At 42.1% G+C, this 72089-nt stretch overlaps 1 protein-coding gene across 2 annotated transcripts; it reads right to left on the bottom strand.

The window, feature by feature from the left end:
- Positions 1-23574: 23574 nt before the first annotated feature.
- add3a (adducin 3 (gamma) a) lies at positions 23575-60450 on the bottom strand. Of its 2 annotated transcripts, XM_029500872.1 has the most exons (15): positions 60066-60450; positions 54306-54550; positions 43780-43918; positions 42927-43078; positions 42623-42703; positions 39026-39175; positions 38424-38567; positions 37381-37479; positions 35816-35992; positions 34029-34286; positions 32977-33081; positions 32750-32836; positions 30176-30299; positions 27439-27531; positions 23575-25492 (listed from the first exon to the last, which is right to left on the bottom strand). In XM_029500872.1, the coding sequence occupies exons 2-15, from the start codon at positions 54498-54500 to the stop codon at positions 25242-25244; spliced, it is 2055 nt and encodes a 684-aa protein (XP_029356732.1). In that variant the 5' UTR covers positions 54501-54550; positions 60066-60450; the 3' UTR covers positions 23575-25241. The 2 variants fall into 2 exon arrangements, with proteins under 2 accessions (XP_029356732.1, XP_029356741.1); XM_029500881.1 differs by lacking the exon at positions 27439-27531.
- Between the last annotated feature and the right edge of the window lie 11639 nt (positions 60451-72089).

The following is a 72089-nucleotide window of genomic DNA, read 5'->3' as shown; positions in this document are numbered from 1 at the left end:
AGTTTGTTTTACAGTACCCAATTTGCATCATTCCTGAGTCAACATCATCTATTCACTCTCTGTGAATTGAAGCCACATTAAAGCTCCTGGCACATTGAAATTCAAATTTTCCGAAAGGGGCAACATAAGGATGGGAGATGCATTGACACAATAAAAATGCTGCACTATAATGGGTCTCTCGTCTGTTATTGCCTTCTCTGAAAACTCACTGACATTTTCGTAAATGTCACCGATTTACATCACTCTCAGAGGACCACTTCAGATGGTGGTGTTCATGGGTAATTAGGCAACATCCACCATGTGCACCTCAGCATTGAGAGGGGAAGAGCAGCCGGAAGGTAGAGAAACAAAGGGAATCTGAGTGATATAGGTAAGAGGAAAGAGAAGTAAAGTGTTGAAAGAAATGGCTTAATAGTTAAGAGAATATCATTGAATATCAATACAATAAACACACACGTCCCTCCAGAATGAAACCTTTGTCCTGCCAGTGGCGTGCAGAGATTTGAAGAGGGGCCATTCATACTGCTGACCTTTTTACAGCCTTGTATTTCTGTCAGTTTAGCTTTCCAAAACAACAGGAGCGCCCTTCTGCTTCCCATTCACCCGGTCAGCCTTTTGACCTGGCTTACACTGTTTCCGCAGTGTGATTGAGTAAATATGAACTTTATTTATGAAGAGAATAATAGTTAAAACACAAGAACAGGCGCAAAATACCGTGAGAGTGTGAAATTAGAAAAATGCATATGTTAGAAACATTTATTTCACAAGCCAAAAAAAAAAAAAAAAGAGGATGTGCGTGTCAGATGCAGGACAACACCACCCTAAATCATCCTCCCTCTTTTGTTTTGGCCTATGTCAACTGATGTGGTTAACTGGGCCACTGAATAAGACCCTCATCCTTAACCTTTGTGTCCACTCCTCATCAGCCACAATAGGTATTTGTTCCCCGTGGGAGGTCAACCCTGATCATACAAACACTGAATGCATGTCCTGCCTGTTGTTTTTCATCCCACTGATCAATTACTGTAATTCTTGGTTTACAAGTGAACCAGCCACTATCAAAACTTGCAAATGCACATCCCATGCTGAATTGGCCAAGGAAGACAGCAAATAGCTGACACAGAATTTCAGTTACATTTTACTTACAAAATCGACTGTGCAAACAGCGAGCTCGCACAGGTGTCTGTGTGCGACTGTTGCTTACTCAAAACACTATCCATTAGATAGAGGAAAATGACTGGGTGTGCATTTGTGTGTGTCAGGGCATTGGGGAAGGGTGTGTGTGTGGGTGGTGACAAAGCATTTTTTTTTTTTTTTTTCCGTGGGAGCCTCTTCAACTGACCTCCTGTTGACACTGCAGGCTATACTACTGTCAGTGTGCTTATTTTCTCAAGGGTCCAGAGTTGTGTGGTTCTCTGCTTTGTCAAGGCTTTCTAGCCAAGATACTAATCTGTCTTCTATCAAGATTGCAGTCAGGCTTTTCTTTTGTTTGGCCTGAACCATGCGGCCACTGGGAAAAGGCTTCCTGGGTATTATCTCCATTCCAGGATATTCTCAGCCTTTCCTTGTGATACAGTATCAAAACAACACATTATACAGCTGCACCGCGCCCTCTTCCTCAAATGTGCTGCTGATGCAACTACTACTGCACCTCTATCTCAATTCTCACTTCCTGTCTCAACACTCTCCCCTGATGCATATTTTCACAATTTTTTCATAGTTCCGTCTCGTAGGATGAGTGAAGACACCATCAGCCGTCACAGTGCACAGAAATGAAATGATGGGGTGGGTGAAACATAAACCTGTTCGATGACAGACTGCTGTCACCTCCCCCAGGCAAATGCCCTTTGGCTCTTGGTGACCATTGTTTGCCTCTGTTCCCAGGCACTGACATCTGTTGACAAAGGCCATGGCGGGAAAGTAGAAAGCAAGTGCATACATCCATTCATTCATCTTCTACCGCTTATCCGTTTCCGGGTTGTGGGGGGTGCTGGAGCCAATCCCAGCTCACATTGGGCCCTGGACAGGTCGCCAGTCCATCAAAGGGCAACACACAGGGACAAAGAACCACTCACACTCAGACCTATGGGTCCCCCAAACATGATGTCATGGATGGTGGGAGGAAACCAGAGTACCCAGAGAAAGCCCATGCAGCCACGAGTAGAACATGCAAACACTGCACGGAAAGGGAATCGAAACTGCAACCTTCTTATACTTTGGCAAAAGCGCTAACCACTACGCCGCCATGCATACATCCATCCAAAACACACGCACACGCGCACACACATACACGCACATCTACAGGCATTAGAGAGCAAACAACCTTGGGTGTATACAGAACTGAGACAAGACTAAAGATAAGTGACAACATAACGCTTGTACAAAATAGTGAACGGACAGATTAGAAATCCCGGCACAAGAATGAGGTCAGATGCAGAAAAAAAATGCTAATAATAACACAAATAAACGGTTACATAGCATTGATGGGCAATTACACAGACACACTCCAGGCATGGGAAAAGCAAGATACAGATCAATTGACACAAACACACACACAGACACACACACGGGTATATACAGAGCCATACAAAATGACCCACACACAAGTCAGATGTAAATGCTTATTAAGAGTTTAAAGGCTCATTCAAAATCAGTACACACAAATACATGCAGTAATGCACATTCTGTCCCAGTTGAAGGAGTAGGGTTTGACAGAGAGTGGGAAAACGCACAATCTTTCTGTCAGTGGCATCGGCAATGACGCATTCATAATATTGTTTGCTTCAGGTGTCGCGCTAACCTATCATTCCTCCCACGGTGGCCTCAGACTGCTGTCTCCGTGTTTCTGCAGCCCCACCAGAGGTGTGGCACCGCACTCCCCTAAAACATTAAAAAGAACCTCATAGAGGCCATTGACTTCTATCCTGTGTCTCTGATGTGGGGTGCTGCCAAATTAGCAAGGGGGGCCTTGGGGCACTGTGTCTCCTCTGGAAATTAGAGAGGAGAACAGAGGCACTGCAGGGAGAGACAGAGGGTATGGGGCAGGGAGAGACCGATTGAGAGCGAGAGAGAGACAGATGATTGCAGGTTCAAAGAACTAATGACCTGCACAGGAGGGGAGCAGTAATGGGAGTTGTGAAGAAGGAGTCACTGGAGAGATGGGACAAGAAAGAGACATGACCTCATCCTTTGTGGTTGTTTAGCCTGATCAGACCTGAGAGTGTCTCAACAGCCTTCAGCTCAGTTGTTCATTCTTAAAAAATAGGTGGAACACCCCCCCCCCAGATACTGTGTAAGCATGGTACATTCAAGGCAATGTGCAGTGTCGTCTTCTGGCTCACAACTGACTGTACACCATCTTTTTTGTAGAGTAGTTCATACTTGAAGGGCATAGGAAATTGGATTACGTTACACAGCCAATTTCATAATTTTGAATATTCCTCTCCGTTCACTCAAAGGTCACGGGATCATTTGTGTATGTGGTCAAGAGCTTTTGAGTGTCAAACTTTGTCAAAGTTGAACTGTACACCAAACCTTTGTGTAGATTGAATTCTCTTCTATTTGCAGCATTTCTGGATTATGATTTGTAAAATGTAGTTGGAGGGTCATTAGTTTGGACATTAATATACCATCAAGTTCATTTCCTTGTTTTCCATTTGCAGAAAAAAATATGAAAAATATTTATCATTAGAGGATCCTGATTAGATGATATACAAAGCAAAGTGAGGACCAAATCTGCATGTACACACAAATTCAAATCATACACCTACTTCCTTCTTTCTTGCAGCTCCAGACAAGAACCTTTTTCCCCTATAGGCACTATGATGTGATGACTGTGCATGCTCAGAGAAGCTGATGGGGAGGTGCGAAGAGGAGCCAGAGGATAGAACAGTAACACGGAGAGTAGACAATGTGGGAATCCTCCCTCTGTCGTTTTCACGCCAACTTCCTGTTGTCACTGCTCCCATTTCCCGTCCCAGAGGAACTCCTCTATTCATCAGCACGCACATCCCGTAATTCTCCTCGTTGTTTGTGTCTATATCCCAGCCTGGCCTGCGAAACACATTCTTATTTTAGGTAGCTTGTGGTATTTCTGCCTGAATTCATGTGTCAAAATAGACTACTCATTAGGTTTCTATGTCTTTGTCATCTCTCTCATGCTTACCAATCAAATGTCCTTGTCATGCAGATTTAATTAGATAAAAATGCTGGACCACACATGTTGCTCCTCTGTTGTATTTCCCCTTCACCCGACAACCGCTGTTTTTTTAACTTAGTTTTTTTTTTTTTTTTTTAACTTTTGTTTTCCAGTTTATCTTTTTTCACCCCCCACCCACTCTGTCTGCAAATATCCTCGTCTCCTTCCCCTCTGTGGTTTTCTGTCTGTTTTCTGAGGTAGGGGGGAGAGGGTGCAGTCAGGCTGGGGATGCAGCCTGCTGGAGGAGAAGTAACTTTTCTTTAGGTCCTCGCTGATTTCATTATTTTCCTTATTGGGTGACTTCCACCGTGACAATCCCATTAGGATAAGATGGGCCCATTGGAGAGGGCTGTTTAGGGGGTGGGCGGGGGGGGTCTGGGTGTGTCTATGTGAGTTTACAGTTGGGTTGTCCCACAGGATAACACAATAAACCTCAGCATGGCTGTATTTGTCAGCAGGTCTAAATTAAACATGTCTCGGTTGTGACATTTTCTTGTTCAACTTTAACAAGTATTTACATTATTCATCAAAATATCAACCTGGGTATGTCATAACACAGACAGACTTAACATTACTGAGTCCCATCACCAACCACAGGGGGATTGTTGGCTGACAATTCATAAACAAAGTTAAGCGTTGCAGTAAGACTTTGAATTAAAGCGTATAGTCTCCAAACTGATCGGATATGACAGTCAAGGGTTTGGCTAATAAAGGTGAAATCAAATCAATCCTAAAATATGCAACAATCTACAAACAGAAGTGTATAATAAACACAAGCGCTAAACATGAAGACACTTCCATGCGTGCAGTAGTTTCCGAGGAACTACATTTCAGCTGCTATGCTACAAAATAAAACTCATGCATCCTTTGCATCTTGTGGCTAAATTTGTATGTCCTCTTACAGTGTAAACAAAACTGTAACTAGTGTTTTCAGACATTTACACACTGATCTTTCTGCTCCTTCTAAATCTGGGTCACCCTAGCCCATCGTTTATCAAAAGAATAAAAATGTTGAGGAGTTGATTGCTAACAAATACGTATTGAACAAGTTAATTCTGAGGTTACCTGCAGCTCCATTTGTGAGAGGCAATCCAAAGCCAACACACACCTTCAGGATAATAACATACATGCAATAAATACATTTGGAATTCAAATTGAATTGAGGACTGATCAGCCAGAGTAATTAAAGATATTTGCATGGTTGGGAACCTTTAAAGGAAATATAACAACAGTATTCAAGTACTTCCTGCCACCTCTCAGCTACTCTGAGCTCTACTGAAGATCAGGTATGCTTTTTAACTTCACTGACCGTCCAATCGCACCCGGGCTGCTCCTGGTTCTGGTTCTGGTTGAGGCCTAGCTTGATGCTTACAGAGGGCTGAGTGAGCTGAGTCATCTCTGCCAAGGCCTCGACCAGGAGCAGAAAAGGAGGCACAACACACAAGATACTGGAAACATACACAACCACTTCGCAGAGTGTGACAGGTGAAAGGCCTTTGGGTTAAGTGGATTAGGCTGGTGTGAATGTAACCAGGTGCTGGTGTAATCCAATTTACATGAATGAACTTTTACCTGGAGACACACAATCAAGTGTTTTTTGTTGTTTTTCAGCATTTACTCTGTGCACCCTGCCCATCAGAAAATCTCTCCAAAACTTCACACCCCTGTTGTAATGTGTCATGAAAATACACTGGTGGCCTCTTCTTTTCTGCGACATTTTGTCACCCTCAACTTTTTTGACCTTTTACTGCACTTGCTGGTGTAAATGCACTTATGAACTCAAAGCAGCAAACATAAGAAAAAGGAATACACGCATTAAAGCATTGTGTAAGTTCTTTGTTTGTCCTCTGATGGTCTCATGTTTGATCATAGTCCTTGTCTAATTTTACGCTGAAAGTGAGTTGATTTCTCAGAGCTGCTTTAAATGACAACTGTAGCCTCTAAATGAATCTGGGAGGAAGGTTTATTATTGTTTTCAGTCTCACAATGCAAATTCCTCACAAAGCTGTCTTTTACAGCCACATCCCAGACCTCACTTATGTCTCTGATTAAGCTCAGAGGGACCAGAGGAGCGTAATAACCAATGAATCATCATGAAAGTGAGGGGGTGTGAACCTCAGCGGCCTCCTGACAAGATCATCATCTGGAGCCATACTCCTGCCTTGCACTCATCACCCTGACAGCTTAAAAACCCCATTTAGTGGCCTGTTTCTGCATGTGTGTGTGTGTGTGTGTGTGTGTGTGTGTGTATTTGTGTGATCACAGGAAGGGACTGAAGGGGCCTCATTTCAACTTTGAGGAATGCAGACACATATGTACTGTACTCAAACCATTTTGTATGTGAATGTGTCTGGTATAAATGTGTATACTGTACTATACTGTACACACTGCTGCACACGCACGTATGTGGTCACAAACACATACATGCATAACCACCTACCCTATAATGGCCTTCGGCACAGATCCATGTTCCCAAACTCATGACTATAGTTCCTCAGTCCTTATGACACAAATATCTCAATGTTGCTCTCAGCAAAATAAATGGCCTTGATGCCACACATTTAGTATTACATGAGGCCTGGGCCACCAAAGTACGGTGGCCAGGAGGTGCAAACCAATATTACAAACTCTGAAACCCTTTTACAAAGCTTGAGACAAGTTAACATTTTGGAAAACAACAAAATGCCAAACACTTTTACAAACATCGAGAGAAATTTGCAAGTCCCGAAACAAACCGGATAGGAAATGTCCCAACTCCGGGGTTGGCCTAGAAGTGATAACGGGAGCGATATGGCCAGTTAGAGTTCGATGGATAGTTGTGGATCATCAAGTGTTTCACGTTGTTACACGGGTTTTCTGAGATGTAAATTTGTTTCGGGACTTGTAAATGTGTTATGGCAATGTAATTTTGTTTAATGATATGTAAAAATGCTTTCCAAAATGTTGTAATCCTGGTTTGCACCTCCCAACCACCGTACCAAAGTGATGATCAGAGGAAATGTACATAAGACATGGTGCTAAATCTCCCAGCTCATATCTGGCAGAGTGTGACAAAACATACAAACAGGATAGAAAAGACTGGAGTAGTTCCGATAAAAGCTCTGTAATGAAATTAGGGTTGAGACTGCAGCATACTGTTTGTTATCCTCTTGGTAACCATGGAGATTAAGATCAAGTGTCACCACAAGACACACATGCACACACACAAACGCAAACACACACGCACATACTTGTACAAAATCTCCCCCTGACAATGCTTATTCCCTGTATCCCCTAAACCCCAGCCATCGGTGCTGGATCTGAATCATTACTCAATTGCTTCTGTAATCTTAACTCTAAACTTTATTTTAAAAATCACTAAACAATAAACATAAGAAACAAATAAGCATTTGCTACAACTGATTCATCCAGGAGCAATTGAAAGTCTTAAATTTATGGATTTCAGGCTTGTTCCAAAGGGGCTGGATGTGACTGCGATGTTTCAGGTTGCTAAACCAGTCTTGGGGTTTGGTTGCATAAAGCTGCACTTATCAATCCAATATGTGAACAATATGAAGTAAACTATATGTAATGTCAGGGGTCGCAGAATAACAGAGCCACAAATCATTTTTTACCAACTCAGCAGTTTCCTTCAGGTCTGTGGAGCATTTTGGCCTCTTATTAAATGAGTAGTTTTAGTTATGTGACTCAAAGCAAGCTGCTGTATTTAGTGAAAAAAGCTCTCTGATGGACAGACTGACAGACTGCGAGATTGTGAAAGACAAAGATATTTGTCTTGGGAAGACCAAAAACCAAAGAAAAACTAAAAAAGAGGGACTATTGGATTTACAAAAACACGTGTTGTATGTGGCAGCTGGCTGACAAAACACTATAATATACTACACATTTTCTGTTAAAGTTTGTACCAAAAATAAAACAGTACAGTACAGTACAAAGAACCTTAAAGCCTGCTGGAGTAGGCTTGGTATGATGGCTAAATGTTCTGCACACTTACAGATTCTGTCAGAAACAGCACAAGCATCGTGCTTGCCCAGACACAGAGATCGGAGCCAAAGGTATCAGTTTTGTATAATATTTCAATGCTTCTGTGTTTTGTTTTGTTTTTTGCAGCAAGCCTGCTAATATGGAGGCCAAAATGAGAAACAAGACGTTGCATAGCCTGCAGGCAAATGTGTGGCACCAATTATGCAAATGGACTGGGCTCTGATATGGTTGCCGTGGCGGCGCAAGCCTTCATGGGCTATTTGTAAGCAATGCTACCGTTTTTTTTTATTCAGTCTTTCCCCTAAGTAAATTAACTGCCCAAAGTTCACTTGTAAGGTGATTTAAAATATGAGCCTAGCTGTACAGCCATTGCGTTGCGCTAACCAAGACGTGTTTCTTACACTTGTGGAATTATTTGAACATGTGCTTTATGACTAGAACACTGTGGCTGGGCTTCAGATGAGGTGGAGGCCCAGCTAAACAATAGGAGCCTTAGAAAAAGAGTGTTGGAGAGGGTCCTCCAACTTCTACAGCCAAAACTAGGTCTTCCATTCACTGAGCTGGTCTCCACAAACAATGGGGCTAGATGGGGGTGAGAGAGCAAGTGAATGAGTCAGTGGGCCACTGAGGATTTAACGGGCATGTTGAGATTGCTGATACCAGGCTAGCATATAGATCTTCACTTTAAGTGTGCACATGTGTGCTCGGCTTTTTTCGAGAGAAACGGCTCTACGTAAACTTTGCATACAGTCCCACACATGCATGTACACTGTGCACGTACACACTGAAAGAAGGAGGGCCCGTAACTGAGCCTTGCAACCTGGTTTTGGGTTTTCTGCAGTTCAAATATATCTCCCTATTGAACATCTGTGCTTTATCAAAAGCAACAGGCTCTGCTCTATTCATCTCGCACCCTTATGGCGCGTGAATGGTGATTTGATGTGTATTGTTCACCCCTTTGGTCATGAACCCTGCACAGTGATATTTTACTCACAGGGAGTTTTTTTTTTTTTTTTTGAAAGTGGAATGGTCCTTTAGTTTTTTTAATTTCCATGGCTGATTATGTGTCAGCTGTCACTTTCTTTCACTCATTCATCTAATCTGGTTCTCACCAAACATGAAAATGAGTTATGCGTTAAGCTATGGCTGTCACCAAGGACTTTTTTGTTTTTTCTTTATTGCCTTTGCATCATGTTTGATATTCAAATGTAGGTATCTTGGCTCAATGTTTGGTGAAAATGACTTTGGTGAGATGTTAGTCTTCTGTTGAATAATTCAAACATTATCTTTTCAGGGGGTGTCTGGTCTTTTTTCCCCAAAAAGTCAAGGCAGAAACAATGAGCTATGTGAACAATTTCGGCAAGTCAATCGGCAACTCCCTGGCAAACACAGCCGGTCATTGTTTGCCAGAGAGATGGGAGAGACTGGGAGAAGAAAGAAGAGGGGAAAAGTTGATATTTTATACTGAGTGAGTGAGAGGAGGGGCTGGGCTGGATTGAGCCAGCTGCAAAGAAATGACATTTATTCTTTTTCTTTCTTTCTCCCTTTCTCAAGATGGTGAAGGATGGAGTGAAAATAGATAGCAGGGGATGCTCTCTCTTCGATCTCTAAGAAAATATTTTATTTCGTCGGCTGCTTTCCTTCTTATGGTGTATATGTGTGTGCCCGGGGTTGTGCAAAAAAAGAAATGGAGTGGCTATCCCTCTCCTTAGACAAAGGGCGCAGATGGCTGGCCCTCCTCGGCTTTGGGGTGGGGTGGTACAAGCAGACGCCTGCAACAGAGAGCCGTGCCCTCCCATGGAGTTCATTTCAGTTCCCCACTGAAAGAGACGGCAGACAGGGGGGCCCTGCTTATAACAAGAAGGGCTTAGAGACCCCTTCAACACCCCAACGCCCCCTCACCACTGGCCCATGACCCTTGCTCTTCACCGGGTCACATGCAAAGTTACGGAGGTGGGAGGAATGCCAAAGCAGGAGAGGGAGAGAAAGGGAAGGAGAGAGACGTGCCGAAAAAAAAACATTGCTGGCACAAAAAAAACATCTAACTATTAAACAACCATCAGTTGGTTTCTAAACAGGAGAAAGAGGAAAACATTTGGCTTGAAATTCTTTGTTAGTGGCAAGATTAGTGAGAATGTAGATTTAGCCAGAAACCTTGACAATGGTTAATGGTATTTTCCACTTTAGTGTATGTAAAGAAGTTGTAAGTGCTTCATTTTTGCCAAAACCTCCACACTATTTCCTGAAGTTAATCAATCCCCACAATAAATGGTGTACTTTCACATTTTGTTAATTTTGCCAGCCGTAAAGGAGTTGCTTTTTTTTTTCTCTAGGTTTTGCTGTTGCTATATAGCTACTGTAGTGTTGCAGCATGCCAGAGTGTTTACTCACCAGTTCAAAAGATGCATCAAGTTCAGCATCAAACATCATTCTTTTACTCACCAAGAGTTTTCTCCAGCAGCTTAAAACAAACATCTTGGTCTGCTTCGACTTCCATCACCTTTTCGTCGGCTCGAGTTATAGCTAACTAACTAGCTGGCGGGTGGGACTGTCCGGTCACTTAATGACAGAAACACTTTATACTCCGACTCCGAGGTTAATTTACACCTCTGTTTGTTTCCAAGGTATATAAATAACAAGTAGTATTGCACAAAGCGAACATTTCAACATTTTTCAACAATATTTTTCAGAACTACGTCAGTTTTCTTGCCGTAAGGTGTGAAGAATTATTACATTTTGATACTTTTTATTTAGTATTTTCAGTTTAAGACAAAGCAAGGGTTGGCCTAATCTTTGGGTAGAGCTGTCTGTGTTAAAGAGAACAGATTTATAAAAAATATAGTTTTGACTTAAGCATGTAAGCTGGGAAAGTGAGAGCGGAATAAATAATAAAAGGGCTAAAGCTAGCCTGAATAAGGATTTGTTTAAAATTGTAAATAAAGAGGCGGTTAAAGGAGACCCAAAGATGGTAAACTAGAAAATAGAGAGGAAAAATGATAAAGCGTCACTAACCCAGAATAACCAGTCTCTTCCACCTATCTGAGATACTTTTTGTAACTTTTGAGGAAAGCATATGTCCTCCTGTTCACATCACAATCATCCCCCCTTGACTCAAACCACAGAAACTGTGGCTCCACTTCTTGTTGATTTAACCTACTTCAGATAGCTTGTTCTTGCTCCAGAAGATCTCCCGGGTCCTTTGGGATAGCACGGTCAAACTGTTTCAACTTGCCTGATTAGCGGTGAGCTGACAGAGCTCATGTTTAGGCTACAGCAAAACATGTCAACATACATTGTCTACTTTCTCTAAGCGCAGTTTGATTAAGGGCAGCATTCGCTGAGGGATAATCTGCAGGTGATTATCTGTGGTAGACAGTGGAGACGAGGAGCAATGTGCATTCATAATTCCCATGTAATACACTGCACTTAGTCCCTTTGACCCAATGACCCACATCCTGCCTTGTAGAGCGGGGAGCCTATATTGTGAATATACTGAAAGGCTTACAATGGCTTATCTGAAGGGACCTCAGGCACAGCGAGGCGCTTGTCAGCCCACTCCTCATCCACGGGGGTCGGACCACAATGTGTGCATTATAATGTGTGGTTGGATGTATGTACGCGCTGTAGCAGCTGTTTCATACACTGTACAGAAAGTATAGAAGTTGTGTGTGTGCTAATGGAAGAAGAAAGGGGAGGAGGCAGGGCTGTTTGCAAGTCTAAGTGTGTGTGTGTAATAAAGGCTGAAAAGGCAGGAGAATATTGTTTGCTAGTCAAAGAGGGTGCGCATCATGTGGCGTACATTGTGTAAGTGTGTGTCAGTGGGCATCTGTGTAAGCCTAAGTGCGTATATATCCATTGTGAGAATTTAAACTAAAAGCTCAAGTGTTCAGCATGTGGATTGTGTGTATATATATATATGTGTGTGTGTGTGTGTGTGTGCTTTTAAACCTATTCCTGCTGAGGGGGGGAGGAGGACATCCACATACATATTAAACATTTATGCATATGTACACACAGGTGAAGGTTGTCTGAGTACGCACTGTAAAGTGTGTCTGCACTGGTGTGTTTTGGTGCGAGCACTGGTGTGTGTATTGTGAGAGAGCGATAAAGCACAGATTGTTGTCAAGGCTGTGGGCACTAAAACATTGTGTGTAAGGGAATAAAAAAGCAGTGTCCAAGAAAAGGTTTTGTGTTGCAGTCGGACAGTGTGCGTGTGTGTGAATGTGTATGCAAAGAGTCCCAGAGTGTAGTGTTACAGTGCGTAGGGGCGGAGCCCTTGTTAGTCGCTGCTGAATGGAGGTCAGTGCGGCTGAAGACAACATGACAGAGAGAGCGTGAATCAAGCTCCACTCCTCTCCTCCCTTCTGACTCTCGGCTCCTTCAAACTACAACCATGTTTTTAAGCAAAGGCACAGCGCTAAAGAAGTGTAAAGAAGTCCTATGTGGAAGGTTGCTCTTTAAGTTTTAAGCGTGCTTTGACCTGAAAGTGAGAAATAGGACAAGCAGATGGTGCACAATGCCGGCTTTATCCCAGCGATTCAAAAGCAAGAAAGCTGCTTCGGAAGCGAAGAATTTTCAGAAGAAATAGAAACACTTCAATGGAAATTGAAACTTTAAAAATAGCAGCTACAGATTCAGAATACATATTACCTTAACTCAAAAACATTCAACAATGCATTACTAGAATGCTCTAGTTCCAGTTCTTCTGGTTTAGTAATCGAAATCAGTGACGCTTACTGTTTGACATTGGCCTGAGTGGGTCAACATCCAAACTGACCTCTGACCCGGCTCCCCACCTGTGTTTAAAGTAAGTCTGGTATGAAAGGGTGAGCAGACCGGATCTGGTCTGAAGTGAGCTGAAGACTTGTGCATGAGTCAATATCGAACAGCACAGTGTTTCTGTGTGAAAGTGGTTTTGGTCTCATCTGCAAATGAAGATGATTTCCCCTGTGGGAAGCATAAAATTGAACAAATTCTGCCAGCAAATGCGATTACCATGATGGTTTTTTTCACAGTTTTTATATGATCCACTATAAGCGTTCTGTTTATTATTCTTGTAATATAATTTCAGAGAGTAATAATTAACATCTTATCGTTTACCCTGTTTTGTATTATATTTATTTTCCATTGTCTTTAATAACTAAAATATTAGAGCTTATGTTTTATCTAATTAACAAACATCGACTCAATATGAAGGTAATATACACACAAATGTTGTGGGGAGGAAAACTGATTCTGATGCATTATATTCATTTTGAGGTGTTCAGGCATTTTTTCAACGTGTTGTCTCTCCTCTGAGCCATTATTTTTTAATTTCAATGCCATACTCCAACATGATAGTCCTCATATTGCAAGTAGCAGCTCAAATTCCTCAATAGCATGAAGATGTAGTCAGGCAGAGTTTACCCTGATCCATTTCTCCCCCTCTCTGCAGTCCTCCAGCTCTTCTCCACACCTCTTGTCTCTCCTCTGTCTGCTACCTTTCCTCCCCTGTGCCCTTTATCCCCTCTAGCCACCTCGCTCTCTCTCTCTCTCTCTCTCTCTCTCTTTTCTCTTTCTCGCCTTGGCAGAGGGATGATCACTGGGGAGTCGCACTTCTGTTTCTCTTCCCTCATCCCTTCGAAATCCCCTACTGTTGTTGTTGCCTTCCAAATCTCAGCTGGCAGACTTTGGAGCGAGGCAGACAGAAAGACATATACCCCACATACCCTCCCCACCACACCGACCCCCGCCATTGTTGCTGTTGTTTCCCCTTCCAAATTTCTGCTGGCATACTCAAGAGCGATGTAGAGGGCGAACGAGGAGTGTGAGAGTGGTTTGGTAGTCTTCGCAACAGGGGCATATTTCTCAGGACGGCAGGAAATTGCCCATGTTGTATTTCGGTAATCCTTTTTTAATATCAGGCTTCGGGACCACGGGGGAGAGAGAGAGGATAAGAAGGCAGGAGTTGGGAGAGAGAGAGAAGGGGAGAGACAAAAGAGGGATCCAGGCCAGACAAAACGATTGGCGTCTCCCAGGGGGACGATATGGTGCCTTTGTGTACATAACACACATCTCAAGTGCTGAAAATGAATAGCATTATGAGACCCACACAGTATGTCTTAGCTGCTCAGTAACACCCCTGTAATGAATAACATGAATGAGCTTATAAGTTTTTCTTTTCTTTTCTTTTTCTTTTTTTTTTTTTTTTGTAACGGCAGCTTCATTCTGAAGGCTGCAGTAGACAATTAATTAACTAAATTAAACACGACTGACTTACCATTCAAATAATTCAGCAGGAAAATTTGGTCGTTGGCTTTATTGTTGGCTTTCAACATTTGTTAGCTAGAAAGATTGATTTACTTTATTGTTCACAGATGGGATCAATAAAGTAAATCAAATGGGAGTATAAATGTGGTTTTCAGGGGTCACTCTGGAAGTAATTGCAAATTCATTCTTACTCCAGTTTAATGCTGTCTATTACATTTATGGTCACCAGTACACTCATTTGATGTGTTTTATGCAGTGGCAGGAAAAAGTATGTGAACCTCCTCCGAGCGATGCAATCTGATCGTTGTCTTAGCTGCAAATATAGATACGGCATCCGCAAGTGAATAGTTCACAGTGAAACAATCCTCAAATTTCTGCAGTATCCTAACTGAGCCCACCAACGAAACACATTATCGGTACAGAAGATGAAATATGACAAGGATAAAGCTTTGAGCTGCTTTGTTTGGAAAACTCCTTGAGAAAACATCTATTGTGAATCTGTGCCACACAAACAAAAGGGGATTGGACTTGAGAGTGCTTGTAGAAAACGTGAACTTGCCCAAGTGGTCGAAAGTCCTTGTACACGAATGATCTCAAACACACACTCAGCAGCTGCTGATCACTTTCTGGGTTTGAATTCTTGGATTCACAGTTTTAATATGGACAAGAATACATACATACATTGCTTTTTGCTTTACCCAGGAGTTGGTCGACAGCAGACCAGAAGCTACTACACAGGAACGGTTTTGTTGTTCCACCTCTTTGCAGATGACATAATTCTATGTGTCCCTGGCTCCACCACATCAAGACTCTGCTCATCTTCAGTTTGCATTTGAGCTTGTGCAGTTATCACTTCTTATGGTTGTCGGATGCCTTTTTGACCTGATGGGATCTTATCAGTCGTGGAAGGAAGGATTACAAGGTCACAAGGAAGTAACCAACCATGATGTCGTCACTGGTTTCTGAGCTGAAGCATCCAGTTTGAGACCAAAAAGTTGTGTGGAAAATGTTTACTGAGGTAATAAACTGAGTGAGAGTTAGGTCCATTTTCCCATAGACTCCAAAACAATCAGGTTTCTCCATGAAACCAGCAGAGTTGCCCCCTGATGGTCAGTGGACAGAGTGCAGGTTTAAGGCTCTTGTGATTCGGTTTCTCTTTACAGCCCCGGAGAAAGATCCCCTTTCACTGACAGCCTATGGGCAGAACAGACCGGACAATTTAAACTACCTGTAAGCTGTCCCAAAACTAAAGCACTTCTCGGCTCTTGGAGATTGTTTTATCCATTGTCCTTTATCACTGTCCGTGTTTTTCCGTGAATGTTTTTCATCCTCTCAGCTCTCTCATGAAAATTCAATAAAGATTTAATTTCAAATTTCAAATTTAAAAGAAAAAAATGACATATTTTTAAAATATTAATAATTATTATTATAGCTTCTGCAAACTGTCAAGATGTTTTTCTTCCAATTCAAAGTCATTTCATTCAACTTCCAAAAAGTCAAAACATTCCACCAAAGGCACACTTCTCTTCATACTTTAAGGCTAGATAAGCATAGTCCTGTACTGATAAGGGGGAGAAGGATTTGCCTTCATTCTCAGCCATTAATCAGTGTCACTTAGGGAAATCTAAGCCTCCCATTAGCGTTCCATTGTAGAGATAGTGGCTGACACAAAAGAGGAGGATCAGCCCACAAGACACAATTCACAGTAGCCTGGTTGTACCTTATTGACCCTCCTTTATGGCAGATGTAACCCTTTCGTAAAGGAGTTAGGCATCTGTCTTAGCTGTCTTCCTCTCCTCCCCCATCCCCCCACCCCCCTTTTTTAACGGGGTGCAGCTGAAAGAGAGGGAAGGAAAAAAGAAAAGACAGGAGAAAAAAAGAGAATGATACAGTGTCTCCATTTAGTCGTTGTTAGCAAGCAAGTACACCGCCTTCTTTTTAGGATGCCTCGTGACCCTCAGTGTTTAGCACTGCTGCGCTGTATACCCCGTGCAGCACACAAACCACTGTGAAACATATGTCTGCAGCGCAAAAGGAAATCCAGTTAATCCTAATGAAGCCTGTGAGCCAGGTCATTCTGAAAACCTGGAGGAAAACAACCTGGTACAGGGATGACCTCTTGTCATACATGATGTGTCTGGCTTTCAGCTTTTGTGAAGACAACTTAAGTTCAAAGCAGAGATAGTGTTACAGTAGAGGCTAGAGTCTAGATGGCTTACTATCACTATGGGTACCAGTGTTGCACAGCTTGAGAGACCACGTTTGGTCCATTGTGTTTTCGAGAGAATGGCAGCAACTTTAATCACCTTGAATTTCAGGTTAAAAACGTCTATGTTCTGCATTTTACTGAACCATAATTAAATCATGGCCCATCCTTTGGCCTGTTATCTGCATTAGTCTTTGATTTGCAGTTTACTGTTTTATGTTACTATTCTCTATGTGTAGTAAAAGATTAAAACTACATTAAAAGGCAAGCGATTTGCATATTTAGCTCTAGTCAATTACATCACAAACTATTCACACTCATTTTTAGCCAGTTTCATGCAGAAAAATCAGTCAACTAGTCCAATCCGGCCCTGCTCAGGTCAATTTCACTCAGTGGAATCGTCCACGGGGCAAAGAAATCCTGCACAATTTGGTCTGCTTTATCCCACTTCTGTCCAGCCCAGCAGTCTGGCTCAGTTTAGCCTAGAATATCCTTGCCAGTTCATCTTAACCTTGACAAAACAGCGTAACGCTATGCCAAACGCAGCTTAGATCAGCACACTTCAGGGCCTTCTCTGCCTCTTCCTTCCTGGATCACTACTCTCTGGTGATAAGGAGGTTAAAGGGCAGTGTGTGTCTGTGGCTGACAAGAAACTATGGATCACAGTGGTAGCAATAGCTCTTGTGTTTTTCTGCTGAGGATGCACAAACACACCCCTCCATTTGAGTCTTTGAAAACAGCATCAATCCATAAAACAGTTTTTGGTGCTATTCTGGTATGCATTATGAAAATGCTTTTAAACAGTATGGTTTGATTTGATTTGATTGATCTTAAACATCCCCGAAGGGCAATTTGGTTTGCGACAGAAGTTAAAACAATCATATCTCACATGGCAACACAATAAATCTTACGTGATGTTAGCGCTGTTGCCCCACAACAAGACGGTAAGGTTCCCGGGCCTGATGGCTTTCTGTGTGCGGTTTTTGCATGTTCTCCCCGTGCTTGCGTGGGTTTCCTCCGGGTACTCCAGTTTCCTCCCACCGTCCAAAGACATCATGTTTGGTTTAACTGGTGACTCTAAAGTGTCCGTAGGTCTGAGTGAGAGTGTGAGTGGTTGTTGGTCTCGGTGTGTTGGCCCTGTTGTGGACTGGTGGCCTGTCCAGGTTGACCCCGCCCTCGCCTGATCTGAGCTGGGATTGGCTCCAGCACCCCCCGCGACCCGGAAACAGATAAGTGGTAGAAGATGGATGGGTGAATGAATAAATCCTGCTTTTAACAAAATTGAGTTGAAGTCCAGTCTATGGCACTACTGTGCTGCGTCCTTGACAAGTGAACAGGAAATAGGATGCTATTGATTTCCAATAAAGGATTAGATTTCCAATAGCAAAGGATGCATGTTTCGTGGTACAATGGGACGAGCACATGACAGAGTGGCCTATATATAACTCATAGCAGAGAGCAAGAAACATGTTGCAAAATATGTAGCTAAAGGCCATCTATCTTACAAATTCACCTGCAAATTGAGCCCAGCAGAAACTGTATTGGTCACTGGTCACTTGGTTCTCTTTGTCATTAGAAAATAGTTTTAATCAAAGGTTTCCAACTGTATAATTGTACGAATCAGATTTTTATTTGTTTGCAGGGCTACAATCAGCTGGAGCTTCTGCATGGTTTATGTGCAGGGTGCAGCATGTCTGCCACTTATTGTGGATCAACTGGGTAATAAGTTATTAAGTTAAGTTCTTTTCAGTAATTTGTGCATTTCTAAGGGTTTGTTGCAGTTCTTCTGCTGTAAACCATATTTCTGCTTTACTACATGAAAAACTCCATGCAGCAGTGGTGTCACAGCTCTCTGTCTCTCTGTCCTTTCGTCCTTTGTGTGTTTTCTCGCATTTTCTCTCTCCAGTTTGTCTGAGGGTGCAGGGTATTGTGTGCTGTAAAGACAGCAGACTACCAGCTTATTATTATACTATATACAACAGCTGCCATACAACAACACAATTTTAACAAAAACTTTGAAATGTTTGTGAGATATACAGCTAAAGTGAACTTGCTCGCAATAGCAAACAAATCTGTCAAGTATCCGCAAAATGAATGATCTATTTGTGGCATAATTGTCGCGCAGTCGCCTTTCCCAGCCAATTGTGGCATTCAGCTCATTGACATATCAATCACAAACTTGCTAGTCTGACTATCAGACCATTGCTGAGGACTGTATTGTCTCCCCCCTGCCGTTAAATGTCAGGTTACCTATTGGGGGAGGAATGAGAAAACAGAGAGATAATGCTGCTCAGCAGATATCCAGATTTGTCTTGGTTTTCCAAGTAACATCAATAATCTCTGTCCAACGGCCTTCTGTGAATTAAAGATTAAGGAGCAATAAGTGAATTCCTTGCTACCCCCATAGCACAAAATGAACATAATATATCTTTGTGGATTTGATAGAGCAGTTGATCAATAACAGTGATTCCACAAAATAATCAACCTCAACCAACACACACATACACTGACTTGCATTTTTCACCTGCTCGGTGATGGAGGACAGTTTTATTAGGGGACCGTTATGTACTCAAGCCAACAAAACCAATGGCAGGAGCATTATAATCACATGTAATGCGTTCTTGTATCTATCTTGTGTCCAGCTTCTAACAAAATGCTTTTCCTGCAGCTTTAATTAGTTAGCAAACCCATCTCTGCTGTGAAAATCTGACTTTATTAGCTCTGCTGGTCACAGGTCAGTGGGATCTTTAATATTGCAGCGAGTCTGTGCTTGCCAGAATGGGTCATTTAATGTCATGGATTATTTAAGAGCTAGTTAATTTAGCACTTAGGTCTTTGAAACTCGAGCCAACTAGAGCTGAGCTTAGCTCAGCGTAATGGCTGGAAACGGGAGGAAGTTAACCTGACTGTTTCACAGGGTAAGTAAATAACTAAATTGTCAGTTATATCTCGTTTACAAAAACAAAAACAAACAAAAAAAAAAAAACGAGAAAAACAGAAGCGCAGTCTTTTTGGTTTTTTTTCGCATTTAAATTTTCGTCCTTCACAATCTTATCTTCACTCATCGTGGTCTCTGTCACACAAGAGGCATTTGGAATGAGCTAGATCTACCTCCAGTTTGTTGTGTGAGTGTGTGTGGGTGGTCCCATCGGGTGTGCATTTGGGCTCAGACCTAACTGACCCCTTATGTTGTTTATCAGCCACTAATTCATCCCAGTGGCATCTGGGCATCACTGCAGTCACTAGTAGCTGTGAGTGTCTAGCAGGGTGTGTTGGGGTGGGGAGGAAATTCTTCCCTGTGTCTGTGTATGTGTCTTAGGAGGAGTGTGGGGGGGGTTACCTCCCCCGCTCCCACCGAAGAAAAGGGACTATCATGGTTTCTGCACTCCCCTAGCAAGGCGTCCATCTGGACGCAAGTAGAGTCATTGTTTTGACACTCACAGCGTGGTGCTGTCTGGAGAGGAGAGGAGAGGAGGATGGAAGCAGAAGAGAGGAGAGGCCCTTCTTTCACCTCCTTAATTGTGCTGACCGTGATACAATAAGGTCGGATCTATGTGTAATGTATTTGCGTTAGTCAATTTGAAGACTTCGGTCGACCAGATATAATAAAGCCGCCGTATGAGTTAGTAGCCACATTTATTTTGCTGAACCAGTGGAATCAGCAGTGTCACATTCCAACATGATACTAATGAATATCTATCTTGCATCCTTTGTGCTATGAAGGAAGATTAATATATGATGAGAGATAAAAATTCTGAATTGTTTTTTCCGCTATATGTGCACCAAACTGAACACTCAGCCGCTGTCTCCCCAGTCGTTATATAAAATGCACAGAGTCACAGGATTTCTCATGAGCTTTTATTTTATTTATCTGGAAGGTTGCCAAATAAAGTGCTGTATATTGATATCACATTCACTGACATCAGGACAGGATTACAGTGTTGTAAATACTATATGGAGGCTACATCTACCAATGTGTAAAACTGAAATGATCTTAGATAAAAACAGTAGGAGACTAAAAAAAAAAAACAAAAAAAAAAAAACAATGGGGACATTCCTGTTTCTCTCATCTCATTCGCTTCATTCACCAACAAAACCCCTGAGCCGTTTCCTACAGGCTTCAGGCAAGATGAAATTCAGAAGTGGCCTCTCATTAAAATGGTATCAAGATCATTTTCACCACGAATATTTAGTCATTCATGGAGATGCCAAATTCAATTCTCTGGTCTAAAAGCATCTTAAAAAAATAAATGTCTGTGTGTCGTTTTGTTTTCCTCAGAAGAGCATGCTGCTGACAGCAACTTAGCAAATAGGCCAAGGCAAGAAAAAGGCTTTATCGCTTTAATCTTAGTCAAAAGGAGACCTGACGATGAAATGAAAGTTTGTGGACTGCAGCAGTTTAGCATCATGAAGATTCATTTTTGAATCATTTCTTTATAATCAAGCACACAACAAGAGGAGAAAAGGGCCAAAAGAGTAGAAAAGCTCTGCCAGTTAAACATTCATTTAACTGGCAAATACTGAAATACCGGAGAAAACGAGAAAGAGATCTTGTAGGGAAGTTACACCACCATTGTTGTGATGTAGGCTTTGCATATCTTGTTTTGCATTTGATGATATAAATGCAGTCAAGGCACATTGGCTGCTCTCATGCACACAAAGTCCTCCATTTGCTTGGACACTATTGACCAGCTCCTGTTTGCGGTGCAACACAGATGCCGTGTTGTGTCAGGAGGTGTTGTACAAACATGAGACAGACGTCCCTGATGTGGTGGCATATAGTCAACTTGATTTGGATTTTGGGGGTGAAGAAGTCAACAAACCAAAGTGAAAGACAGAGAGGCACAGAAAATAGAGCGCACAACCATTGTTGAAGCCAGTGGTTCCAACCCTTGTGTAATATCTTTTGTGGCTCCATTGGAAGTTGTGTGAAACCTGACAAATTCTCTCAAGGGGTGAAACAAAAAATCTGGTATGGCATCATAGAAAAGTGATCTTACCAGCCTTTTGTTTTTAGTTCTGCTTTGGAAGCTACAGGCTACAATAAACCACTCTGGGCATAACATGCCCAAATTTCCAAACTGCCGACATTTAAGGTGCATTTTGAGAACAATAATGTTGTAAATCTATGCCAGCTGTCATCACAGGGTTTATTTGTAAACTTTCCTGTCAAATTATTGTTATTATTATTCTTTTTTCCTCGGGTGAAAACACTATTTAAGAAGAACAATCTGAGGTATGAGAAATAAAAATGTCTGGAAGAAGATACATTTATCTTTCTTAAGCTCTGAAGGGGCAAACTTGAATTAATGTGTAGTCTATGCAGTCCGTTTTTTTGGAATTGAAGTCTTCTCATATAGATATCCTATATTATAGAGACCCAAGCCTTCATTTTTACAGCCGTAGATACAATTTTCTCAAACACATCAATGCGTAACTTGAGTGTCTATGTGCTCGCTCACTTAACACCATTTTTGTCAAGTACTTCCACATTTCCTGTGTCTGTTACGATCATTGTCCCATTCTCATTTGCATTCATGCTGTCGCTGCGAAACATGTGCAGCCACTTCCTTATTCAACTATTCACACATACATTATGTTCATTTCCATATTTTAACATAGGAAAAAAAAAAAAGAGGCACCAGTTGCTGTGTTTTCTGCTCATCTGACGCAGTTTGTCGCTTGGTGGTCAAACGGTGAAGTAAAGTACAAATGGTACGGTATGGTAAATATGGTTCAAAGTAAAGTGAGTATGCATGGATTATGTTGAATTTAAAAACAATCTGAAGAATGTGTTGTGATGGGCAAACATGAAAAGGGAGCTTCCGTTTCTTAAAATACAGTTTTATTTGTGAATTTACACGGATTAGCAATACATCTAAAAGCAACTCCATTAGATAACCATTTATATAGGATTTTCACAGGTCACAAAGTAGCTTGGCTCATTCTGGCATGCCAAAGCGAAACTCGTTCTTAAAAAAAAAAAAAAAAAAAAAAAAAAGGGATGGATAGAGAGGCATTAGTAAAGCAGGGTGCGAACAGTAGGAAAGTGAGGAAGAGAAAATAAGAAGGATGCAATGCACATTCAGTTCATCTGGGAGCAACGTATGCTCATTAAATGGTTAATAAAAAAACTCTAGTGCTCTCTGCAAACTAAAAGAAAAGCGAATGTGTACTGGGATACAAATGGAGGATGAAAAAAAAAAAAAAAAAAAAAGCCCATCAACTTTCCAGGTGGAGAGATGAGAGATGGACAGAATAAAAACATGGTGTGTTAGTGTCATGTTGTCTTTACCCTCTGCGCCATTTCTAATACACACACTTACATATGCACTTCCATTTCCAAACTCACACCTCCCTCCTCCATCTCCGAGTTGTGCGACCTAAGCTCTTCGCCCAGAGCCAGAAGCTATCATTTGACACAGCTAAAGATGTGCCCTTAAGCCCTCCCACCCCACAAATCCAATACTTCACATTGCTGGCTGGGATATTGGTACATCTGGTTAAACTGCGAGGGGGGGCAGCATTCGCCGTAACGCATCACACTTTGGCAGAGTTCAACCGTGGGTCATCCGACAGTTAAAACACCAATGTGTTTACTAGTGAAATTACATGAGAGGAGGCTTTGAAAACTGAAATGACGGCCGGGCTCACAGAGCGATCAAAGAACAACAAAATGTCTGTACAACCTCCTTCTAATGTTCCAGTTGCAAGAGGAAGTAAATGGCTAATAAAGCGAGGAAGCGTAGTTGTTGTGGTTGCAGCTACAGTTTCTGGGAGCCTGAGGGGTGTCAATGCAGTCACTGGGGTGAATTAACACAAGTCTTCTTAGGGTCTTTGATGGCCAAGCAGGCAGGCGACAATTGCAACCCTTGTCTCGTTATTAAAAGAAAAAAAAAAAAAAAAAAAAAAACAGGAAAATTTACAATATGGCTTTAAACACACACACAAACACACCAAACAGAGACATCATTGCTCCACAACCTGATTCTCAATTCCGCTGGCGACTGCAGATAGTTTGACGCACTATTCAAAACTACACTTCCTGTTTTGTGTTGCTTTTTCTTTTTTTTCTTATTTGTTTGTTTTTCTTAAGCAGATTTTAAAAATAGAAGTAATTTCTCATGCGTGACACCAATGAAAGACATTTTCTTTCCGTCTTCATGCGACTCACTTTCTGGGCCCCGACCTTTCGCCAACACCATGGCCTGCTCGCTACTTGCACAACTTTTACCAAAATACTTCACAATCTCCTTCACTGGTGAAACCAACTGCAATTAAAGTGTGTTATATACCACAAGTGCAGCACAATAAAATAAAAAATATATAGTTAAAAATCTATAGTAAACATATCCAGTTTTCATGTGTTATATAGTAAATTTGCGTACTCTGAGGATTAAAATATAATTTCAGCAATCAGGCATCACTTCAGAAGATAGTCAGCAATATAAATTCACTTCTTGCGAAAAAGAGAAAACATGCGTAACAGCAGTATTCTCTGTAAAAGCGTAGAAATGAATATAAAACAGTCGAATAATACCAAATTTGAGTCCAATAAGAAAAAAAAAAGATCAAATTTCATGAGATGACAAACCAGACAAAAACAGTGACACTTTACTAAAATTAGATAGTTTTTTTCCCCATTTGTCCATTTAGTTTGGCAAAAACACTGAGATGAAGAGCAGACAAGAAAATGCTACATCATTACTTTGAATGGATTGACCGCTCCACGAGACAACGTCAAATAAGCTCCGACAGGCTGTTCAGCCTTCATCCTCACTATCTAGTCCAGTCTGAAACTTTTAACTCATCTGCAGTTCAACCAAAAGTCGGCTGAAGAGACGGTTTGCATTAGAAGCCTACATGTAAAAAAGCTTGAAGAGTGAGAGCGAGCTAGGCCAAGAGAGAAGTTCTCTCACAGTAAATAAATCAAGACAAACCCTTTCCAGTGTGACTTCAAATTTTATGTGGCCTCTCAGTTCCTGATGTAGAGTCAGGCGCCCAGAACTTTAAAACTAAATTTTTTTTAAAGGCCAGGAAAGTTTGAAAGAAAAAAAAAAAAAAAGAGGTTTCGTTTTAACTTGTGCAGTTTTACAACACTCAGGTTGCAATCCAATCATTTCATAAAATTGGATTTTGAAGCAGGAAATACGCTTTTGTGGTTTCAAGTTCTGTTTTTAGCTCGGCAAATGGAGGCAGTGGCAGGAGGAGCCAGTTATTCAGGAAATAAATGGCCTCAAATGACACATAACAACCTGGGACTCCTTCCTGTTGGAAAACTGCCTAGGTGATCAGGTGTGTAGAGAACCAGCGCTTCATTTGTCACCCCGCATCTGCTCCAGTTTGAATTTGTGGACCCACATACTCAGCCCTAACTTTCTGGTCTTTTTTTCTCACAAGCCAAAATATTTTTCTCTGTAATCCGCTCATTTACTTTTTGTAAATAGAACCTTTTGTTAAAAAAAAATAAAATCAAATAAAATTAAAAACATGGAAGGACATTAAAAACAGGAGACAAAATAAAAACACAGACATGAAAACAAAAAAGGTGGCTGCCGCCCCTCTCTCTTCTTCCTTCCTGCTGTTCTTCCTGCTCCTTTAATCTCAGGCCTCTGTCTTCTCTTTCTTTTTGTTCTTCTTCAGGAAGGATGGGGTGCGGAACTTCTTCTTCTTCTTGGTGTTCGGGGACTTGGAAGGCGAGCTCTCAGGGGACAGAGCCTCCTCGATCTTCTCGCCGGGGCGCACCGTGATCTCCACACTCTCGATGCTGGTCGTCAGCTGGCTGACACGCTTGGACAGCTCCTCGTCCACATCGCCGTGGTCATCTTTGCCGTTCATCAGGCCTGTGTGGTTCTCTGAGGGAGGGACGATTACGAGAACAAAGAAGGTTAGACGAGAATAAGGAAGAAGAACTTCATTCCACGAGACATATCCTATTAACAGACAGAAACTGCAATAAATCCACAATCAAATGACACACTGGCATGTCCCGCTTTGTATAAAAGGATGACGCTGTGGAAAGACTTTGACTTTTTTTTTTTTTTTTTACCCTATACAATTTTACTTTAGAAATAAACTAGCGGTTCAGAGAAGGATATAGTGATAGACTAAAGGGACAAGGACAGTGGAAGCACACATGGCATATGATACTTTAATATATTATTAGATTTAAAAATATAATCAAACAAATTCACTTCAATCAGCAAGTTCACCTTAAAATATTTTCTTATTTATATAATCAGAATTATGTATAAAAAAGCCGTAAAAGCCATTTCAAAGTGGTATCAGCAAACATGAAGCACTGAAGCCCGGCCGTCCCCGACACACTAATTCCATTTGAAATGCTCTACATATTTCATAACAACATTTCTACGTAAAACCCCATTGACCTGATAGTCCACATAGTCTGTCCTCCTTTCACTTAAAGAAATAAATAAATAAAAGTAGGCACTTGAGCAGCAGACTACGCCCACGTCTTGAAACACTATTCCCAAAGTAGGCCTTATAGTGTCGCATCCCTTTCTAAGGGTTGCAAATAGATGTTACAGTGGCATCATGTTACCACACTGAAACACAAAACTGGTGACGACTTTGCAGGTTATTTTCATTTTAGTAAAGCAAAAAAGAAAGACACAAAAACATATAGGGAAAGGTAAAAAAAAAAAAATTTAACACAGTGACAAAATGGTGGCATTAGATAGTATGGGCGCCCTGATCCAGCCTCCTGTCTTGTGTTGACTGCGGCTCATTATGTGGTTTTGCGTGTTTGTGCTGAAAGGAGTTAACAGGAAGTCAATCACAATTGTCATTAAAACACACTGATCTTTTTGGTCTTGGAGCCACGCCAACTAACTTCATATCTCAAGACACAGGAATTTCTACGGACGTAGAGAACCGAAGGTGTTGCTGCACAAGATGAACAGGTCCCAATGACAGCACACAATACTTTCATGTCAATAAATCATGCCATGTGGCATTGTGGAGCAGTAATGTTCCCCACCTGGCATGTGTTTCACCAACGGTTGCTGCTGTGAGTTTGTTTCGACAAATTTCCTGTATAGTCTGTATAGGTTGCACCAAAAATCTAAAACTGACTGTTAGCTAGGTTTAGTCAAAAAAAAAAAAAAAAAAGCCAGGAGAAACAAACTTTATTTCCTGTTCATGTGTTGATTCAACAATGAAATAGAATGTTTTAATTCATTAGGTTTGGTTGTCTTTGCAGGTGTATTTTTGCTTCCTGTGTTGATGAGCGTAGCTAGAGTACATTGTGGTTAGCCCCCTTCTTACTTTGGCTTGATAGTTAACGCGCAAACCTGACAGTGGCGGCGCTTTTCCGATCTAACCTTCTGCAAAGTAGTGAAAAAGCTTCTGAACCAAAATGCCAAACCATTCCTGTACATTTAAAAGAAATATTTCAATTTGGGCTGTTGCTGCTTTGCATCCAACTCTGAAATCTCACTTGTCTCTCTATGCAACACCAAGGAGTGCTTTTAAAAACAATAAAAATAAATGAATAGATAAAAATAATCCAAGCAAAAAGACAGAATTGCTCCAATGATTACCCATCTGGGACAACATGATATTGCTTTGCTAACCAAGAGCAGAAATGCATTTTGGGGGGGAGAATAAGAAAGGAATCAGTTATGGGGACGGGACTTGGTTAAAGTGTCACTAATTTGCACTTATAGCATCAGTCGTTTTAACCCTCGTGCATGCACATCGGTTCTTAAAGACACACAACGCAGCAGTGAAAAATCCATCCTGAAAAGAGTCTGTCTCTCTCTCTGTGAGTGACGGATACCTTCTTTAGCTGGAGTGCTTTGCGGGGACTGGGTGAGAGACACAGACTGAGAGAGCGTGGAGCCGTCGTCAGAGGTTAGCTCGTGCTCGCCATCTGCAGGGGGTGGCGTGGGGGGAGGGGGTGGGATGAGGTAGATGAGAGGATTGCAGGGTGGTGGGATTGAAGGGGTGAGGGAGTGGGTGGTGGGGGGGTTGAGAGATTAGTTGTAACACACATGTTAGAATCAGGCCATGCACAGCTGCTTTTCACAAAGTTTCCCAAATCCCCGTCTGATGGTCGACGGGCCCCTGAATGGTGCCACACTTGTTTGTCTTTTGCTCCTCCTGGGTGTACAATGTGACAGGTTACACAATAACTGAAGGACCCCAGGTTTGATCCCCTGACCTCCTGCAACATGTTAACACACTACCTGCTGAAAATAAGCTCATGTGGAGGTTTGCCACCACGGCTGATATTAACAATCCTCGTTAGCACAACAATGAGCATTTTCAACCACAATCCTGCTAAAAAGAAAGACTTTGAATGCCTTTAATCTTCTCTACTTTAAAGAGAAGGATTTCATTTCTGTAATTTCTGGCTTCCTGGGTTTTTCTGGCTTTTTTATCTCTAAGAGCACACATTATGGTTTATGGCTCTTAATGCAGAAAAAAACAAACATACAAATAAAGCACTATGTATTTCAGACATGATGCCAAAACTGTTTCCAGCAGCTTGTGTTAAACTTTTCTAAGTGCAATAATTGCAGCGCCATTAGTTTCAAACACTAAATAGTGTAAACGTGTCCTGTTCCTATATCCCTTAAAAACGTTCATTCATACATTCAGGGTTACACACTGATTTGGCTGAGGTGTTAGACTCATTCACAACTCCTCTGTGCACATTATACAGAACGCAGTTGTGCAACAGCTGGGTCTGTCAGTGAACGTGCTCATATGTTCTGTACATGCCGGGTGCAGATAAAAGAAAAAAGGTTGCGTACAAAAAGTTGATATTTAAGTAACTGAACTTACAGTTATGCTTCATTAAGAACTGACTGCGTGAAATATACATCCACTGACAGGAAGTCGTTTTTAACTGAGAGCCTCAGTGTCTTCATGTACTCCATTCAATGTTTAAAAAAAACAAAAAAAAACAACCGTATTTTATTGAACACTGTTAATGTAGAGAATCAACTGGACCGTGCTATAAGCTATCAGCATGTGTGTGTGTGTGTGTGTGTGTGTGTGTGGAGCCCAGGCAGGTATCAGGCAATTCCAGACTGTTTCCAGCTTGCATCCAGATTGGTCACCGGGGATTGACGGGGCTGAGGGGGCAACAGTGTCATAGCAACGACTCGGCTCATGTGGCGGGTGTAAAGGCCTGCTGTTTGTTCGGTCTGCCATCTTAGTCATACGAGCCTCTGACTCACACACGTTGACACTTGGACCTTGTTTCATATGCATATTGGAGCATTTTGATGATTGCATTAACATGCATGAACATATGTGCACATTGATGCATATACACATACGCACACAAATTACTAATACACACATGAAACTGGTCCAATGTGGCAGGAGTTCTGCAGAACGAGGACTGGCAGAAAACTCCCTTCACTTGTGTTTTTGTTTGCTATTGATTTTCTCTTTAAAAGGCAGTGAGACAGAGGACTAATATGATTAGCATTGATGATCCTGTGTTTGTGTGTCAGTAATGCAGATGAAGCATCACTGAGGCCCATGGGGGAAAAAAAAAAACCCTCACGTTAAAGGGTGTATGCGTGTGTGTGTGTGTGTGTGTGTGTGTGTGTGTGTGTGTGTGTGTTAGCTATGCGGGTATCCCCTGAGATTGCTGCTAAAGTGACTTTGGTAAAGAACAATAAAACAATAGAGTGAGCTAAACAAACTCAGGACATGCGGTAATAAAAGCAAAAGTTTTAAGTTAGATTTAAGTTAGAGTCACAGCTCTGTAAGCGTCAAACAAGTTCTACTCCAGCTGTTTTAGCCAATTTGGAGCACTTCAAGGTGTTTCAAGGGGCTTGCTAACAACGTTAACAGGCTATGATGGGACACTGCCAATAACTGGTTGTTAGGATTGTATTTGTTCACCAATTACCAATCACCAATTCTAACTAGACAACTGAATTATTATCACAGAGTTGTTATATATATGCTGTATTTCATGAGTAGGATATTCTACAGCAGAACAATACACTGTACACTGTACAATACGCTGAAGATGACAGTCCTCTTTATAACGTGGAAATATTTTTGAAATGGCAAGCTTCCTAATGTGTTAAACTATATTGAATAGTGCTGATGAAACAGTAAACTGGGCAGCAGTTGTTCTCTGCCAAATGAGGCACTGATAACATCAACTCTTCTGCTATCTTCAGTCAGACAGTTACTCTTAATGGTTGTAATCTCGCATCATGTGCTTTCAAACTGGACCATACAAATCGATTATTGATCAGGTTTGTTTTAAAATCTAAAAACATTTTGGTCTTGAATCAGCATGCAGGCTGGCAGGATTGTTGTTTATGCTTGATATCCAAGGATAAGGCTTTGGCTGTGGCATTACGTGTGTGTGTGTGTGTGTGTGTGGGGTCCATATGTCTCTCAGTGTGACTGGGCTACCTAAGTATTAGCAGATCCAACATCAATGAGTTCAGTAAGTCTTCATGCTCCAGGCCCAGTGTATGTATGGTGTGTATCAGTTTGCATGTTTGTTTAAGTGTGTGTGTATTTGTGTGTCATACCACTGAGGCCCAGTTGTCTCCTCTCCACGTTCTTGCGGTACTCCTCTAGTTCCTTCTCTGACAGCTCACTGAAGGGGTTGGGAGGCAGGGAAGCCATCTGGTCCTCCTCTGTGGGCACGTATGGCTGGGGAGGAGACATGGAGCGGGGTGAACATGGCAGCGTGAGCGCACACGCACAGAGTCAGGAGGCACATGGACACACATGCAACAAACAATGCACATACACACAAACAGATGTATGCCACATCTCATAAATGTCTACTGTGCACACGAACACAAACCGGCTTCCCTCCCTCTCTTACATACTCACACTCCCAGTCTGACACACAATCAAATACACAAACACCTCCTGTATCTAACGGTGACAATCTTTCATTGCAGTGTAACTAAGTCTGCTCATTTAAAGAGAGAACAGGGGTGTGAACCACATCACAAAGAAATCATCTAACCACCAACTCTACACTCAGCTTCTCATCCAATTTGTGTCAACCTCCAACATCTTTATAGAGGGCTGGAGAAAATTAACACAGCAACTGCATCACACACAATCAAGTGCAATTACATACATTTATCATCATACCCACAAATCAAGTCACACACATGCAAACATAATAAACATTTCTTTTGAAACAGGTTTGCTTGGATGCGAGTGTAACAGTATGTCCCCAAGGCTGTTCAGGTCCAAAACACTATCAAACTCAGTGTCAAACTCATGCTGTGTTTTCTGTTCTGAGCAGGCAAAAAATGTGTCAAATAAAATCCACATAATATGAGAGACTGAAGTGAAAACACCACCACAAACAGGAACAGTAAGAAAGCACTTGCGAATATTTACCAGAACTTTTATCTGCACCAGATCCTTCAAGACAAGACACCAACCAAAAAAAAAAAAAAAACCATCAGCATTTTAATGCTATTAAAATGATAGAATTTTAAAGTAGATTTGCTATTTGGTTTGTTTCATTTGTCAGTGCAGCTGTCACTTAGCCTTCACCTTTGTGTAAGGCTCTCACTTGTCTCCCCCTCATGGTCAAAAGATGTCATTGAACTGAAGCAAGCGAACATGATTTTGAAAACACACAGTCGTTTGACTGATCAGGGGCGGTTACTCAGTGAACATGTTCAGGATTTGTTATCTGGCTTAACTGAGCTGAAAGCCAACCAGCCTGGATGACCTGTGCTAGTAAATTAACTGGCTCGCTTAATTCTAGGATTTCCTACGTTCACATGAAAGATTCAAGGATTTCAATTAAAAGAACCATCATTGGACCATGAATAAATAAAGCAAGTCAGACTGAGAGGAACAAACACTGATACGGGCGGGTTAATTATAGTGATGTTCAAAAGGGATTTTCACCAAAGCCAAATATGAATAATATAATCACATGACTGGAATAGAAAAGTAACAAACAGAAATAATATCCAAAGGATATACTGGATGGTGTGTAGGAAGTATTACATTTCACGCTGAGGGAATATCGTCTACCTTTAATTAAATATTGGTTTTTATTTATCAGACATTAACTGCCTAAAAGCATCAACACTGCCAAGACCAAACAATCATCGTTCAGGTAAATGGCGTTAAATGAGGCTGTAATAGTCGTGTGTTTATTTAGTGTGATAGACCTTCATCAGTTAGAAGCGCTTATCACCTCGGTGTATAAACTCTTTTGTTTCCATCTGGAAAGCTGACCTGCTGTGGAGCAGGTCAGGAGTTCAGCATAAATGACCACAGCGAAACACACCAGTGAGCAGCGTGAATCATCAGTGTGACCGAAAACCCAAATTCAGCTTGTTCGTCTCATGACTCTGTGGGTGTTTACAGGCAGCACTTGTGTGACATCTCTTTGGCTCTAACTCGTCGTTTTGTTGTTTCTTCAGCTTCTTCTACTTAACAAAATTTCATCACCTCAGATCATTTCCAGCACGTCTCATAACAACCCAAACTGCAACCTGAGCAGATGTCTAATCAGTTCGGATAATGCAGAAGACATCTGAGTTACTGCTCAATAAACAAGTGATTAGGGAAATCTGCATTGCTGCCATTACTTCAGTGCAGCAAGAGGGAGGACTGTCTATCCTGCATAAACCATTTCACATCCCTACACAAACATGTACTGGAGAAAGTGCTGACTTCTAAGTACTACTACACAGCAGCTTTGTGTTCTTTCTCTTTAATTTAGAGACTAGTGGAAACCCAACAAAGCTCTACAAAACACTCTTTGGCATCTTGATGAGCAGCTATGTTGTGTTCTCATCAGTCTCCTGCCGTCTATCCTTGAGATGCTAATTTCCTACTCAATGTATATTTTTATTAAAGAAAATAAGCAATAATGGATAAATCCGTATGCCTTATTTATTCTTGTAACTAGCCAACCATCATGAGCTGATTTGTGGCAAAGGTTGGTTGAAATGCCAATTAAAACAGGGAGGTTTTTGATGTCAGACCCTCACTCTTCTCGGACCTCACATTTAACCAAACTGTCTAAATGGAAAGACATTATTACAGTTACACAGGTGGGAAATTAAAGGAATCAGGATTCTTCTGTAAAGGCACCGAAAACTTAGTCTCACCCGTCGTGGTTCATCAACTGGGATGCCAGCAAGGTGCTGTGAACGTGGCCCTGACGACATCACATCAAAACGGTTTTGCTCCCTGATCTACAGGAAGACAAAAGAAATTATGATTTCACGTTGATCAAGCAGCTTACTATCACAAATGCTCATCACTCTCACCAGATGTGTCAGCCTGCTACAGAGGCAGAAAAGTAAAATGTCTGACTGAGAAGAGTTAGACTCACTTTGTTCCTCTTCTCCAGCACCTCACTGGGGTCTGTGTTGAGCGGGACAAACTGATTGGGATCCTCAATCCGGATCGGTGTTCCTGTCTCCTCTGCCTTCATCCACTGGAATGGGAAAAAAATAAAAAAAATGAAAAACCGATGCGAATAAAAACATATTATATACATAACACCATCTCTGCTGCACTTTACAAACAGGTGCAACCAAACAAGACCAAACAGACATTATAGATATTCTTGTAACATCTCTAGTCTCCAATTGATATTTTTTGTTTTAAACATTAAAAAAATGTATTCCTCAAAAAAAAAAAAAAAAAAAAAAAAGAGTAATTGAGCTACTCATGGAAATTGTAAAGGTCAAAACTGGCATGAATGAATAATCTGGCAGCCACTATTGTGTAAATATACCAATAAACAACTGTAGAGAATTAAACTGATGATCACTAAAGGGGCAGCACAGTGGAGTACTGTTCAGTGGCCACAGTAAGAAGGTTGCCGGTTTAGCTTCCCGGCCTGGGGCCTTTCTGTGCGGAGTCTGCACGTTCTGCCTGTGCCTGCGTGGGTTTCCTGCCACCGTCCAACGACATTATGTTTGAGTTAACTGGTGACTCTAAACTGTCTGTAGCTCTGAGTGTGAGTGGTTGTTAGTCTCTGTCTGTCTCTGTGTGTTGGCCCTGTGATGGACTGCTGCCCTGTGCAGGGTCGCTCCCATGGCCCGGAAACAGAAAAGTGGTAGAAGATGAATGAATGAATATTCATGTGCTAAATGTCTCAGTAGTGAATAACATCATTGAAATGAATCAGTGTAGACCTCTGTTTAGGCCTGTAGGGGGGGATCTAGTATCAAGTATAAAAGACACAATGAATGAATGAGGTTCTTTATATTAATCCACAATAACACAAATACAAAAAAATAAAAATAAAAACACGAATACACATGAAATCTTTGGATAAACTTTAGATTTTCTAAATAATATCAAGGAAGCGTCATGTTTTTATATAAAAACTGTAAAATCAGGCACGAGCCTGTGTTTGACACACACACAGCTCACCGTGGTTGTCCGGCTGTTGTAGCGGTCTTCTCCTCCCTCCACGCTGACCTTAGTGTAGCTGTTGGGCGAGTTGAGCCAGCGTGTCTTCTCCCTCTGCTGCCGCTGCTGCAGGAACTTGAAGGGCAGCCGTGTGGCCCCGCCGTCCACATCCTCCTCAAACATGAACGCTGTGACGGTGGCGGGGATCTCCACGTCACTCTTGTGCCTGGGCTTCTCCCGGACAATGGGGTGCCTGTAGGCGTAACCTGTCCTGTAACCCTGCAGCAAGAAAACAAGATCACAGCCATAGTTCATTTTCTTTGACCTGCATTGATTAATGATTAATTAATGACGATGGTTTGTGAATATTCACGTAAAGAAAAGACAAAGAAATGAAAACAACAAGGTATCAAAGGCATTTGTGCATTATGTTTATACAGCCTGTGTTCTCCACTTGAACTACTGTAACACCAAATTCACCCCATGGGGATCATCAAACAGAAGTCATTGCGCTTTTTTTTTTTTTTTTTACACCAGTAGAGCGTGAATTGGAACAGAAACAAGCCCTATTCTGTGACTGGTCCTTCCTGTGGTGCTGTTTGAGCTGCCAGTCACTCACAAAGACAGAAACAGTGCTGTGCTGTTTCTGGCAGCACACTGGATTGAGAGAGAATCATTTCCTGTATGACCCTTTCTCTCTTGGCCTCTCCTTGATTCCCCTTCTCCTCTCCTCTTAATCCCCATCTTTCCTTCCCTCTCCCCCCTTTGCTGTCACATGGTCTGACTTGTTTTTCACATTTCGGCCAAACACAGCAAAGTTCTCCTCTTTCTGACCCTTCAACTGATGATCATCAGCTTTTATTTAAACATTACTGGGCCAGCCTTCCCTTTGTAAAAGGCTGCTTCACATTCAGACATTTCTACACTTTCACAGCTGGAGGGTTGCTGCTTATCTATCCAGGAGACAGCGTGTGAAGCCACTTCATTCTCTTCCATGTCATTTTCGTCACTGTGTCCGAGTAAGCAGTGTACTGTAAACCAGAGGTTATTTAATACAAATGCAATGTTTATGAAAGGTGAGGGAGGAGGAGCCAGGGCGCGGCGGCACACAGATGTTCAGTCTGCACCTGATGTGAGACCGTGATCAAAAGGAGAAGAAGAGAGCTGGAAGGTGAAAAATGCGAACATCAAGAGGAGAGAAAAGAAAAAGAAAAGTAATGATACAAGGATAGAAAATACAATAAAAAGTGACGAGACAATCAATTCTATTTGAACCCCCACACTCGATGTGTGTAGCGCCCAACCCAGACGCTATCTGCTGTGATGAAAATCTATTATTTAATCATCACTTCCTGCTTCCTTGAAATGCTTTTTTTAGTTTATCCTGAAATTACTAATTGTGCCTCTCAAAACTGATTTCTCCATACCAGCTAACAGCTAGTCACTGTGTGAGTAAGAGTGCCTCCTAAATAATAAAAGTTGTGTTTCTATTCTTCGGCTTGGACTTTCTTCTCTAACTCTGCTTATCCACAAAGAAAGGAAAACAGCAATGTAAACCTGACTGCAGACGACTTCACGAGACACTTTAAGAGCTGTTTTCAGTCAGGGACTGTCAATAAATATTCTGTCATCAATAAATCATAATATTTGCAGAAATTTCTCCCTTAACCTTCATGTTTTTTTACAATTATATCACATGAAGTTGCTTGAAAAATATCTAGCGATTTAACAGGCCAGAGGATGTGAGTGTAGAGAGTGCATTTGTGCAAAATGTACAAAATTTCTCACTTTGCTATCTGTTGACTCACCAGGTTATCCAGCATCCTCATCATCGACTCAAACTCCAGCTCTCCGACCTTCCACTTGTACTGGCCAGCCATGTTAACGGCAGCCGCTGTGGACACGGCGAACACTCGTGATTTGTACTTCTCCTGATCCAGTACGATCAGGTTGTCCACGCTGCCAGCACAGGAGATGGCATTCACCTAAACTCAGAGAAAGGACAATAGGACGCACGTGAGGCTCTGCGGAAGACTGACAGCTTATGCTACACAAAATAGATGCCTTTTGTATCATCAAACATTTATTCTGATGGAAATGAAAGCAACATGATAGAAGAAACCAATCTCCAGGTACAAGAAAGATGCTCTGTAAAACCAAAATAAGAAATAATAATATAATTAAAAATAAAAACAAAAAACAAAAAGCATATCTGTACCAAGCAATATATAGTACATGTCGACCACAAACATGGTTGGAGAATTTATTTATAGAAATTAAGCTGGGCTTTGCAGGATGGATTAATGTTTTCTTTTGCTTGACTGGGGAGAGTCAATCAGGAGATTTGGTGTGCCTGTTACAGCAGCATCTCTGAAATCCATCGCATTAACAAGTCAGCACAAAGACACGCAGGAGCCCGACAGAGAAACCTCACACTTAACATAACATTATACAGATTTACACATCATGAGCTCCCCCATAGCTCTACATCTGCCACAGCTAAAAGTCTGACAGCTGCTGTACATTTGCTGATTCTAAGTCTGTGGTTGATTTCACAGACTCACTCAAACAGGAAGCACAACATCCTTCTCTAAATGCTGTTTTGGACCAACATCAACAACAGCATACCAACTTCTTAACAGCCCTGCTGAAAAAGATCACCGGGACGCCACATCTACCACCGCAGAGTCCACAGGAGAGCTGCCTCCATCCTCAAGGACCCCGCCCATCCCCAGCACGGACCGTTCACACTTCTGCCCTCAGGCCAGAGTTACAAGTGTGAAATGTAGGACTAACAGACTAAAGAACTCTTTCTTTTCCACTGCCATTAGACTCCTAAACAAGAGTTACGAATTGCATCGACCACCTCACGTAACAGTCAGGCAACTGTTACACTTCATTTGCACATGCCATCATCTTGGATGTTTCATTTTGCACACTGCCTGATATTGTTATTGCATATTTCTATTGCTGCTTGAGATTGCTCTGTTTTGATTCTACTGTATTTTCTTAAACAGTTTTTTCCATTTTTATTCCATGTATCTATGTCTATACATGGACGCATTCATTGTGGGCAGCAAAAAAGAATTTCATTGTACAGAGAAATGCGATTCTTTACTGTACACATGACAATTAACTCTTTCACTCTTTAAGACAGTGTTTAGCCACCATTGTCCACAAGGCACAAAATTATTGACTTATGGAGCATTGTTGAAGAAGTCAGAGTGGTGGAATGTGACAGCGGAGAGATCAGATTTAGAGGGTGAGCTGCCGCCCTGCAGGTTTTATTCGTATGAACGGGTGCAGGAATGTGCTGGGTGCCCAAAACAGCAACAGTTAGCTAGTGTGTGTGTCTGTGTGTGCATGTGTGTACCTGGATTTCACAGGCATACTGGGCATTGTAGATGTAGTGAAAGGCCTCTTCAATGGTCTCCCCAAGAGCAACTACACCATGATTCCTCAGCACCAAAACCTGCAACACACACACACACACAGATAAATACTGATAAACCACAGACAGATCTATTTGTCTAATTTGAGTTTAAGCAGGCTAGAGCTTTGAGCCATTTAATTAAAAAGTAGCCATTTCAGCAGGACAGTGGAAAATTTCCTGAAGTTTTGCCCATTTCACTCAGTTAAAATCATGATTAAGAAGTGAGTGCAAAACACTCACATAGTAAAGCACATGTAGGGACAAAAGTGAGGAGGTGCAGAAGGTAACCCAAACAGTAGACTTTTCAACAGGATGTGTTGCTTTGACTGTCTTTCACTGCTTCCTGTTCAAAATACACCACACCCGGATAATTGGATCATTGTTCTTTCATGATGGCAAGGACGAGATGTAGCAGCTTCCTTACCTTGATTATTTTAAAAACTACTTTCAAATATCTAGATGATTATTCTGAGCTCTTTGAAATCCCTTCCATTCTTGCCTGTTTGCCTTCACTAACAGAGTGTAGAGTTTTCAGTCAAAGAGGCTTTTGTTATTGTGAATGCTCTTTGATTAATAATCCATCAGTGATTAGAAAAGACTCCAGGAAATCACTGTGCCCACCCAAGGAAGAGTTCAGCACATACTGTAAATCCTTCTTAAACAATGATAATGTTGGTATCCTGGCTTTTGTATGAATGAAACACAATGTGTAATGTGTTAAATATTAAGCTTTATATGGACTAATCAACAGATTTTATGAGCTTAGTCCAGAGCAAAGTTACTGTTTACTCATGTTTTGAGTCTTTATAATAGGTTAGGCTAAGTGCCTGCATACTTTGCACGCAGATGTGGGAAATGGCTCAAACTTATTCACTACTGGTCTGAGAAGGAAGGGATTATTATAGAAAAGTATTGGCTAAATGCTGAACTGTTAGACAGGCAGATAGGCTGAACTCAGCGCTCGGTTTTAAGAGTTTTCTCACCCTTGCGGTCGGCCCAAGGGCTTTTTGCAGCTCACGCCGCTCCTCCTGGTCATCCAGGCTGCCTTGGTAGTTGTAGTAGGCGATGTCTCCCAGGATCAGTGCCTCCTGGGAAATGGGCAGAATGCCGCACTTCATAGATGACACCTAAAACAACAGAGTTAAGAATAAGCAAAGACATGAAAGAAGAAGAAGAAAAAAAAAAACAAAACAAAGCTTCGATGGGCGTACAACAGAGGTTTTATAAGAAACCCTTTGAAAGTGCTTTCCCCTGATGGATGCAGAAACAAGCCTCTTGTCGTCATAAGACATAACTGAATTCATGCACTGTAGAGCACAGGTCACAAACACTGCGCATAGCAGTGTCTGTTTACGGATGAATATTCGCTTTCAGTAGTGATGTCTATTTCAGTGGTATAATTGCACCACTCACATTTCGACACCTCCCGAGAAAGACTAATCCCAAAATGAAATATTTGATATGCTCAGCAATATCAGATTCCATGTAAAAGTGAGCCTCAGATTAATCAGAGTAGAAGGGTCCAACATTCATTTTCCTGCAGCTCGGCCCTGGACGGTCGCTCGCTGGCGTAAAGGGAACTTACAGCGGCTGTGGCAGGAGTGTGCACATGTATGATGCAGCGTATGTCTGGACGCATGGAGTAGATAGCAGCGTGCGGGCTGAAACCTGCAGGGTCAATCCTCAGGTTGGTGGAGCCCTGCTCGATCACGTCCCCGATGATGTTGACCTTCACCTGGACAAATGAGGCGAGGACACAAAGTATGTGGTCACTTGAAGGATTTCTGATTTGGATCTGGAGCTGGCGTCTGCAAAGCTCCAACTGCTTTTAAACCAAAACATTTTTCTCTTCAAAAACCTAAACACTTATTATTGACACATTATTAAGTTCTCCTTTGAGGGGAGGAATATGTAGAGGCTGGAAGATGGCACAGGGAGAGATATGATAAAACTAACTGCGCCCAGATCAGCGTAATTAAATATACCCAAGCACTAAGGCACATTTAGAGATTGGCATGTAACCAGATCCGTCCCTTCAAACAAACACAGAGCTGATGAATCTCCATTATGTAGGGAGACACAATTGTAAGTCTAAACCAATGACGCACATAATAACAGAAATCATATTATCAATGTTTCCTTCTCTCTCATCTGCTTCTCTTCAGGAAATGAATTGGCAGATTACCAGGAAACATAATACAGTCAAAGAGTGTACATGACAGCCTTTGCTATGACAACTTCATTACCAGCCAGTTAGCATTTATTAATTTACGGTAAAGGAAAGATGGGCGATGAAGGGAAAGATTGAGGCAGAGCTTGTGTGGGGGGGGAGTTGGATAGACAGAGAAGTTAAAGACACAATAAAGGCAGGTAACTGGACTGCGAGATTGAGGCATAAAACCTGAGGAAATAGCAACAATGAAGCTGACTGCAGATGTCAGGCCTCACAGTAAAACCTAATAACAAACAGAAAAACCAGCTCTGATTCAGATCTTGTACAAAATTTTCATCGCTGTAACCACACGTTGCTTTGTGATGCAACCCAGAACCTACAGGCTCACATTTCTCTTTCACAACACCACGTCCAAGCGTGCACGATCACAATAGGAGGGCATCCATCATGTAGTTAAAGGGCATAAAGTACAAGCAGTTTTGGTTGGAGCCTGCAAAGTTTGTTGTGAGCCTCTGTGTTTGAGGAGTAAAATGTTTCAAGCATGATGTAGGAGGGACAAAGAACATTGCAAATGACTGGCACACTGAAAAATTTTATGGTGAAATGCGGTGAAAAGGGAGAAAACGATTTTAAAATATTCCGTGTCTTTTCTCTGGCTGAAAGCTGGAAACATCACAGGGCTGAAAATAAGCTCCTTAGTGCTGCTTTAGTTATGAATGATTTGTCATCTCATAATTGTGCTGAATAGTGGAACCTTGTCCTCCTGAGTACAAGCACAAATTACTTCCGATCATTTTTATTTTGCTGTTACACGACTGCGTAACTAATGTGTTTGTGGGATTTTCTATTAGGTAAAATATGTTTTTGTGTTGGACTAAAAATTCAGGGCATGATTATTGATTAAATAAAACTGAAGTGTGGAGTTCACAGCTTTCTGGTGATGTCTGAAAATCCGCAGTCATGTCCTGAGCGCTGCTCTGCCTTTTACCAGCCATATGGATGTTTGGCCGAATGATTGTTGCCAATTGTCAGTTTACCCGGCAGACGAATGGCACCAGCCGAGCGTTACTAACTACTGCCATCTTTGTCACAGCCAGCTGTCAACCGATCAGACATCGATTAGGTTACATCACATGTCCAGTGTCCAGTGTTCACCCTGTCACGTCCTTCAACATGATAGCACTTCTAATTATAAAAGCATGCCAAGGGGCCTGTCGAAAAGAATGTGAAATGTGACTCGGTTGGATGGGGAAAAAAAAAAACATTGGCCCAACATTGGCAGCTAAAATCCCTGAATTCCCTGAAAGTCAGTCTCTATTGTTACTCGGACTCTGATTAGAGCTACTCTCCAGTGACATCGATCTAAACTAAAAAGCCACAAACTCTCCATAAGCTCCAATGAGCCACCTTCACCTCAGAGGTCCAGCAGAGACACTGAGGGGGCGAGGCGGATGGAAACCGACCAAAGCTAACTGAACTCCATCTTTCTCTGATGCCTGAGCCCCCGCCCATTCGACCCCCGCACAACCTCTAAAGCTCTTTATTCTTAATCAACCTGTTTGCTTCTCTAAACACAGGAACTCAGCCACTAAAGAAGCCGCTGGATTGTGACTGGCACTAAAACAGTCCGGGAGGTCAGCTGCATCTACAAAGACATAGACATTATTTTCATCTCCTGACAGTTACAAAAATGTGGTCATCAATGTCACACAGACGACCACAGTGACGATAAACACAATCCAGACACACAAACTATAAGTTCCGTTTAAGTAACGTTGCCTCACATTTCTAACCCTAAGCCAAAAGCTTTACTTCGAGCAAAAGTTTCATTTGACCTTTTTTTTTTTTTTTTTTACCTTGCGCTATGGACAACTTAAATACTAACTTAAAAAAGGGTAAAAAGGTCAAAGGTCAACCGTGTGGGATTTATGTGACTTGGTTTGGTTGATTGTTCTTCATCTTTTCAGCATTTTTTTCCCCCATCAAAGAATATATCACTAGAGGGTGTTATTTGTCACCCCCTTGTTGATATATTTCTTATTTCTGATATCATAGCCTTTACCAGAGCTGAGATACGTTCAAGAATATATTGTAAAATTCACAAATGTACTTGCATTTGGTTGACAGAGGAAATGCTTTTCAGAATAATCACTGTGAGGTGAACTGCCCGGTCATATGAAGCACTTGTCATTAATTTATTCAGCTTGGAATAAGCACAAATCAAAAATTTGGTGACAGTGCAAGAAAATGGAAAAAGAGGAAAACAGATACACACAGGAAGTTAAAATGCAAGGCAGACAAATAATTATTCATCTGTTGGCACAGCATGCCCAGTGCTGTGACAATATGTGCACTCTCTCAACTGAAACTGGACAAACAAATAACCTGCACCAGCCACAGTGTTTGCTGACTTGTTAGAGGAAAGCAGCAGGCTGAGAAAAGGTATGATGCGGTCCAACTAATGGCAACAGCACAAGAATCAGTGTCATTAAACATGCCAATGACTTGTAGAGAAAGAGAGATGTCGTCTATTGTTTCTATTGAAGACTAAAATATCATCCACCCTTTATTCAATTCAAGGAAGTAAATGGCTGATTAAGCAAAGTAGAAAAGCATTAGTCCCCTCCTCCAAACGCTCAATACACTGAATGCTGCTGTTGGCTAACAAACACAGCCAAGGACACTGAAACTGACACACATCTAAAGCCATGATATTTCTTTCAGTCCAATCAAGGGTTCAGTGAAATGAAAGTCCAATGTTTGTGCTTTTAGTTCTGCAGATAAACCAACACTTAAATACAATAAAAACATTTAGTCTTACTGAAAAAGAGAAAGACATTTATTTCAAAATCTTGCATATTCAAATGTTTTACTTGCTGCAATTTGATCCCCCCCCCCCCCCAATATTACTGTAGTGGAATGTTTTGTTTTTTTTTTTGTTTTTTTTTTTAATTCAGTATCAAACTACATGTCTATTTGTAATTGTCCACCTCTAAATTTTTCTCTTACCAGGTTTGATGCAGAAGCCTCAGCGAATGACAGTCCTCTGGGGATGATAAGGATGTGGTCCTGCTCTTTACTAACCCTCCCCTAAGGCAAAAAAAAGTCAATGGCATTAAAGAGATTCAAGAAAACTGACCTGACAACAACATCATCCTCAAAAACCATCCCAAATGACTCTACCCAGATCAATGAGTGCATATTGACACATTTAACTAGAAATTCTATGGAATTAATCAGGATACAGTGTCATAGTTTTCATAAAGCACAACTTTTAACACTAGTATCTTATCTAATCTGGTTGGGCACTCACTGTGATGTAAGAGTTGGCGAAGTGTGCCCAGCTGAACAGATCGACCAGTCTGTAGAGGCTGGCTAGTTTACAGCGTGTGAGCTTCTCGCCTTTCACCATCGTGGCAGATTCAACTCCGTAAATGTCGCTGATGGGAGTGACCATCCCCAGACCTGAGGAAAGCAGAAAGGAGTGGAGATAAGAAAGTGTATATGTATATATATGTATATATATATATATATATATATATATATATATATATAAGTTTGGTCTCACTTTTATGTAAATCTGCATGAACAAGTTAGTTAGTTGGTTATTTAGGTGACACGCACAGAGACATATTCAACTGGTGATCTCTTCAGTTACAGTTATACCCCGCGTGCAACAGCTGGATTTCTATTTAATGATGTTGTGTATCTGACACATCTCCCTTAATATCAGACAGATTACTAATTTGCCCACAGAGATGTTCTTACTGCAGTTCACCCTTTGAAAATTTGTTTACTTCCACACCTCATTAGATTTGCATTTTATGGGAAGAGCTTAACTGAATTGAATATTGCCTTTGACATGCTATTTAGTATTTGTTGTGCATACCAGAGCTCTGATTGGAAGCAGACTTCACATATGAACTCCTGGACAGAACTCACAAAGGATCAAACCCTGGAGAAAAATGCGTGGCTCTTCCGGAGTCTGGGGTTGGGCTGTTTTAGGGCATTTATGCCCTCAAGCGCACTAAGCTCATGTTTGCGTATGAATCTCCTCTCTTTTTGTGTTTCAGCACAGTTCAAAGTGTCTGCACTCAGGGTGAGGCTGGCATGTTAGCTAAATTTTAGCGTCTGGTTGCCCAGGGTAACCACCGAGGCGTACTCACTGAGGGGCGAGGTGTTGAAACCAGCCACTGAGCTGGCCATGAAGAAGTCAGCAATCTGTCTGAGGGCGAGCAGGCCGGTGGGGTTGTTCCCCTTCCGCTGCTGCTCCTGGATCAGACTTTCTAATTCCTCCTTGAAGGCCTGCAGGGGAAGAAAAGGAAAGAGTTGGGACAGAGAAAATAATGTCACAGTGAGATGACAATGTAACAAAAACTAGAAACATAAGACAGATTTGGATGCGCGTGGGAAAGCAAAGTTCAATTTATGTTTTTTTTTTATTATTTTTTTTTTAACATGCTCTGAAGCCAAGAAGTGATCGATATCTGTGAACAACACACGAGAAAAAAATCAACCCTCTGACTTCCGGAGTGCTCCGATCGGGTAACATACTGCTTAAACAACTTTAAATGAATTAAGCTTCAACTTCCTTTATTAAACTGAACTGACTGGAAAGGCAAGGGTGAAAGATGAAGGGAACAACGATATGAGTCGAGGACAGTAGAGCAAGGGATTAGTTATGACAGAGAGATGACAGAGGAAAGAGATGTGGGAACATTTGGAGAGACAGGAAAAGGGAATGAAGAGAAGAAGGGGGTGGGGGGTGGGCTGTGTTAATCACAGATTAGACACGCTCCTCGGGCGTCAATCTGAATTGTCCTCAAACAACTGGAGGAAGATGGATCACTATAGGCCGACTGGACGAGAAACTGAGTCAGGACTGGCTGTCTGACCGGCTCACACCCTGCATTATGATTGGCTTCTCAAAATGACTGGGAGAGAGTGTCTGTGTGTGTGTGTGTGTGTGTGTGTGTGTGTGTGTGTGTGTGTGTGTGTGTGTGTGTGTGTGTGTGTGTGTGTGTGTGTGTGTGTGTGGTGCCAATCCTCTGGTCCTGACTACAGACATCTGCTGACTCTACAGACGCAGTGCAGTACAAGTAAACATGCTCTTATCCAAGACCAGAAACACACACGCCGGATGCATTATATCATATTACACATGGTATGATCTGATGCTTTCACTTTCTGTCCAAGTAAATGTTTCTCATCACGCAACAGCTCTTAAATCAAAAGTTCAAACAGAGACCTCAAGACTTCTCAGTTTCCAAGCACTGAGGAGAGCGAGCGGAGAAATGCGTTGATGCTACAGGTGCGTGTTATATTCATACAGCTCCAGCAGCTAACGGCAGACAAGGTAATGCTGTATGGATAGCTCCGGTTAATCTTAATAAGGCTGTTAACCACTCAGGGGGCACACTCACCTTTCCCTACCGGCTAAAGACATTAAAGCTGTGAACAGTACAGAGGATTTTCAAGCCGCAGACACAAACGCATGAAGTCTATCAAAGGCAATGCACTTTCGAAGCCATTTGAATAAAATGCATTTTTAACCATCGGACATATTTGATTTACAACTGTGGCAAGATAGAAAGGAGAGATAAAGGAGGAAGAAAAGTTCACATCTCCTGAGCCACAAGGATATCTCGGGTGTCTGTATCTAGTCCTTTCTTCATTGCATTTTGTACCCTATGGACAACAAGATCCGTGAGAGCCCCAGTAATGCATTTACAACATGTGCTTCAGCTAAATGAGGGATATTCCACAACGTTCTGATATGATGGCAACAATGTAAAGCTGGTGTTTCCTCTGCTGCATCCATCTGTAGGGTTTTATTTATTAATGTTTGTCCTCATGGAGCGCTGCATCTCAACAGTGACTGCTCTTCCCCGTGTCCCATAAATTATTAGATATTAGACTGCTGGCAAATACATCAATACACACAGAGCCTATAGCCACCGCGGCCTCAGTGAGACGAATATATTCCTTTAAAGTCCCATCTTTGTTTTCAAAGCTGTTTGACTATGTGTTGTTACTCTGGTCACATTTAGCTTAATCTACCTCATGAAGAATTTTCTTAGTGTGAAACCAAAAATCTTAACCAACCAGCCTGCCTGGCCATGAAACAAAACCCGTAAGACAACAGCAAACATCTAAAATGTTACTATCTGTAAGAGAACTTTTGGCTGTCTCAGTTCTTTCAAATGATTTGCAGGACTGTTCCAACAGCCTGGTTATCAGTCTGGATTTATAAATGAAGGATTTTTCTCTATGGTCTGTATGCAAAGTCTGCCACTCTGAAATGTCATCCCCCCCCCGAACACTTAAATCGTGTTTTCATGTTTCAACGTTTTCATAAAAAATTCACTGCACTTTATTGTCTGCCAGAGTTAACAGGCAAATTCTAATAATTTGACTTCCTGGAGGAAATTTAAATCCAGTTATTGCAAAAGCATCACAGCAGGAGTAAAAACAGGCCACAACCCTGCTTTCATATAATGACTCCTTTAACAGCACAACATCAAATATTCATGCCTTTACTTGATCTCAGTACTTATGCAACACTCAACATGTTCCCAACAGAGCTGTGTCCGCGCATAAAAACATCTCTGACACACAACTTCCCCTTGTCTCGGCCCCCCACATCCCCTCCAGTTACCCCATGGGACAGTCCATTAGTGTAACGAGAATGGAGTTAGGGCCTTTGGTTTTATGGCCATGTGGGGATGTTTTGTTAAAACTGGACCAACCCAACGAAACAGTTCACCCCCCACCCTCTGTGTCAGGATACATACAGCCCCAGAGCACCACTGCTTCTGAACCCAGGCCAGACATTCCTCTGCTGCTAATGGCCAAGTTGCTCTGGAAACTGGCCTGTTGTGGATGTCCGACAGTGGCGGGTTGAGGTTTTTTGTTTTTTTTTTCTCCCCCTTTTTTTTTATTTGTTAGTGCTCTTGTTGTGGGTATTTGTGCTTCAGAGACCGTTGTACCATCGCACTGACAGTGGAGCCACAATGTTAAAGACAGTTTAGTGGAGCCAGAGAACAGACCCTGAGGGAGAGTCTGTGTGACTCCACTAGAAAGGGTTTTGTTTTGAGCCCGTGCTGAAGGATTCTTGCAAGCTCGACATGGTCAGCTCTGTTGGCACAAACTACTCCCACAAAATGCCACCTAGAAACAAATGAGATCCAATCAGGTTTTTGGTTTGTTTGTTTGTTGTTTGTTTTTTCAGACCACTGGGGGTCAGTGGTACACACTGCAAATACAAGTCTGACATTTTACCCCTTTTAAGTAAGTAATACAACCTTGTTCGCCTATAGGTGCTATTTAAACAGCCTGCAGATGCAAAGAACCTTTAGCATCCATTAGAAGTAATGTTCATAACCAACACTATTAAGACCAATATTTACTCTGTTTTAGCTCTTCCCTTACTGCCAAGGGACAGAATCTGCTGGCAAATATTCCTTTTTGTTCCCTAGCTCAGCGCCAACGTTTCACTATCTGTCAGTTTGAGCTGTGTAAATGAGGCTCAGTGTATGTTTTCATAGTTTTTCCATTGAAAACAAGGCTATTAGAGCAGTGAGGCTGATTCGAAACAGGAATGGGGGGCTGTAAACCAAAACAACTTACTGAAAGATGCTAGAAAAGACTCTTGCGACTCTAGCACTGTAGAGCTAGAGTCGTTTGATCATTCTTTGGCATGGTCATCCCTCAGACTGACCCCTTTAACCCCCTTCTCTCTCTCACACACACACACACACACACCAGGCATCCGCTGCTTCCCAAGAAGATTAACAGCAGGGATTTGATTCCCATCATCTAAACAGATTAATCCATGGGCAAAAAATGGATTGTATCATTAATATTTAGGCAAAACCCTCACATCTGCAATGGAAACAACATCACACATCAAGTGTGGTTTTTTTTTAGCTGTGTGTGCCTTCTTGTCTTTTTAATCACAGCCCACCTCAACCCAAAGACAGGAAGCGAGAAGACACGTGACATGGTTACTGTTATGGCACATTCCCCCTTGGAGTAAAAAAGAAAAATACCGGATCTTCTTCCCATCTAAACCTAGCTTATAATAAATGCGATCCAATCAGGGAAATGAGGAAGTGTTTCTGTGACTGCTCCAAAATGGCAGAGGCTAATCTTTCAAAGTGGAACTGCAGCAGAGAATTAAGTCAACATGCAGAATGGAGCTTGTCCAATTCCTCTGTGGAGGAGTCAGAGCCTGATAGTGGAGAGAGCGGCAAACCACGGGCACTTACTCAAAATAACAAAAAGCAGAGTTGAGAAATCAAACAGTGATCCATCTGAGGTTCAGTGCGATATGACATTAGAGTCCTATGTTGGTTCTTTTTTAGAAATATTGCCTTTATTTTAATTTCACTGGAAAGCCTTGTCTGTCAGGATTACTTATGGCCATTACCTACAGTATCAGGATCTTGTCCTGATTGCTGCCATTCCTCGCTGTTGGGCATATGTTGAACAATAATACCTTATGTGCATATTGCATCTGATTCAGATTTCGTGAGGGACAATAGAAACTTTTCTTATTATCTAACAGGAAGTTTCAAACCCTCCAAGAGTTTGTGTCAACAGAGTTTCCTTTTCTTTTGATTCTCTTGTTTCTGCAGTTATTGTTGTAAATTCAGGTGACAGCTAAACTGCTGTGCATCATCCTGTGAGAAAGGAAGACCGGACCTTTTACAACTTTGTCAGAGGAAGGTCAACCCTACACATCTGTTCTTTCTGCCTGAAAAAGAACTATGCGTCACTCACGATGGTTTCTGCATTACGCCACAAATGCATGTGTCCTAATTTGAAATTACCTGACTCACTACAGAAAGTTTCACTAGAAATGTTGCGATAATGTGGTTGTTTTGAGAAAGTAAGTATTTCATAGGCTTTGCCTTTTACATATAAAATCTCAACCTTTTCTTTCTTATATCCATGAAACTTTTCTTTTCAACTATATCACACTTCAGCCTGCACTTTCAGGTGTCTTGGAGATCATTTCATTTTCATTCATCATTCATCTGGCCCGATAAAGTAAGAGCATACCCACACTGGAGTCTGAAAAGACTTTTTGAAACCTACACAAATGGATAGATGAACCTTGTAAGGCCAACACTGGTACACATACTACCCTAGAAGAAGAAAAACACACAGACCAGGTGAGTCCTGCAACTTCAGCCACAGCTTCTGTCAGCACAATGCTCTTCTTTCTAATGATGGTGTTACAAAGTAGGAGCTTGTCTGTCTGCAAGCTTGCCAGTGCTATTGATCCCCATCGCCCCACCTAACCCTGTGTGCATGAGTGAAGCTGGTCCTCAACTCTGACTGTAATTTCTCCCTGCTCTGCATAAATGTCTCTGGCCTCTTTCTTGAGGGATGAACTTGTTAACCCTGACAGAAAGTGCAGGAGACGCTGAGCACAGGAGATCATTTACCCTAGCTGTATTGAATATTCCTCAAAACTGACAAGAGGCTGTATCAGCGTATAACGATAACACAGCTATATGAGTGGATGAAAATACACTGTGCATCAATACAAGTTGGAGTTAGCTATCAAATTCAACACTGCATGTGTAAAGCTCACTGGAATCGTTTTTTTTTTTTTTTTTTTTTTTGGTGAGGCAATGTGAGGCCAAGCTGCTCATGACTCCATGAATGTGACTGGAAGGGGAAACCTAGAATTTGAAAATGACACTGAAACTGTATTTAGTGTGAATTGGTCTCATCATGGTCGATACCTAACTGCACAGTCAGGTCAGTTCGGCACTGACACTGAACTAACACTTTGGATTGGCAGATATCCAGTTCCAAATATGTTCATGCACCAGTTTCACCAAAAAAAAAAATCCATTTACTTTTCTTAATGGCTTAAACATTTCTGTCTGTGGCTGTCTGTGGTTGATTTCACTAGTGTAAAGCCTGCTTTCTAAGCACCTTGGGTATTCTTCTAACTGCTGGCCGATCCTTTTAAGGTTGCACACGAACGACTAACTTTTCAGTCTGTTGCCAAATCTGAGGGCACTGCTCCACCGCTGATATTTTGTGAAATGCCAAAATTAAACAAAGGGCTCTGAAGGGAAAGACTGCGGCATAGAAAAAAAAAACCTCAGTGTAGTGTTAATTTCAACAGCAAATTTTGATTGAGTGAGTGAGTTCATTTTGGTATTGTTACACCAAAATTGACCTTCGGACAGCGAAAAAAGAAGAAAGGAACATGTTACATTTGCCTTGCATCAGGGTTAAAAGAACCTGCCAAAGCACCATAAATTATCCACTTATGTGTCTGGCAAATGGGAGGGAAGAGGAGAAAACGTGCACTTCCCCTGAAAACCACAGTCCAGTGCAAATGGCGCTGAGTAAATTTACCACTAAGTAAATCATCTCTGTGGATGATGAACAAACTGGGCCACACACTGGAGGAGGAGGAGAGGAGAGGGAAATCTAATAGCAGGAAAGGAGATGCAGAAAATAGAAGCAACATGTGGAATCATAACTCAAATTTGATTTCATCTGATTTAATCTCAAGCTTCGTAGAGCTTTTGACCTTTTGAACTTCTAGGTTGCAAATCGAGACACAGCAGGCCAGTTACTGGCAGTTATAGAGAGATGAATTTAACATATTAACACATTAAAATCATGATATTAACAAATTAGTATCGTGATTTACCAATTTGTGACTTTGTGAGTTTTGGATTTGCAGCCGAGCTTTGTACGCAAGCTCCTTCTCAGACATGAAATGTCTCACAAACCTTCTTGCATGTCATAGCAAACGCTGAAAATGTAGCTGAAATCCGCTTCAAAACAAAAAACAAAAAACTAACTTCCCCATCTTGAATTTTAATAATCAAAATATACCAAGTAATATAAAAGGTAGTAAATATATTTCCAGAGGTCCAGTGAAGTGCAAAAATGACAAAAAGACAATTAACCTGCAAAGATATTTGATATTTGAAAATCGTGAGGATTTTGTTGCTCCATTTCCATAAAAAGATGAAAACACCTGCTGCTTTCAGGCACAAAGTGATTATATCTGTGTTAATGCCGTAAAATGCATGGAAGGCCCGGGCAGAATATTTATTTATTACATGTTTAATAAGATCTGAGGCGCCATTAATTTTTCATCTACTTCCTTTTACTTTTTGTGCTTTGTTGTCTTTAAGCATATTGTTGTTGGATACAATCCATGGAAGTGACTACATTGTGAAGAGATGAAAAGACACTGAAAGGGGTTTGAGGGTGGAGGGTTCAGCTGTAGCCTTTGACTGCTAAAGGTAAACACGGCTGCATGAATGAGTCGCTGAAGTCCTGCCTGGTCTATATTGGGCCGACTTTAAATACAACCTGCCATCTGAGCGCTAGGAAACATGTAATCTGGAGCCGCCACTAGTCCCATAACACTGGAATCAAAACAAACAGAGGGAGAGAAAAGGGAGAGGCACATGAGTGGACATCCAGCTGGTCACACGCATATTGTTGGTGTTTTTGTTGTAGCTGAAAACTGTGGAGCAACAGATTGAGAAAGACAGAAAAAATAAAAATGACAGGGAGGAGACAATGTGAAAGGAGCACACGTGTCCCCGTCCAGCTGGTGACATGCACTTGTTATTGTTGTTGTAGCTGAATATGAGTAAACTGGCACTGTACGGCCAACTGCCCTGATGTGAGAGCTGCAAACAGGCTACGGCCCACAGGGAGCCACCTGTTAGTGTTGGCTGAGAGCTCGCTGGCCCACGTTCAAAACCGCAGCAAGCGGGAAAAATGCAAAGTGCACATAAGTATGTCAAACAAGCACAGCAATAAGTGGTGCGTGTAAGTAATGATACTGGGTCATCTATGACATACAGTCAGTATAATGACAGTTATTTCAGGTGATAATTAACAGACTTAAAGTGGTATCGTCTCCTTTTTCAGGAGCTTTTGGGTGCGGCAGGATAATCTGTACACCAAATATTACCACCTGATTAATTTTGCATCAAACATTCTTTTCGAGCTGTGTTTTTAACCAGCTGATAGGTATGAATAATATATTCTCAATTTGGAATTTTAATTTGGTATAAAATTGAATAAAATAATGGTTGAATGTTTTTTGTTTTGTTTTTTTTTATAATTGACAAATCATTTCAGTTTGAAATGTTGTGATTTAATAAGAAATCCACTGACTTCACCAAGCAGTAAAACTGACTAGAACCATATCGTGCTTTCATGTTGCACTTGAAAACGCCCAAAAGAACGGATTCGCTACTCAGCTGGCTCTCCAAAATAAACTCTCCAACTCTGTTAATACGTAGGACCACACTACAAACTGCAGCGTCCTTGCACTGCAGTCGCTGGGCTCGGTCACTGCTTCTCAAGTTGTTGAACTGCTGCTGATAAGGATCAAATGCAGTCAACTGTGAAAGACAAACTGCCACCCATATCTCTCTAGACCCAACCCAAGTCTTAGCAACCAGCGCCACCTGACTCATCCCTTACAGGTGCTGTCTTGTTTTCTGAAGCCAACCTGAGCCTGACGCAGTCGTTGTTGCCACCGACCCCGTTTGTCTTAAAATGTGTGGTCCCCTGCCGAATGCCCAGCCAAACTGAACCTGAGCTAAACCTAAACAGCTTTTCAAAATATCTGTATCCACCCTTTAGAGTCAGACTCAACACCAAACATACCAGTGACACTCGAACCCAGACGAGCCTCAAAAGCTCCCTGTAGTCTGCAGAGAGCAAGGCCCTTAAATGTACTCACTCATTTGCGTGCCCCTAACTGCACTTGTGGTGCTTAATCACACATACAAGGACAGACATACAAAGAGTATCCGGTGGAAACCTGCATCAGCAGCACCATGCTGCTGCCCTTCCAGACATCTGGCTCAAAACGCAGCGTGCCAAGACAACCACACCGGGCATGTGCATAATGTGGATCACATTTAAAGCTAAAAAAAAAAAAAAAAAAAAGAACAGGCCAAACCACAGAACAGCCACGACCCAATATCAATCATACACTTCCAGGCTTGTGTTACTGTGCTTGAGAGGAACTTGCCTTTGGGACATTTATTGCCTCAGCAACTTCTAACCTTAGCCTTTACCTAACTTTACCATAACTTTACCATGTCTCTGCTGACTCTAAAGCCGCCAAAGGGTATCCGACGCTTCATAGTAATTCAAACTACAAATGCATACAAATACATGTACACACACTTTGCCTTGCCAAAGGTAAAAACCCTCTATAAACAGTGAGAAGCACCTCAGTCACAGACCAGCCTTGTGTCAATAGAGCTGGGCAAATACACGCAACACAGTGTAGGCTGGACTGAAGGGGAGGGAGCTTGTTTTCCACACAAGGTGATGAAACTGTACAAAGGGCACAGTAGAGTAAAAGGACAACCGTACCTGACAGGGATGCAGGTGCATCCAGAGCCTAAAAGGAAACAGCAATCCAACATCAAATAGTATGATACGCTCCTATGCCCTCTTTGACCACATCTCTAAATTTGATTTAAATTTTCTGCACTGTGCACCCAACGACGAGCCAACAGCTAGTAGTTACGAGAGCCCCATAATTTGCCTTTACAGGAAACAAAGTGCTCAAGTAATTAGATTTTGTGGCCCCACTGTGGCTCCCTTCTCTAACTGTACCTCCAAAACACCCAAGTTCAAGCAGTAGTAACATTTAAATAGATGTTACTTGTGTTGGCTGAAACTTCCCACACCCTCCGAGCTGTCGGTTTCAGCGAAAACCTGACCCAGCATGAGTGCTGCTGGCCTGGGGGGCACCTGGAGAGCTCCTGTAAGGGTGAGGAGGGTGTGGTAGCTGCAGGTCATATTAGGGCTTTAGCTGCCTACTGACTGCTGAGATATTGTGTCACAATGTCACAACATTAACGCAATTAACACAGCTGTCATTGCTGTAGCCTCTTTAGAAATCAGAGGAGCGGAGAATAATAATAACTAACAGGAAGAAAAAATGAGAAGTGATTACTCAAACTATTACTCAGCGGGGTGAAAAGTTCCCTGCATTGTAGAAAGTTCTCCATTGGGTCCGCTGTAATCTTGAGGCTCAGCTGTGGTTTTAATAAGCATTACTTATCTCTCTCACTTCTCTCACTTGTGGATAACTGGTCAATTTCCTTTCATCCACGCAGTCAATGACACTGTTGATCATGAGATATGGAAAACTACAGCATAATCCAGCATGCACGGCTGAGTCAAGAATACCCAATCACAGAAACAAAGAAATACGGCTGGACACGCATTCACTCTCAGCACAGTACCCTGCTCCCCTAGAGGCTCTGTCACTGCTGGAATACGCAAACCCTACAGAGAAAAACCTGAGCCGACCCATAGATTTAAACTTCAGCACCTTCATGCTGTTCTCCGCCTGACCACGACTCCACTGTACAGCCTAAGCAGCCTAATTTTCCACTAAAGTGATAAGTATGGCCAAGACTGTCAAAAATGTATTCAATTTACATTAACAGGACTGTCCTGTGTAGAAAATAGAAAATGGGTTTTTAGTAAGATGGTTGAATCAAATGAAGGACCCCAGATGTGACCTGGGGCATTTCCTTATTTAAAAAAAAAATATGCCAGTTGCTGGTCATGAGATGACAGGGATGTTAAACGTCATCACATTGTCTTGTTTAATTTCAAATCGACATGTCCCATGTTGTGCTTTTTGACTTACAGGGCTCTGTAGTATCTGTGTGACACGTTTCTTCTGCTCCAGAACATTGAAGTCCTGTCGAAGATCAGGCGACATGTTCCTGGCCCTGATGTACTCTGGATCATTGACGTTGACCCGGTCGAAGTAACGCTCCTTGGTCCCTCCTCCAGAAGGGGGAGGGGTGGTCACCACCCCTTGAAGGCTGTCTGCGCTCATGCTTGCTGCACCTCACCCGCTCACTCTATGGCTGTTGCTCTGACTCTCACCTGAGGAGAATAAAACAGATGGAGAGGACAAACCATGTGAGAAGCAAGTCGCAACATCTTAATGTCTACCACGGTAAAAAAAAACAACAACAAAAAAAAACAAAAACATATTCACTTCAGTGTTTGGCCATATTTCTTTGCACAGGAAAAGCAGGGAGAACTAAGAGGAACAGCAAACATCAGGATTCAAACTTATAGCATATAACAATGAAGCATGTGAATAAAGGACCGGGCCATCGAGATAAGGCGAAACAGAAAAGGACAGACATGTGAAGAGATTAGATTTTATCAGTTAAATTGTAATCCTGCATTGCTTCTATTTAAAACAACCTCCAATCAAAATACAAAGCCTTTATTAAAGAGCTTCTTATAGACATAACTGCACGTAGGCATCAACCAGGTCACGGTGACACACCAGCTACAAAGCAAAGGAGGAGGACAGGAAAAGCTTTGTTCTTCACACCCAGGCCTTGACTGGCGAGGCAGTGCTGTTCATTCTCAGGTCAGCTGGCACAACAACAACCAGTTTTCCAGATACAGGAATTGTTACAGTGAAATCAACTGGCCCTCTAAGTGTCTCATTGTCCGGCCAAGGAACACAGCCAATAAAGGCACGAGGAAATAAATTTGAAAATTTGCCAAAGTTAATCATGTTTGTGAAAGAGCTGACTTTGGGACAAACCACAATGCAATATAACTAGAAAAGATTTTATATGCTGTAGTTAATCCAATCCCCCAACTTTCAAGGGCCTGAAAACAAACAAGCAAAACAATAAAAGAGAAAGACACTGACACAAAAGGTGGATTCACAGAGAGATGTAGCCTGGACAAAGACAGAAAAAAATAAAAAAATAAAAAATAAAACAGCATTTTCCAGGATCCTTTGCAGTTGCTGCCGCAGTTGTAATAGTGGACCATAAGCTGGTGGTGCATTAAGTGGAGGCGGGGCTTATGAGATCTCCACCAGATGGTGCCTTGACTTGAGAAGAGGAGGAATGAGAACAAGAAAGAGTTTAAGAAAGGGATCCCGCTGCTTTCCATCTTCAAAAGCCCAGCGGTCATCACACAGCAGGTAGCCTGAAAAAATGTCAGGGTTACTCTGCCAGAACATTTTCTCCTTTTAACCTTTCCTGCTACCGACTTGTTGTGGCGGGAAAACAGGGAGCTGGATCGGTGATTTGGTCTTAACATACGGTGCTAAGCTACTCAGGTCAAATGCCACTTAAAAAGATGGTTGAGATTAGTGGAAAGATACACAGCTCAGAGTATAGAGGAGACATCGGCAGACCAAACAAGCAGCGACTTACAGGAAATCCTTCAGTCTACCTTTGTCTCCACTTTCTTAGATTTGACATTTACATTATTATTACTGCACCAGCTTCAAAATGCGAAAAAGCAAGTGACAACATTTAACTTCCCTCTAAATTGCCCATCAAAAAAAATTTAAAAAAGCCCAAAAGGAATTAATCGATGTTTTCAAGTGAAATATCTCAACGGAAGTTGAGTTATCCAATGATCAGACCTTTGATTTATCACAATGCCTTACTCAGGCTTCAATGGTATCTCACTGTTTAATCACTCGCTTTTTCTAACCTGGGAATCTGAGCGTGTGACCAATTGTGGTTTTTTTTTTTTCTCCTATTATGACATTTTGAGTAAAATGCCGTAGTATCATTATTTCCCGTGTGGTGTTATCTGTAAACGTTGTGCTCTTGGCCTGATCCCCCTACTGAAGCTGTGATTTATACTATATAAAAGCCACATGATAACTCCCCTTTAATTGAAGTCAGCTGGACAGTGCTGAGTGATGTAACCTGATATTGAATTCATCCTCCATCCACCCTGCCTGCAACGAGAGGTTGTGCACACAACAGATATGGACAAACACAATGCAAAAGCCGTGTTGTGATGTGCTGCAAAAAACAGGGGTGATGAGCAACTGAAAGGAGGAGGACCTTAGACACGATTCAGCCTAATTCGTCTAAAAATAAATGAAATGTTGATCATAAAGTCAAAAATCCATCTAAGGAGCAGTGATTGACGGGAGGTCATGTCTCAAATTTGCTGAATGAGTGGAATTCTTCTCAGCTGTGAGCAACAGCTGTGCTGTCAACCAAAATAAAGTTACACACCCCCTCCGAGTTCTAAACCCTCCTTCTTCATACACCGTCCTGTCCCTGCTCTGTCACAAGACATACATCTGCAGCAGTCCCCAGCACGAGTCCCCCGCACACACCCACCTCCCCGCCGTCTCTTTCAATAGATCATTGTCCCTGTCCCAAACCCTCTTGGTCTGGTCACGTCCAGAGAGATCGACGGTTGGGATGTTTGGGAGGGCGTTTGGGGGGGTCTGTGGCGGCAGTGGTGGTGTTGGTTTTGTGTGTGTGTGTCAGAGTGAAAAATTAATCAGAGAAAGAATGAGCCAAAGCATTACAGCATCTGTGTTTGAATTCAGCTCTCAGGCCTCACTGCAGATTTGTGATGCTTTGAAAAGCTCCTTGAATAAAACAACCCAATAGCCAGAGCTGACTGAGGAGAACAATGTTGTACTGTAATTGATTCAAACTCTATTAAACTACAGCAGATAGACAGAGCAGGCCGTGTTTACTGAAGGGCGCTGGGCAGCAAATGCTGCTCGGGGCAAGGTGAACGCAACCTCTCACCCTATGACCTTTAGTGACCCACACTGAGCAGCTCTGCAGCCTGAAGCTATGTTCACTGTGGTGAAGCTGCCGATAAAAGCTTCTCATCTATACATAGTTGTTTAAAGAACACCATAAATCCAAATGCTGCTGAACGTGCTTTTGGTTACTAGGAGTTACTGATGAAAAGTGTGAGTCACAGACATTTGGCCTCTCTCTAACCTGGCCTTAACCTCCGGACAATAATATCCTCTTACTGCGTGATAGACACAAATATATCATATACTGTGCCGATTTCTTTACGATTGATTGATTGTAATCAATCAATAAATCAATCAATCAAACCAACAAAAAGATAGTGTACTCAATTGTTTTCATTCAGGGCAGCACAGCAGCATAGTGGTTACTGATAGCGATTGTGTTGTTGAAACATAGTCCTTTTCACATTAGGGGCAAATATTTTGATGACATATACACATATATATATATACATATACACATATATATATATATATATATATATTTTTTTTTTTTTTTTTTTTTTAAATTTAAATGAATTAATAAAATGATACAGTCGAAGAAGTTCAAAGGTAAAAAGTCAGAGTGTCACTGGACATTCTGACCATCTGGACAATTCACGATGATGCCAAAGTTACCAGAACCAAGATACATCAGCGTAAGAGGTAACCTTTAGTATTTAGCCCAAACGTTTTTATATGGAGGCAGCACGGCGGCATAGGGGTTTAGCAGCGTTGCCCCACAAGAAGGTTGTAGGTTCGATTCTCAGGCCTGCGTGGGTTTCCTCCCACCGTCCAAAGACATCATGTTTGGGTTAACTGGTCACTCTAAACTGTCTGTAGGTCTGAGTGTGAGTGGTTGTTGGTCTCTGTCTGTCTCTGTGTGTTGGCCCTGTGATGGACTGGTGATCTGTACAGGGTGACCCGCCTTCGCCCAGAGAGAGCTGGGATTGGCTCCAGCACCCACTGTGACCCGGAAACAGATACATGATCGAAGATGAATGAATGAAAGTTTTCATTCATGGTTGATCTTGTGATTCTTTCCCCAAGTAATCAATTAATCAGTAATTATTTATTGGAGCTTTATTTTTTGCTCTAAAATGTCAGAAAATAGCAAACAAAGAAAAAAAGAAATAAAGCTGTTTGAAAATGGGTCCAATGTGGCGTCTTCAAGGTGCAGTCCCCAGAGATCAAATTAAACAAAAGCTCACAATGAAGAGGTCTAAAAAACTTTTATCTTGGATTTTAGCTTGAAAAGTGATCAACAAGCGATACCTAAAACATTTACTGATTTAAACTCTGTCAATCAACGTGTTAATGAATCAGTTTAGCAGGAACACATGCTTGCAATTATGTGCTGACCTTACCAAGTGTATGCACGGGTAAATCAGTTTGAGGCTAGGCATGTTGACATGTTGCAGCAGACAGATTCAAATTGCAGGTAAAAGCGTGTGAAACCAGTAGAGCGACATTATTCCAGTCTTTTTTTTGTCATTTCCCTCTGATACTATTACTTTCCCGCCTTTATCTCCATTATGGGAGCTTATAGTACATCTCTGAGAAAGCGCGCTCCCCCCTAATACCTCAGTAGTCCTCTGACATTTGCAGCTGGATATGAGCCAGCTGCTCAAACAAAGCAACTCCTCATCGTCATTTGAGGATGGCCAGCTAATCTGGAAACACAGTTTACTTATGTATCTGTGGACACATCCTTCTGTCCAGTCCTGTCTCTCAGGTATGGCACCACCTCTCTGACTATTGTTTCAGTATCTCCGACTTAATCTGGCTTCACCTGTTGTATGCTGTAAAATTGTTTACAAGATACAAGAAAGAGAAACAACAGCAATAACAACAGTTATTCTAGGCAGTAAACACAAAAGGCCCACTGATACCAGCCACTCACTCACTCACACCTCATATCCTTATCTTGCCTGGAGGAAGCTTCAAAGCGTGGCTGCCTGAGTCTGTATGAGCTGCCACCCCTAAAAATAGATGAACAGCCTTTTGGGTTGTATTTCAACCTCAACAGCAACAATACCAGGAAAGAATCTGAACGTAGGCTAATTATATCACTGCACACTGTAAGTGGCAGAGCGAGCGCACACACTGTGCTGTGCAAAGTAAACCGTGTGAACGAAACACATGCACACACGGACGATGGGAGTAGGTGTGTGCGTGCCTTAACATGACTGCATGACAAATGAAGCAGTGAAACTGGAGCCTAATGCTCAGCAGCTTACAGATCCACCAGAGGCTTTAGCATGAGGCGAGGAAGACCCTTCCCCAGAGCCCACCAATGTGCCAGCACTCAGCATTTTCCCACCAACTCACACATGGAAGCAACCGATCGTAGTTTCTGGTGTTTATTCATTGTGCAACTATCGGTTGGCGGAGACAGCAATTCTCAGGTTGCGACACACTACATTTCTGGAAATCCCTCTAAATGAATTATTTACACATAAACAAAAATTTACGTGAGGACTAATTCTTCAGCAGTGTCTTTCTTCATAAACAGTATGTTGCTGTTGCAGAGATTACAGCGAGTAGCTAAAGGTGCCCACACTCACTGCACTGTTACTGTCAAGCGTGTTTACAGTGCACCAGTTCGCGTTGGCATGTGTGAATGCCTGTGCAGCCACACAACTATGGAATTCCCCTAAAACTACTTGTCACTGGTGGGATGGTGATCCGTTGGGAACTCAAAATGCAAGAGAAGCTGGGTTCTCGTTAGGTGAAATGAATGGGACTCGGTTTACTGAGATATAATCAGAGGAGGCAGGAGCAGTCTTCCAAATCTCCTACCGGGTAATGACACGTGAAACTAGCACAAAAACAAATAAGCCAAGCACAACCAACCTTGTTTGTCCTCCTTGGTCAGTGAATGGGAGAGAACCGGCAGTAGTAATCGGCAGTTGGGGCAAAGCACATGTCTCTATTTTTCTCTCTGTCTTTTCTCAAAACTCCAACGCTCAAAAGAGAAGCCAGAGAGATGAGACAGGCTGGGAGAAAGAGCAGGAGGTGAAAGACAGAAAGGGACAGCTAGGCTGCAATCGCAGAACCAGTCAGTTCACTCGTCCTTTCAGAGTTTCCATATCAACGCTCTCAGGTCAAGCTGCCAGCACTCAGCAGAATCTCCCAGAGTCCAGTGAGCTCCGCTCCTCGGCAGCCTGGGTGTTCATCAGAGGGAGAAGTATCAACAGCTGTGAGTGTATATGCGAGAGGATATGTGTGTGTGCATGTGTGAACCCTTTGCGAAAGAGGGTGTGCGTTTGTGTGGAAAAGAAGCTAAAGGGAACACGTGACGAAAGCTTAATCCTCCGCCCACTGGCACAAACACATACACACACGTACGCACAGAGATCCGGGCAAACACACACATACAGAGTGGTAGACAGACCAATCAGAGCTCAGGCTCACACACACTAATCACCCCTCCTCCTCCCTGCCCCTCCTCTCTCTCTGTCTCTGTCTCTCCAGTCTAGTCCCCCCCCCCCTCCACATCTCTTTTTTTCTCTGATCCATTCACTTTCTGGTCTCTCTCCCTCTCCCACATTCCACAAACCTCTCTCCCCTTCTCTCCCTTTATGTCTCTCATTCACACCCCCCGCTGCCCAGCCACCCCCTCCAGGCGACTGTACTAAAGGTCACTGTTTATGAGCTCGGCTGGCAGCGGTGGATACGCAGCGACACAACCTGCTGCACCATAAACCTCATGGCCCACAATGCCCTTCCGAATCAAAGTAATGTGACTGCGCTCATGTGAATTACCAAATGCCTTTAAAAGTCAGAGGACGCCGCCACAACGACTTTAAAATGGTAACAATTTACTGATCCCAGGTCAGAGGTTGGAGTCAGCTGCATAAAGGTTGTTCGCCATTCAGTCTTGCCTGAGGCAAACCTGTCTTAAATCACAGCTCTTTGCTCACACCCATTTTCTTCTGTTTGTGTGCTACAGCTGATTATGTCTCACTGGAGGCTATGAGTTCAACTGACAAGTTCTACTTTATCTGACTGATACTCAAAAACGATCTTGACAGCACTCAAAGAATTCGTTCTGTATTCCTCTGAGACAAAACTATTTTGTCGGATGGCTTTCTGCCTGTTGGTTACTTAACTCTTAAAAAAATCTGAGGGAAAAAAAAAAAAAAAAAAAAATCGTAAAATGTAAGCATTTACTTCAGATGCACGTAGAGATACGCTCTCATGCCGGTATGTGCAGAGAGCTGTCCACCTGAACACAGATTAGAAATGACTCATGTCCAGCCAGGTCTGAGACGGTCCTGTGACACACGCGTTCGCTTGTAATACTTGGATGTCGTCCAATTCACAGGTTACACATTTAGAGGAAAATCGAACACTGTTTGATTTTCACTGCAACAAACTTTCTGCCAATTTGCATGTGGATGCAAATACTACATTCAGCCATATGATAGTGGATGCAAAGCCGATAGGATTCTTTTAGTTACAGATTTAGGTTTAAAGTGACAGCCGCATCTACTTTAATGAATGAAATGCCCTCTCTTTCCTGGATCAGTGCAGCAGTGCAGTTTCCTCTTACGGGACCTACTGTTTCTCTTAGTAAGATGAATTTTGAACTTTGAACTGTCTTGTAAAAGCATGCTACAATTTCTCTTTGGTATGACACTTTATGATGAAATATGACTTCTAGATTATGTTAGAAGATCTGCAGGCTGAGAACTCCAGGGTAACAAAGCCAGACATGCTGACTGCCATCACCTGATAGCTTATACGATAAGGAATTTTTATTTAGACTCCTGCAGGAGAAACTATTACAACACTGTGGCAACAAGCATTGAGGCAAACCCATCTCAAGATTTCCACTGAAGCAAAATACATGCCAAAAGGAAACTTGATGTGTACTTGAATCTAAATTGTCTCATCCAGGTTCCGGCTATGTTTTACATTGAAAAAACACATAGTGGAAGTTTTGTATTTGTTCAGGTTGATGATGAACAAAGCACAATACAGGCAAGAGTGAAAATAAATGCATCTAATGAATACACGAGGACGAAGCAAAGATGTTGGCCAGAGGAGACTTGATGAAGATTCATGTCCCACACGTGGGAAGACTGCCAGTGGTGAGGTATGTCTCTTTGAACCAACACTTAAAATGACTGTGCGAGTGGCAGATTGACACAGGAGGCAGATAAAATAGAGATGAAGCTCGTCAGCTCTGTAAACCTTGCACACTGTGAAGCTCATGCCACGCTCTGTCTTCCCGGGCATTCTGTAAACAGGGCCCTGCAAAATCCACGATCACGGAATCACATTAAAAACAGAATTCATTATAAACACGGAATAACAGAACTGGCCGACATTTTACATAAAAGTTTGTATTTTTTTTTCCCACGGAATAAAAAGGAATGTGTCTGTTGGGGAAAATGCTCAGAAGGGGTCACTAATAATACATACCCCCCCTACCCATCAATGAATGAATGAATGAATGAATGAATAAATAAATGTGGTGACTTGAGCGTAGTGGGTGCGGTTCGACTCCCGGTGGGGACAACTGAACTTGTCTAGGTGAATTGATGACTTGATGTAAATGTGCCTGGTGGCCTGAGCAGTGGTTAAGGCTGCTGCCCCGCAATAAGAAGGGCGCAGTTCAATTCCCGGTGGGGGCACCTGAACATGGTCAAATGTAAATGAGCGATGGCAAGCAAGGAAAGGTGACTAGACCAGATCAGACACTGGACCCACCTGAGGCTAGACCAGAGACGGGACCTCCCCAGAAGCTGGACCCCTGCGACTAGAGACTAGACCAGAAGAGACACTGGACCCCCCTCCAGAGACCACAACCCCCCAAAGACTAAAACTGACCGACCCCAGAGACTAGAGACCAGACTAGACCAGAGACTGGACCCTGCAGAGAGTAGAGACTAGACTAGATCAGACCAGACCAGACGAGAGCACGCCCCCCACCAGTGAAGCGGCCGTCTGAGTGCTAAGTCACTCACTGAGCTCAACTCAAAGAGGTTGACTATCATGTACTTCAATGGAGCTGTCAGTAATCGGCAGAAAACCAAAGAGCATGGGCAGAGAAGAATGGCCTGCATACAAAAAGGAGGAAGACAGCCTGCGGATTTGTTTTATTTAACTTTTTTAAATCGATTTTGGGACATTTTAAATCGATTCTGAATCGTATTAAACGAGAATCAATTCTTCTTTTATGAATCAATTTTTTGGCACACCCCTAGTTGGAATATTAAAGTACGACTGGGTTTCATGACTTCAACAAATTCAATGTACCGACTTTATTGTTGTGTACTGAGTTAACAGATATTTGTGAATTTTAGTGGCTTGAACTTTAAATTTGAACATTCTGAAAAGTGACTTATTGTATTTTTATATGTTGCATTCAACCATAACGACCAACGATCTGTTTCTAAGAAACGCACAAACACTCTTTTCACCCTTACTTCAACTTGAAGTTTGACAAAAACACTACAGGGACATCTGTGGCCATCTTTTTGGTCCCTCTCTTTCTCTCCCCCGTAACGTCTTCTTGCAAGTTTTCATGAGGCAGGATTCACTGTTCTTCAATGTGACACTGTCTGAAATACTACAAAGCTCAGGGACATATGATCCCGATGGTATGGACACATGCACGCATGCACGGACGTGCACTCAGACGCGCACACCATAATTTAATCATATGCATTCCACAGACATGGTCTTGATGCTTCTGGCAATAAAACAGGCCGATTCTTCTTCGTGGCATCACATGCATGAGGAGGAAATATGAGGAGGGATTTGTCCGGGGGGCTGCAGCTGGATTGTACCAACAAACAAGAACTATCACCCTGCTGTCACCACATGACATGACTGTCTTTTCCCACAAACTCTGCTACTCTGCATGCAGTACAGCAATAAGAATACTTAGGAAGGAAGTAGGAATACTGATATATGAGATCTCACACACACACGCACAAACTCATCCTGTATGTGAAGTAGCTTGAAGGGACAGTTCGCTCTGCTTTGAGGGGGCAGTGATTATTTTTCCAGTGCAATAGATGTGCAGGAATGCTGGTGAGAAAACAGGAGAAACATGCTGCGGAGCAAAATCGAATCATCATATTATATATATAATTATTATTTTCTTTTGTATTATCCAATCCAGTGTCTTCACCTGCAGTGAGGACAGAGTGGCACAGAAAAGAGACCAACCTTCCTTCACCACCAGCTTCTCCCCTCCTCCTGGATGTTGGTGCATATCTCAGCACTTTATACTAAACTTCAGTCACACACACACACACACACACACACACACACACACACACACAATCTATATGCATCACAACACCTTGTGGAATGATGGATTGCGGCCAATCAAATCTATGTGGGTTGAGTTAGGGTTAGCTTGTGTAATTTTCAGAGGAACTTGCACATCTGGGACAGTGTCAGGACAGTGTCCAAGCATCTATGTCTCTCTGGTCAATAAAAACAGGCTTGTCTCTTGGCAATAGCTAATCATCAGTGGGAACCCAAATGACTGTTATTGATTTAGGTTGACTCATGTGACGTTACATTACAGATAAAGTTGAACTGAAGTCAGGAGGGTGAATACATGCTTGAATACAAGTTTGATGATTAATGAGTCCTCTGAAAACCACAGTGCTCTTAAGTAATCCCATATTTCTGTTGAAGTCATCCTTTCCTTGACCCCTGTGATAAGCCATGGACAAAAACAAAACAAAACAGAGGAAGACCTGAGCGTCTGTTGGGCTGCAAGCGGGCTAGTATCCGTTTACTGCCAAAGCTCTGCTATCAGCATTTCCCACCAAACGGCAAGCAGTAACAAGAGAAGAGCAAGGGGGGTACGTTCACTGATGCTAACTGTTCAGGAATGTACAAACACTTTAGCTCATTATTGGGAATTCTGAGTTTTCCCAAGAGCTGTGGGGACCCCACAGAGGGGAAATTGACAGATGTGGTAATTCTTAAAAAAATAAAACTCATTCAGTTAATGGTTGTAAGGCGACCCCACTGACATTAGAGAAGTATTTTTTCTTAATGAAGCTTGTTTTGACTACCTTTACTTCAAACGCCATTTTCTCCCATGCCATAGAGGTCAAGTTGATCCCTGGAGGACAGCATGAAACCACACAAGAGCCTCAAAAATAACTCTTTGTAACAGCAAAGGGTAAGTTTATTTGCAACATCAGGTTTGCTTCACGAATCAACCTGCAGGGGAAATTTGGATCAACCAAAACAAGAGAGCCGACCGAGATGCTTGCATCCATCACTGAGATATTTCAACTTCACCTAGAGGTATTCCCCCAATTTTATCACACAAGCATGGCCCCATCACATTAAGTGTCCCTGTAAGCCATGACACAGAGCCAGTATGCACAATATCAGGTCCCTAAAACTACTTCTGTAAAAGGAGGAAGAAAAAGAAGAAGAAAAAAAAAATCAAGAATTAAATCTGCGAACAGCAGGTGCAAAGACGGGTCTGTGCAATCCTTCCAATAAAAGCATCGCTGTCCCAACATACCAAGCTCTAACTCAAACAGGATGTCTGCACTGACAAGTATAATTTTACACTTTAGATCTATTTTCTATCATTTTTACAAGGTAGCCATGAACTGCTGGACTTAAATTTAGGCCTGTGGCTGGTGATAGGGATGGTATATCAAACTTTAGCTCCTTTGAATGGTGTGATCTGTATACTTCATCTGCACAGTCCATCAAAAGACCTTCCACAATAGTAGACACTCACTGATTTGTGGTTCGTGTCCAGTGCAGCCTTCTTGACTGCATACTGGGAAATGTTCAAAAGTAGATACACAATGAAAGTCTCGATTAGCAACCAAGTGCAACAACCGCAGGTAGAAGGAAAACCTGTGTTTTTGAGAAATGGGGGTGACACTTTCAAAAGGTTTCCTGGTGTTTTGTGTTGCTGTGACCATTTATTTAAACCCTCCAGCGCTGAAACGCGTTACCTGATGTACAGATGTACACACAAAAACGTGCACACCCACCCACTGTAAAGCTGTCACTCCAGTGTTTATCAGGCTCTTAACAGCCAGTGTAGTTTTACGCTTATATGGGAGTGATCCTAAGAAGGCACTAATCCATGTTTGAGGGCTAAAGAGGTATTTAGAAAGCAGCTAATGTTTAACGCACTGAGATGTGTTCAGATTCACTTCCTGAAGCGCTCACTGGGAACAATTCTCTCACTGTCTGAGCAGCTCAGTTACCAAGCGAGGAGAAGACGCACAGTAAAAGGGATGCACTCAGCCTGCCTCTGCCTAGAGACAGGAAAGAAGACGGGAAAAACAGACAGGGTCCATGCACACTTGCGCGTGTGTTGTGTGACTCGTAGCTTTTTCTTCATTGCCTCAGTTGAGGTGGATGAAACAAGGCTTGGCGACGACAATATGGAGCCACCATCCAGTCGTCACCTGGGTCAAATGCGTGACTCCCAGTGAAGGTGAACAACAGCTGAGAAGCCCTCAGTGAACAAATCGCCGAGGAAATACAAAAAAGACCTAGCTAGTTATGTTTACCAGTTTATTTTTCCTCATAATTTCCTGTCTTGGTAGCGAGTGTTGGCACATAAAACGCAGCATATCAACTGCAAATGGTGTCTATTTAAAAATGAGTCAATTCTTTTGCTGTCAAACTCACACAATTGAATTCAGTGAACGCTTAGCTTCAACAATGTAAACGTCACATCACATTTCAAAGGCCTCAGCATGACAGAAAGAAAGAGCAGGTGAGAATTTATTCTAGAATTAAATATTAACTATCTCTTGAAATATTTAGAATATGAATGGTTGTGATTTATGAGGTTGACATTTGTTTACAAAGCCTGTTAAAAAAATTAAGTCCCATTCAGGCACACTCTGCACTGTGTATTTCTGTATGGGGACCCAGACCCATTTTAAACAGAGCCTGATATACCTGTGCACTGTAATCAGAGCATAACCTCATGGACACATACATGCACCTTTGCTACTCAGCGCTGACAACAGAATACTATACTCCTTTGAGTCAACACAACAAGAGAACAAAATCTGACAACAACATCAGGTCCTCTGGTTGTAGACACAGGCTTTCATATTTCAGTTTGGCGCTCGATAGATTTTCATGTTGCCACTTGATTCGCTAAAAAGTATCCTGCTTAAATTGCGTATTAGAGAGGTAAGGAGAGAATCAGTAAAATATTTTCTGAAATTTTGTGCTAGAAAGACTTACATTACCTTTCGTTCAGATTGGCCTTTAATGGTCAGATTTTGAAGGAGCCACTGGGACCCTCCTGAACCTGACAAAATGTCAAAAGGAATTTCCTGTCAGGTTTCAGGCCAAAACGGCTGGATACACTGTGGAGTGAGACATAAAACTGTGAATGAGTGTTGTACAGTGAGGCAGTCATTTGATCTCCCCTTCAAAGTACAGGTTACATTTTTTAACCTAATGAGAACTAAGTCCATTGTATGTTCACTCAGCCTTCAGCTGCTGACTATTCAATGAAGCAGTGGCATGAAAGCCAAAGTTCTGCGACAAACCTTCAGAAGACAAAAAAGTGCTTTGTAGCTTCACATGCCAAAGGCTAATTCCTTTGAATCAAAGCCATGAAGGGGGGAGACAGCCAACTTTACTCTTTGGTACTAAGAGCTGCTGTGCATGGAGCATGACAGAAGCCAGTGACCTTCAAACATGGAAAAAGTGTGTACTTGCATGTCCTGTGTCTTTGTGTGTGCCAGCCCTGACAATGCAAAATCCACCATCGGCCACTTCACTGTGTCCATTAACATTCACAGACTTGAGTCTAAGTGAATCCGCCCATCTTCATCTGCTTATCCAGGGTCGGGTCACAGGAGTGTAAGTGAAGATTAAAAAAACATTACTAAGTCAATATGTGATGATAATAAATTGCCTAAAATCACAGCTTACACCCACAACATTACATTCTTCATCGACGACACGTGCGTTGTTTTTTGAATGCCCACATATACTTTGGGACCATTCAGCCATGATCTATACCACTTATCTGTCAGGGTCGAGAGGCACTGGAGTCAATCCCAGCTGACACTGAGTGAGGGCAGGGTCGAAATGTAGAGAGATATGGAGACAAGCAACCATTTACGCTCATATTCACACCTACAGGCAATTTAGGGTCACTACTCACCCTAAACAGGACGGTTTTTCAGCACTTGTACACTCTCACTCACTTGTGTTCCACGGCTTATCCGTTTCCAGGTTACGGGGGGTGCTGGGGCCAATTCCAGCTCACATTGGCTGAGGGTGGGGTCACCCTGGACAGGTCTCCAGTCCATCACAGGGCCAACACACAGAGACAGACAGAGACCAACAACCACTCACACTCACACTCAGACCTACGGACACTTTAGAGTCACCAGTTGAACCAAATGTGATTTCTTGGGATGGTGGGAGGAAACCCATGCAAACACAGATAAAGGCATCAGGCCTGTGAATCAAACCCCAAAATGTCTAACCACTATGGCGCTGCACTGCCCAGTACTTGTACAGCTATAAAGTTCATTGTGCGAGCTCAGTTAATTAATTCAGACATTAATTTTATAGCAATTTAGGATAATTGATTACAATTTCAAACAAACACACACACACACACACACGAAACACTCACACTGTTAGCTGTTAATCACCCTGTAATTACAGCTGGTAAAGGCAGACCCGTTAGACACAGTTTAACGGGCCCCTGTTGCTTCAACCGCGCAAACAAAAACAATCCATTTCAGAGTGTGGTAGCTGCAAACTGCTACCGTATGTCCTCGCTGCCAGACGCCGTGCTTTACAGTCAGACAAGGGTCAAACAGCAGCGTAGCTACACAACACGCTACAGCTTTACAGGACACTTGTGTGCTGAATTAACTCTGGGGTGAATAGATTGCCATTTTCTCAAGACTTCTCTTTGCATCAAGGCTTGACTGAGTGAGACCAATAAAACAACCTGCTAGTTTCTACGGTCCCTTGTAAGAGGCTTTCATGGTACCTGTTCAGGATTCAAATCACAGACTACAGCTCAGCAAGTCTCTACACACAACAAACCTTAGCTTGACCAGGGCACTATAGAGCACCGATGTCAGACATTTTTCAGCCATTTCAAATCCTTGACCTTGCAAGTCCACATAAGAGTGGATTTTTGTTTGAGCAGAACTGCTTTAAAAGATGAGTAGTCAGATCACATTGGGCAGTTATTCCAGCAGCTATCAAAGAGAGAGGAAAGATGTGACATTTATTGAACATGGGAGCATTTTCAGTTGGTTGTAGGTGACTTATTTATCAAAAACACGATGTAATCGCATGAGCCCAAACTGCAGTTTCTCTTCTTGCTAACCTTTTATAATTTCAACTTTTTTAGATGTACACGTTAAAAGCCCAGCAGACATTCCTGTGTTTCAGTAGCTCACACACACTGTCTCCCTGCAGTAGAGGACCAGAATACATTCCTGCCCTGGATACCTGACAGATAATTGAGTTATTTTTTGAAGAGTTTTGTCTCAGGGGCAACAGCTACAGAGTGAAGCACCGAAAAGGGCTGTGTCACCGCCGCAGCACGAACGCTAACTAACAGCAGATATTCATATTGGAATGATCAACTTTCACTTTGTATGTTCAGTAATAAATGTGTGTGATGCATGATACAATAAAAAGGGAATTTGTTTTTGATGCCTTGTGACGGACAACCACCAACAAACAGCGGCTTGAAGTGAGCTTGTGGCGCTGTAAAGCTTAGTGCTCCATTTCCAAGGCGAATGGTTTCTGTGCCAATCTGAGCATGTGTGTGCATCAGGTGAACACACACTGCCTGGAGTGACGTGGGAACAGATACGCAAATTCCACATCCAGCACAGTGAAAAATTTTGGGGGATTTCTCTGCAACACTGCTTGAGTTAATTTATGTGGGTTGTAATCTCTAACTCCCTGCAAAAAGCTTTCAGAATGGTCTGGGACAGAATCAAGTCATGTCAGTTGTTTATTTACCTCTTCCAAAGTGAAATGTTGAACACTGGAGTCAGACTTGTAAAGCATAGGATCAGTGTATGTGTCCAACCACATGGCGCTGACACATTTCACTGTGTAATGCAAAACACAGTCATGCAAAAGTGGTAAAACTGAGAAAAGACAACAGCCAAGAGCAAAAATTGAATGCACCAGCAATGATGTATCCCCACAAGCATGTGCTGTGTTTCTGTGTGTTCCTTTTTGACAGCGAATTTTCGTGGAAGGCCACAGTCACATGGCAGATCAATAATCGGGCCTTTAATAACTGTGTACATTTATGCTTTGTGGGGAAAAATAGATCTTCCAGAAACCTTTGTGAAATGAAGCAGTACTTTCCTCCTCTTCAGAAAAAAAGCTACATACTCTGCTGCACACGATGGAGTTCTTAGCGTTGACTTGACTCTCAGCTGTAACAAATGCACATCAGCAGTTGGGCTGCGTTCCACATTTTCACACTATCTGAGATTAGCAGCTGAGGAACATCAAGTGTTTGGCCCCAGGTGATAAGATGGACATTAGAACAGTTCTGAAAAAAAAATAAAAAAACATGAAATACTGAATCACAGCACATACAATACATGAGAGGTGCTGGAGCTTGTGGGTTCATTGTCAGTTCATGAACTTCCTTTCCCATTTTTCAAAACACCCATCTGAGTTTCATTCAAAATGAATTCCACACTTACTCACTGTATGAAATCAAATTATAAAGCAATCATGCATTGTTGTATAATACAGTTGCGGTCCAGTTGTGGAGCATCTAGGCTCAATCACTGGTCTTTGCTCCAGCGACGGGACACAGCAGTGAGGGGGCGTCAGCCAGAGAGCTGGTGTGTATTTGGGGACTATCCATTACACAATCCGAGGAAGCAGACGGATTTGATATGTCAGGGTCTGTGTCTGGATGAGGTCATTATGCATAAAGCAGAGCTGCAGACCTATCGCACCAGCACAAACACACATATACAGTCATATGCAGAGGGGCGTGAGCACACCAATGGTCACACACACACACACACACACACACACACTCAAGAATTGCTATAGCAACTCCAAACAAACAGTCCATGCATGTGGTGACCCCGCCCCAGCAGAAAAAAAACAGAGCGAGGCAAAAAAAAAAAGTAGAACCAAAAGCAAGAGAGAAGATGAAGACGGCAATGAAAGACGTAATATTCTGCAGCAACATTTGCTTCACTTCATTCTCTGTGCCTCAATCATAGCCAAGACCCGAAAAAGAGATTACAAGCGTCAAAGAAACCGTTCACGCCTCCACATTAAGGTTCTAAGCTGAGTTGAACCTTAAGTTTAACCATATGATCATAATATTCTTATAATCATTCTTAAATTTGATATTAAAGATGAAAGCACATTGGTGTAAGATATTATTTAGTTACTTGGAAAGACTCCATCTCACAAGGAGGCAGAGGGATTGTGAAACATCTTTGTTCTACAACTATCCAATAGGCCCTCTTGTGCTATTTCACAACACAGGTTAGAGCCTGAACACGATGACCACACATCAACAAGCCTCCACAAAAGACATTTGCAATCACTTTGGAGCACCAGAAAGAAAAAGGGGAACAAACCAACAATAGACATGCAGCGTGCATCAAAGTGAAGGCCGATTGTTGGGTCTTAGCAACCTCCAAGGTCCATGAAGGTTGAAGGCGCCCACTTCCGCACATTAAAAAGGACCCCAGCACTTAGATGCTTTATTGGTAAAAGAAAATTGGCCACCTGGACTTTTGGTGTTCGCCTCCATTCTGCCTATCTGAACCATGAGACTGTTGCTGTAGGAAAGTGATAGGTTAGATTCCTCTCAGGCAGTGATAACTGGAGGATAAAAGCATTCCTATATTTGAC

Source organism: Echeneis naucrates, chromosome 1 (genome assembly GCF_900963305.1).
Source record: "Echeneis naucrates chromosome 1, fEcheNa1.1, whole genome shotgun sequence".
Taxonomy (NCBI): domain Eukaryota; kingdom Metazoa; phylum Chordata; class Actinopteri; order Carangiformes; family Echeneidae; genus Echeneis; species Echeneis naucrates.
Note: the sequence above shows the minus strand (reverse complement) of the source record. Positions and strands in the feature narration are given on the sequence as shown.

Bases quoted from the DNA above. Each gene is read 5' to 3' on its own strand.
- add3a (XM_029500872.1), bottom strand. From the start codon at position 54,500: ATGAGCGCAGACAGCCTTCAAGGGGTGGTGACCACCCCTCCCCCTTCT. The intron at 34,287-35,815 runs GTGAGTCAACAG...TTCTTGCTGCAG, and splicing joins TGAGGATGCTGGATAACCTG to GGTTACAGGACAGGTTACGC. The intron at 25,493-27,438 runs GTATCCGTCACT...TCCCTCCCTCAG, and splicing joins AAGCACTCCAGCTAAAGAAG to AGAACCACACAGGCCTGATG.